The 72,089-nt window shown below is 41.8% G+C and overlaps 1 long non-coding RNA gene across 1 annotated transcript; it reads left to right on the top strand.

Annotated features, from left to right (window-relative positions):
* Nucleotides 1–49,594: 49,594 nt before the first annotated feature.
* On the top strand, nucleotides 49,595–61,523 carry LOC146889771 (uncharacterized). Its single transcript, XR_014999733.2, has 4 exons — nucleotides 49,595–49,778; nucleotides 52,292–52,355; nucleotides 54,056–54,176; nucleotides 61,421–61,523. It is a non-coding gene; the product is annotated as an uncharacterized LOC146889771 (long non-coding RNA).
* Nucleotides 61,524–72,089: the final 10,566 nt, after the last annotated feature.

Here is a 72,089-nt window from a genome sequence, read left to right as displayed (position 1 = left end):
GCTCTCTTGATGAGTTGTCAGCAGATAGACCCAAGTATCCTCTGAAGGTGCAAAAGTTTCAAATGCTGTCATCGGTTCTCATGGATTCGAGCCAATGGAGTCTGGCCTCTGCTCTAGAAAGTTCCTTACCCACATGGCTCTGTTTCAGAGACACCACTGTTTTGTCCGTTTGGAAATTTAGAACAAGTCCTAATTCTAGGCCTCTGCCTTGTGCTCATGGAATACCTCAAGCTAAATTTATATTTTCATGACTCTGCTTCCTTTTCTGGACTCTGTCTCGTCTTCAAATTGTCAGTGGTTTCTGCCCTTCTCATCGCAGTGGCTACATGATTATGGGAACTGGCAAGGTAGGAGAAGAGCTAGTTATTAAGATGGGGCATGTAGAGTTTGGAACAACTCATTAACAGCTGGGTGTGGCTCACATGAACCTGGCAAGCTCAGAATCACCATCTCTTCAGCTTGAACTCACCCCGGGGGAGGAGGCTTAGCTAGCAGCTCTGGAAAGCCCTCGGGCTTCGATGCCAGCTGTTTTCCTTGTAAAACAGCTGAGCAGTTTTGCTCTGTGCAATCAGAGACTTGGGTTCCTTCCCACGAGGAAAAACCGCTGGCCCACTTCAGTTAGTACTGCGGAAAAATTTCCACGGGCCCAAGAGAGGTTTGGGGAACTGAGACAAGTATCTGCTCATTGAGTTTTGGGGAACTGTTACAATGACAGATAAGGCTTTCATTTCCACTGTTTAAAAGTATACAACTCCATGTCAGTAAGCACATGCATGAAATTGTAGCGTTATCTCGCCCATTTACTTCTGAAACTATTTGTTCCTTTACCCCCAAAAGGAAAGCTAGTTATTCCCCGAGCAATCCCTTCTAATTTTCCCTTCCCCCTTGTTCCTGGAAACCCCTAATCTTGCCATCTTTATAGATCTGTCCGTTTGGAAATTTTCAAACACGCTAAATTATACAGCTTCTAACTTTTTGGGTCTGCTTCATTCACGTCGAGCATGCTTTCAAGTTCATTGGTGGTGCGGCATGCGCCCACCTTCATGCATTCCTTCCTTTTAATAGCTGAATAATATTCCACTGTGTGGGTAGGCACTCAGCTGTTGCTGGACATTTGGGCAGTTTCCACATGCAGGTTATTACCCTGAAAGCTGCGGTTGTGGCTGTTTACGCACAGAGTGTTATTTGAACATCTGTTTCCAATTATTTCTGGTGTATGCTTAGGAGTGGAATTGGTGGGTTACATGGTAAAAAAAAAAATCCTAGTTTAACTTTAGTGAGGAACCACTAAACTTGTTTTTTGTTCCCCTAGTGACTGAATAATTTTACATTCTAACCAGTAATGACTACAGATGGGTTTGGGCCAATCTTAAGAACATCATACAAAAGCGTTCATATCAGTAAGTGAATCATTAAATGACATTTACGTGATAAGGAAGAACATCAGCTCAGAATCTTAAAGTGAGATAAAATTATCCCCTCCTTCTCGATGGAACAGACCGTGGTGGCTAATTATGAGTCAGATCTAGAAAGTTCTGACGGCGGCATGTCAGGGCATTCACACAGACTCTCTGTGGTAGGCTGCAGGAAGCAGTCTTGAGAATCCTCTGTCCAAATTCCTTTACCCTGTTGTACCTAACCTCCCACCTTTTTATTATAAAAAAGAGAAGGGAATATAATGGTCTGTCCTGTCCCTTTAAGAGACAAGCCCTGCCCACTCCCTCCCCATCTGCTGAGGCAAGCAGATCTTCCTTCCACTTCCAGCCTGAGTTCCTTCCTTTCCATCTCTCGTCTGAAGAGGTAGCTACTGTTTTGCCTCCTCTCCTCTCACCTCCTCCCCCTCTTTTTCTTTCTTTCTCTCTTTCTTTCTCTGCCTCTTTCTCCTCATCCCTCTTCTCTCTCCCTCTCCCCTTTCCCCTTCCCTTCCATAACCGAGTAAATAAATATCCAACTTCACTCTGCATGGTGTGTGCATATCTGTATCAGTCTCTCACCCGCCATGTGTCTCCCTGCCTGGGACTTGCTGCTCCTTGTGGCCCACTGCCCACTGCAGCCCCTCAGAGAATAGTACCAGTTTATTTTTTACCGTAACAGTTAGACTTCATCCCCAACTTGATAGAATTTGGAATCACTAGACATACCTGTGAGTATGTTCTGGGATTTTCTAATCTTTTCCAGAGAGGTTTAACTAAGATGGAAAGCTCCAACCCCAATTTGAGTGGCACCATCTTAAATAGCTGGCCTTGTAGTCTTAGACCACAAGACCTGGTTCCTGCTTGGCTTTGATCTTGGACATTTCATTTTCAGCATCCAGTACCTTGGTTCTAGGCTCATCCAGTTTTGTACAGTTGATAGAGCACAGCTCCCATGGAGAGTTTTGAAGTCCATGGTAACTTTTTGTTTCATTGTGGTTCACTTAGTCTTCAACAGGGCTAAGGAGGATTCATAAGCAGTTTTTAGAAAACATTAGCATTCTCTACCACTGATGATATGACCTTGTCTTATATTTGTAAATAATGTTCTTTTTGGACTTGTCCCTGTTCCTACCATATCAGATCACTTGGGGTCAGCTGGAGCAAGTGGCAGTCTTGACATCTGAGAGTCATAGCCCTTCATTCCCTCTCTTGATCCTACCAATACATGAGAGAGTCCGCTGTGTTCTCAAAGTAGTGGCATTGAGATAGAAAACTGGTATCAACAACAGAAGGCAGACACTGTGAAATAACACTGGTGTTACACTGAAAGAAACAATTTTCTAGTAACCTGTTAAATGTTCTCTCAAAGCCCATGTATTAAAAGGCTTGGTTCACAAAGTAGCACTATTGGAAAACGATGGGACCCTTGTAGAAGGGTCTTAGGTCATTGGAAACATGTCCTTGAATGGGATCATGAAAGCCTTGCTCTCTTTTCTCTCTTCTGTTTACTGGTCACAAGGTAAGCAGTGTTCTGTACCACTTGCTCCCTCCCATGGTTATCTGGCAGTTGAATGGAGAACTAAGAGTCATGGATCCACCCAACTGGGAACTATAATCTCTAAATGGACACAAATAATGTTTGCTCTTTGTAATTTCTGCTGGGTATTTTGTTATAGTGATGAAAAAGTATCACATCGATTATTCTGTTAATCTAGGATCTTCATGAATGAATATGAAATAAAGCTAACTTCAGGCAAGAGACAAAGAAAGAAAGAAGAGAAGGAAGAATGGAAGGACACATTAGAGAGTTTTATTCAGTAACCTCTCATTTAAGCAGTTATTTCTGAAGGATTGAACTTCAGGTCAGGAAGGTTTCAGGCTAAAATGAATGCTAAAGGTTGAAGCTAGAGAATCTGATTAATGTGTGTCTTGAATACTGTCAAAATAAAATGGCTTACGAATGTCTTGTGGACATCAATCCAACTTCTAAGATACTGCTACTATCTGAAGTGTATCTAACACTTACACGTGGAATTTTATGCCTCCCAGAGAAGCCAAAGGAAAGAGCAACATGGGCATCAATCAGTTTGAGGAGAAACTGTGGTGTGGACACACAGAATGCCTCTCTTAAAAGAGGGAAAGCCGAACAAATACCACCCAACCCCATGAAAAGGAGCAGCGCTCAGCACAAACATTGCATCTGCTCTCACATCCCTGCAGTGACTTTTGTGGTAATCAGTTAATAGCAAATGCTAAAATTTCTCTTTTTTCTTTTTTTTTCTTTTTGGAAAGTAAGGCACACTGGCTTGATTGTGTTCTTCCCCTTCAGAGATGATTCTCCACCACTTGTCTGGAGATGTATTGATTGAAAACAATTTGGAAATGACTCCATCTGTCAGTGAAAAGCAAACACCTCTGGAGTGAAACCAAACAGCTGCCGGAGCGCTCAGCGGCTTCGCCAGACAAAGACGCCCTCTTCCTAAGGCAGGCTCTGTTTACACTGTGCCCAAACAAGGACTCATTCAGAGGAAAATTCAGCACTTCCAGGTTGTGTAAACACAGCCATTATTTATAAGAAGCTCTATAAGAAGACCTAAGATTAACCCTTTCTCAGTAGAGAATTACTGAACACCAGAGTCAGACTCCAGCACAAGCCTGTGTTCCCGCATCTGCGCATGGGAGTTTGCGTGTGTGTGTGTGTGTGTGTGTGTGTGTGTGTGTGTTTGGTGAATTCAGAATTGCTTTTGCTCATGGGCCACACTTAACATTTACAATACCTTCAACTCCCATGAGTTGCAAAAGCAACTCTGAAGCCTAGAATTCACGAGACTCCTGTAGGTCTTTGCTTCATTTATACTCTGAATCACCTATTCACAATAAATAGAACTTGCCAAATACTTTTCACATAAAGAAGACACATACCTTTGCTATTCTTCTTAGCCACTTCTTTATCCAGTCATTAAGTGCCATAAGTTCTTAGTTCTGCCTGATTCTGCAGACCAGTGCCGTTACTGGCTGCCTATACAAATTGCATTACGTACAGTACTCCATTCTCTGAGCCTCAGTTTCCAGATCTGCCGCTTGGCAGAAACTATTACACCACATAGAACTGTGGTGAAGATGAAAATAATTTTAAAAATATATAAATAATTTGATGTGATCCCTGCCATTCATCACTCAATACAAACAAGTTGTTTTCAAGTCATTACATATTTTAGTGGGTTTCATGTTGAAGGTCTCCAATCTGTTGCCATTCAGCACTTGTGGATTGGAGCAGTGAATGATTGCTCATGTAGATATTTTCGAAATGAACTGATGCCACTCACTGAGCAAATAACCGCGGAGCAATTCAGTGGGGACTGTTAATTACCCGCAGCTCTACCTCAGGGTCAGTACATGGCTCCCTGCATCCTGGGAGTCTATCGTGTTTGGAACCATTCATTTCATAGCTAGGATCCCAGCAGATCACAGTGAGTGACAGTTCCTGCAGGGCCACGGAGGAGAGTTTGACAAAGGAATAGTCACAAGGCTGTGAGTAGGGTTTAGGAAGAAAGATACTAGCCATGTGCTCCGGAGGTAGTCAATGCAGAACAGTCAGACATCTGAGCTTGAATGGGAAGGAAGGTGGTGGCTACAGGAACCTAGAGGGGACAGCTGTGCAGAGAACCTGTGGACTTTGGTGGAGTCACTGCCAGAGATGCCATCCATCTAGGAAGGAGTTAGGGGCAAAGGTCTCACATTCATACATAGGCTGCCCTCTGGTTTCTCCTCCAGAGCTTGAGATGGCTGGAGCCATGAGAGGGCCGGTGGCTTGCTGGTGAAGTTTGTGTATCTCTGTTTTCTAGAGCCCAGAAGAGAGAAGAATGAGGTTGAAGGAGCAATTTGGAAGCAATTAGAATTACAGGTCCTGCAGGGCTCTCTTGGTTGACTTGGAGACATTAGATAAACAGTAAATATGCAGAAAAATGTAATTTGAGTCCAGAGTGTCCCTGCTGTAATAGTTGGTGCAGAACCCAGACCCAAAAAGAATGTGTCAGCTTCTAGAATACACGAATGATCCAGAAGTAAAATCTCAGATTCACTGTAGGGCATTTCCATGTGGTCCCAGGATAGAATGTCACCTGGTGAAGATACAGTGAATTAGGTCTACTTTACTGAGTGTGCTGGCTAATACTGATTACCGATTTGACAGGATATAGACTTGCCAAAGAGATGAATGTTGGGGAATATTATTTTAAGGTGTGTGACTTTTGATTTGCTGTATTTGTTTAACTCTGCGAAGCTGTAATTCTTTGCCTGTCTAAAATATCTGATGGTTTAACAAAGAGCTTAATGGCCAATAGCAAGGCAGGAGCAAGAATAGGCGGGGCTGGCAGGCAGCGAGTAAGAATAGGAGAAACGAGGAAAAAGAGGAGCAAGAGAACAAGGAGAAGAGGACATCAGGGGCCAGACACCCAGCCACCCAGTTGCACCCAGCCACCCAATTACACAGCATGTCACAGAGAAAGAAGGGAAGAAAGATGTACAGAAATAGAGAAAGGTAAAAGCCCAGAGGCAAAAGGTAGCCAGGTTAATATAAATAAAGAAAAACTGGCAAGAAACAAGCCAAGCTAAGTCCAAGCATTCATAACTAAGAATAAGCCTCTATGTGTAATTTATTTGGGAACTAGGTCTTGGGTGGTCCCCAAAAGGCCAAAAGAGTAAAACATCATACAACAGTTGAGCCTGTAGGAATGTCCTTGAGAAATTATTTAAATTAAGTCAGCTGTGATGGGCAGAGTCATTTCAAAAGTAGGTGGCAAAGTTCCATTGGGTGGGGCTCTAGACTGATGCCTGTGTGTGCGTGCACACATTTGTATACTCACAAACACACACACACACACACACACACACATAGAAATATATACATATATATGATGTGGGATGTCCTTCTATGTATGTGTTGCTCTTATTGGTTAATGAATAAAGCTACTTTGGCTTATGGCAGGGCACAATATAGTCTGGAAAAGAGAATAGGTGGGGTCAGAGATGCCATGTGGTTACTGAAGGAGACAGACACCAGAACCTTACTGATAGGCCACAGCCTTGTGGTGATGCATTGATTAATAGAAATGAATTAATTTAAGATGTGAGTTAGTTTTTAAGACGCCTGCAGTAATAGGCCAAGCAGTGTTGTAATTAATATAGTTTTGTGTGATTATTTGGGTCTGGGTAGTCGGAAATAAATGAACAGTCTCCAGTTGTGTGTACACACACACACACACACAGAGAGAGAGAGAGAGAGAGAGAGAGAGAGAGAGAGAGAGAGGGAGAGAGAGAGAGAGAACACAACAAACTGAACCCCAGACAACAGCTTTATTCAATCTTGTGAAAGACCCTGCCCTTGGCTAAGATGTTCTCGGTTGCCTGGCCCCCAGAAAGTCTGTGAGATAATCAATGTTTCTTGACATTCAGCAATGGATAACTCTTACAATAACATTCATGATTGTAAGAAACCAAAGGCATTTGTTGGGAAATGGTCAAGGAGTATTGAAGAGAGTCAGCATAAAATCTGGGAAAACTGAATCTGAATTTCCTGGAGAAGAGGAGTATCTGAAATGAGCAACTAGAGACACAGAGAACTGTCTGTGCATGTGTGTGTACATCTATCTATTTGCGTAAGTATATGCACAGATGTACACAAGAAAAATAATACAGATAGAAGGAAAAGATAAACAAACATTTTTTTGAGAGTATAGCTTGTACATTTTTACTTTTCTAGAATTCTTTGGCTCTGTGGAGAATGTTTATTTATGAAGGGACACTTAAAGTGCAATGAAGAAATAAAATTCATGGTATTGCATACACAGTAGGTGGCAGAACTGTGACCAGCACTCAAGCTGGTCTGACTTTTGTCGTTAAGAAAGTCTATTACTTTATTTTCAATTACATGTATATGTACTGTGTGTGTAGACATGTATGTGGAGTGCAGATGCCCATGGAGGCCCAAAGAGAGCACCAGACAGCGGAGAGCTAGTGATATAGGTGATTTTGACCTTCCTGACACTGATGCTGGGAACCAAACTTTTCCTCTGCAGAATGATATGCCCTTTGAGTCACCGAGCCAGTCTCCGGTCTTCATATTTCTCCCTGATGCTGCTTTTGTGCACTAGAGGAAGGAGCACTTGAGAAGACGCGATCAGAGATGAATTCAGAGAATGACATTATCTGAGGGATAAGTTATCTAGCTTTTTGAAAATCAGTGGAAATGGCCGAAAGTAAAAACAAAGCAAAGCCCAACAAACAAACGTGGCTGATTAAGAGGAGGAGATGACAGTGACATCATTAGGAACAGGAGATATTTGGGTCAAAATGGAGCTCACAGTGAAGGAAGTGGCGTGCACAGTCATCTCTCCACAGCCAGATGGGAAGGGGAGGAACAGCAGGTCTGTTTACAATCATTTTGGGATCATATTAAAGTCCAAAATCTCTTCCCAGCTCCACAACACAGGATGGACACACACACACACACACACACATACACACACACACACACACTTTCAACACTTTGAAAGTTCTAATTGGAGTCTTTGAACTACCAGCAAAGATTCTAGTGAGTTCTGGAAGCAAAATCATAAGCGAGGTCCTCCTCCACACTGAGGCTTCAGTCTGTGCTGGTTACTGCTATACTGGAGGGTGTTATGAGCTCCCGAGAAAGGACCATAACCCTCGCTTACTTCAGATAGTATCTTGGGCCCCCTCAGAGTAAATACCATTGATAAGAAAGTTTGGGAAAGTCCTGTTTTGTTTTGTTTTCACATATAAATTCTAAGAAAGTATGTTCTCTATTGTATATTTTCTGTTTTCATATATATATATGTATATACACACAAATACATAAAGAAATATGTATGTATGTATGTATGTATTACGCATGTAAAGGAGTTAATACTTCCGGTCTTTTCACAGAAGAAGGGATAGATGTCAAATGAGGTGCCTTGCTCTCAGGGTCAGAAAGACACGGAGCCAAGGCTGAAATTCAAGGAAGCCTGATTCTGAAGCCGAGTTAGCTCTCTCCACCCGCGGTGCTGCCATGTGCACTGTTTGTCTCCCTGGAAATCAGGCGCAGTCAATCAACTGGCCCTCATCTCCTTATGTAATAACCTGGAGAGTAGGGAGAGCCATCTGTTTCAAGAGAAGCATATTTGAGTCCATAAGGCCACGGGTTGGCAGAGAACAGAAGGATTATGACAGTGCCGTTTGGCATCCCCAACACAGTCTGCATTTCTGAAACAGAAATATGTGGTCAATGATGTTGATTTCAGGAGACCTCTGCTCTCATCCGTCCTGAGGGAAGCAGAAGCAGAGACATCATGTGTAGAGTATGAGATTCTCTCTCAGAGGATGACTTCAGCCCTGAGTTGTTCCTCGGCTCTTACTTCCTGAAGCATTAGATTATGAAGTAATACTATTTTGATGTTGAGGCACCTGAAGGGGAAACACAAACATACAGGGGAAAGGTGGGTTAATATTAAGAACACGCAATCACAGTGTGGTGTGCAGATTTGGAACCAATGTGGTGGTTTCAAAAGAAGCCTGTAAAGGTATTTTAAATTCACAGAGAGCTTTTAGGATGTATACATACCTAAACCCATGAAGGAGACTCAGGGCTGTTGTAGTTAGTCTGAGGACCAGCCCAGCTTAGAGTCACTGCTTGAGAATCTGTAAGCTCATTAATGGGCAGCTTACTAGTAACTGTCTTGAAAGCTTACGTATGTAGTTTTGGAGAGTAAGATCACAGTTTTGTTTAATTGACTCCTAAGTGCTTAAAACAGTCTAGTCAATAGCCATTATTTGAGGTCCTTTCACTCATAACACCTTGGCTAGTATGGAAATAGGAAGATGGGTGTCAATCCACTTATTTTAATATAATTAAATTTAATCAGAAAGGAAAAATAACACAAAACAGTGGCAAGGATTAAGCCAGCAATTTAATAAATAATAGCTTTATTTTTTTGTGTGAGGAGTTCCAATTAATTCCCTGGTTTATTCCCAGAACCCCCTAAGAGTGTCAGACACCTGGTGAGCGTGTCACTTATCCAAAGCAGCGAAACAGAACGTTTGCTTCTGCTATACAGGCTGGCAACAGAGAACAGAACATAACCTTTCAATGTTTACTCAGGAAACAATAAGGAAAGGAATAAACCAAATGCTTACATCCACTGAGCTTCATTCAAGATGGACTTCACTAAACATTTCTGCCAGAGATAATGTAATAGAAGGGATTTGCTGATTGGGTGAGGGGGCGACTGAAGAAGGCCAAGGGGTTGTTAGATGTAATTGTGCTGGAAACCATATCCTCAGGGCTGGAGAAATAATGTGAAGTTGAGATCAGGAATCCATTAGGAAGCTGGTGAGGACCCAGAAGCTTCATTGAGGGACCCACGGTGTAGCGTTGGAAAGTTCTAGAGGGAACGCCATTCCTGTGCCTACTGCCAGTACCTCACGGGCTCAGAGGAAGAGCCTCACAGAATGGGGCTCTGTGCTTTTGAAGAGAGGGCTCTGCCAAGTGGGTGCTGGTACCTCAGGAGTCGGCAAGAGTTTCTGTGAGAACACTATGGCAGATGTCTGTGAAGGGGACGGGGGGGGGGGGGAATCAATTAGGCTGACAGCAGGAGTGTTCAGATATGCTGAAGCTGTGACCAATGACTATGCCCAGGATGAGGAGCGTTATAGGAGGTTCTGATGCAAAAACATAAAACCAACCTTCTTCTTCTTCTTCTTCTTCTTCTTCTTCTTCTTCTTCTTCTTCTTCTTCTTCTTCTTCTTCTTCTTCTTCTTCTTCTTCTTCTTCTTCTTCTTTCTTCCTTCCTCCTTCCTCCTCCTTCTCTTCCTTCCTCCTCCTCCTCCTCCTCCTCCTCCTCCTTTCATTTACTCCCTTTCTAGTTCATCCCATTGAATGAACCTAACAGTAATCTTGTTGACAAGAAAACATGTCACCTCCAGAAAAGCAAAGTCATCACAACTCGGGTGTAAGGAAATGTATTTAGATCCTAACACCAGGCACATCATTTCATGGGCAAACAGCTTCAGAATGAACCAAAAGAAAATACGAGATGCAAATAGTAAAGAGGCAAGAAGCCACGGATAAAACAAGGTGTGCACCTGATGAAGGCCTCCTAAAGAATACATTCTTGGTTCTTGTGTTTTCTGTGGAGGGGAAAAACTGATAAAACAAAATTGGTGATTGTGAAAACAGAAATCATATCACAAGTGAAAACAATGCCAAGTAAAATGCAGCAAATACAAATAGTTTGTGTTGGAAAGTTTTATGCTTGGCAAAACTAGATGCACTCTAGAACCACATCATTGTAACTGATGCCAAGAGGGAAACTTGAATGTTTCTAAGGAAATAATCAGTTAGAAGTGGCCAATGCCTTAATCTCAGCACCAGGGAGGCAGAGGCAGGCAGATCTCTGTGAGTTCAAGGCCAGTCTGGTCTACAGAGTGAGTTCCAGCACAGCCAAGGACCCAACGCTGCACAGAGAAACTTGTATCAACGCTCCTCCAAAAGATTCTCATAATAAGAATCTGAAGCTCTCTGTGTAGAGTCCTTCACAAAGGAGATAATCTTCATTCGCTTACATTCCTTTCATACTTCGAGCATGGCTATTTTCCATTCTGTACCTAGAGTCCTGTCATTACTGTCCTTCAAGGGAACGCTGCCTCTGTTCTTGTTCCTGCTTCTGCTCGCTCACAGTCATTGGAATGTTCTCTGGCCAGACTTTCTGTTCCTCAACTTTGAATTGACCTTCTGATTTTAATTGGCATCTTGAGCATGTCTTTTATTTAAGATGTCTTTCTCCAGGCCACATGACTCAGCTTGTGCTTTTACAAACAGCTAGGACATTATTGGGAGAAATTCTGCTTCTCATGGTTTTTGTCATGTTTTATATTTTTAAATCATAATGCTGCTGTCATTTAAATACATATATGTATCTATACATATACATACATGAACACACACACATACATATACGGTTTTTTGAGACAGGGTTTCTCTGTGTAGCTTTGGAGCCTGTCCTGGAACTTGCTCTGCAAACCAGGTTGGCTTTGAACTCACAGAAATCTGCCTGCCACTACTGCCCAGCACATGTGTATATTTTTATGTGGCATGTATAGGTGAAGGTATAAAAATCCCAGTTGGGTGCTGAACAAATGCCAAGGTGTCAGCAGTTACATCATTGACAAACACAGCCTGACTGAAAAGAACTCAGCCCAGACAGAACTGTAGGGACCTCCAGGATCACCAGGAAAAGAACTTCGGTTGAACTAGATTGACAATGGGTGTTTCTTGATGAACTAAGCAATAGCTTCTAGATGGGGAGGGCTGACATCTGAGGATCACTGCCTTAACAAACTGTCGTGGGAGAAATGATGAGCATTCTATGTGCGCAATATCCCTAACCCTTCCTCTGGTCCTGAGATCTTGACGTTTGCTTCCAAGTACTGTTGTTTTGTTCAGGCATTCTTCTGTTAGGATTCAACGCGCTGCATGTTTCTTTGGTGGCTCCCTAGCATGTCATGTACCATGAAGAAGCAATTTATAAAATGGAGCCATGGTGCTTAGACACATTAATTCTCCTCTAATGGGAACAAACTATTCCCAGGGTAAGGCTTGCTCACCATAGGATCAGGCCCATTGAGATAACTGCATCACAAAAATTATCTGTTAAATTTGTATCGGTGGGTCAGGGTATTAAAATACCATGTAATTGGAGGTCAAATTTAGAAACATTAATAACTATGGCATTGAAAACCAACCTAGTAGTAAATGAGAAAATAGCGAGCAAGGTGGGTTTATAGAATTTCACTCAATTCTATGTTCTACCCAATTTACCAAGAAAAAATAAATTATGTTTGAGAATCAGGCATGCAATGTCTCTGGCCACTTTTCATAGAAATAATGGATTATCTGTCACAGTGTTCTGAAGCTTTAACCATGTGTGACAAGAGACATTTTAGGACAATGGTAGACACTGACTTTCACAGGCATCAGCTAGCCTGTCACAATAAGGGGAGCCTCCCAGGTCCGCTCTCCTTGGCACGTGGACACTCTCCAGTGTCTCTCTGTGTTGTGGACAAACTCTTTTGGGTTCAGTGACCAAATGTTTTCTGGACATGGTGGTTCTTTTCGCCTCTGCCATTTGTGTATCATTAGCCTGTCTTTTTGAGTATCAGTGAGGACTATCTCATTTACAGATCATAAGAAAGCAGGGTGGTTAAGCTTACTGCTTCCTTTCATCACCTTAGAAGCAGCCCCAAGTCTGGATGTCTTTGCTACATGGACAGGCTTATGATAACACTAGTAGCAATGAACTGAGATAGAATTTTCATGAGGTGGACCAGTTTAATGAATGTTAAAGGGTCAGTTCATTGAATTTTGACACATGTCTGTACCCAGGAAGCCACTGCCCACAGTCTCTCCTGCTCCTTCCCTGTCAGTAGCTTTCCCACACATAGCAAGGGGCAAACACCGCTCTCACTTTTATCAGTAAGATTGCTTTGGCTTATTTTAGAGTCTTATAAGTGCAGTTATCCAGTAAGGCATTCTTGTGTCTGGCTCTTTAGACTTCATGTTATGTTGGTGAGACTTATTTGGGTTACTGTATTTTGAAAAATATTTATTTCATTTTTGTGTGTGTGTGCAGATGTATACACTTGAGTGCAGGTGTTCTTGGAGCCCAGAAGAGTGCTTTGGAGCCCCTGTAGCTGGAGTTATGCCTGTCTGCTTGCTATCTGACATGGGAACTTTGAGATCTGAATTTGGGCCTTGAGAAGAACAGCAGTTTCCTCCACCGCTGGGCCATCTCTCCACCACCTATTCAATCATTGCATTTGCAAGCGGTTTATTCTTTGTATACTCGTGGCGGTGAATAGACCAGTGTGTCCATTTTGCAATGAAAAGAACTTTAGATTACTTTCAGTTTGGGGTTATCCATTCCCGTGCATGTTAAGCTGTCTTTTTTATTCAGATTTATTTACTTTTAAAAGATAAACACCGAGAAGTGAAATTGCTACGTTCTAGGGTAGATCTGCCAATTCCCTGTGTTATGAAAGTGTTTCCTTGAAGAATAATTCTGATAAGAAAATCTTGAAGGACAGTTTGGTAGCTCTCCATTGGCCCCGCTAGATCCACTTTTTCCCTGGACTCTGTGTCATGACTTCTTCTTCTCTTCACACTTTAGCTTCTGGTTGGAGCCAGGCAATGACGAACCTGGAAGATGGATGAAGAACATGTGGGGAGAATTCTGCACCTTGCTTTTCCCATCATGCTTTTCTGTGTTTTGCCTTTGCCAAGAGTGGCTTCATTCTTCTAAAGCCCCTACTTCTGCCTGGCAATCGTCTCCCAAGGCTCATGTGACACTGCTTCCACTAACGTGATTGCCATTTTATGTGTAGCAGGTGATCATGGGCACACATTGTTACTAGTTTCTTATTTCTTCTCCATCTAGTGTGGCCATCTTAGTACTTCTCCCTCTTTGGGGGAAGGCTTATTCTATTACAATTGTAAAAGCTTTGAAGATGGTAGATTTTCTTATAAGGATTACGATTGATGCAGAACAGAATGTGCTGGAACATCCTTCCCTCACAGGGAGAGACTAGCACAGAGAGCTTACGGAGATCAGCTATTTAGGGCAATTCACGTCAATTAGTTTATTGGGTGTGGAATGGAATTCTGCAAAGATATGGCACCCTTCTCGAGGATGTTTTCTTGACAAGTGGACGTTGAGTTTGATCCTGTATATACACAATGCTGCTACCCCTTAGTTTCCCTATCTGGAAAGTGGAGATGATGATCACACCTGTGTCAGATTGGACAGCTGCTCAAGTACCGTCGCATGCCTATAGCCGTGAAATAGTGGAGCAAACCAAATGTGAACTAGAGGTAGGACTTCATTAAAGGATTTCACAGGACAAAGACAAGGAGAGGTTTTTGAAGTATTGTGAGCTTAAGAATTAGGGCCCGTATATTTATATTTCTGGAGAAGCTGCAATCACCAACCAGAATCGAGGGGGAGGGGAGGTAGAGATATAGAGATAGGGATAGAGATGAGGTGGATGAATTTGTGTAGTTGTGCATGGGTGGATGAATGGATGGACAAATGGACAGACAAACAGACAGATATAATACTCTCTCTCTCTCTCCCTCTCTCTCTCTCTCTCTCTCACACACACACACACACACACACACACACAGAGAGAGAGAGAGAGAGAGAGAGAGAAGAGAGGTGTTTTCACAGTGATGATTCGGTATCCCATTAGGCCAAAAACTTTGAGTAGGAATCTTTACTGTATTTTTGGCTATGTGCCCTTGAATCAGTGATGCTCATTCTCACTCAGCCAGTCCACTGTGAACTCAGAATACTCACCCTTAAACCTTTCTGTTAGGAGTTATCAATGTGTTCTTTCCCACCGATAATGTACCGCATAGACTTATATCTATAATTATGGTTCTTCTGCTAAATGCTGGTGTTAGGGGTCGAGACAGGCAGAAATGCAAATGGAAATGTGAGCTGAGGACAGTCCTGCTGAGAGGGAAATCCTGCTGGTGGATGTATCAGGGCAGGAAGACACCGGGGAAGGTCAGGAGGTGGTGCTGCTGGAGACTGAAATATGTTTCTTAAGGTAGATTGTTATTCTAGATTTATAAAAAGTTAGAAAATATATGCCTGGCAGAAGGTTATCTGAGAGGCAGTTTATCAAAGTTATGTCGGTTAGAATGGTTTTGTCTGTAGCAGTGCTGGGTTTTGTCTTGTTTCTTGTGTTTTTGATTAGAAGTTATTGAATAAATTCTCCTTGTAGTCCATCTTAGAGACACAAAATGAAGGCTAGTCGTGTGTGTGTGCGCGTGCGTAGACACATGTGTGTTGTCAGTAGCTGAATATTTTAAAGCCAAGTCCTGACAGTAATCAAGTCGAATAGAAGCCAGGGCACAGAAAAGGTTTTGAAGAAATTGAATTCCCGTGTGTTTGCGGGCATGTATTCCAAAGCAAAAAGCTTTGGAAGGCAGCTGAGGCTTTGGGTAAATCCTGTTAGTGCTGAAGGTTTGAGGAGAGGGGCTAGGAAGGAAGCAAACCGTGTCATTCTGGATTCCTGCTGGCGACTCTGAGAATTTGAATCAAAAAAACAAGAACATTTTCCAAAAGTCTCTCTCCCGGCAGCTGTCAGCTCCTCAGCTGCCAGCCACTCTCAGAGGCCCTAATAAGCTCTTCCTCGTCAGGTGTTTCTGTCTAAACAAGAAATTGCTAGGCTCATATCTGCCACCCCACCCTGAGCGCGCCTACCTTTGCTTATGCATGGTACGCATTATTACTGAACGCTAACACTTGTTCGGGTTGATCAGTAGGTTGTTTCTGTCAACCCCCTCCCATGTGGTCTTTAATGTGTAAATGACTCACCAACAGGGATCTTGTGTAACAGGCTGTCAGAATGGGCTCCTCTGCTGACTCACTAGAAACCTTAGGAACCGGCTGCCTCTGTTTTTGGACCTCAATATCCTCAAACCCATGGAGGTCAAAATACTTTACCCTATTTTCTTACGTGATAAATAACCACGTAAGAGAGAGGGGGTAAAGGTGGCATCCCAGGAGACAGCCTCTTTAAATAGTTCTAGAAACCTTCACTTGTTCTCTCCTGCAGTATTCAAAATACTTGCCCAATTCCAAATAACTGACCTAACAGGACGCTTTCATAAGTCAGTGACTCTTTCTAAGGGTCTTGGCTATTTGTCATTAGTCTTGGCTTTTCCTCTCATCCAAGTTCTGTCCGTCCAACAGCTGAGATCAGGGTGGTATGGCTGTAGATCAGAAAACATTTTTCTCTTAGGTAACTTTTTATGCTGATTTTTGTCCCATTCCTTAAAAATGACCTCACTGGCTTCCCTTTCTCATCGTTTCCACCACCCAAAGTTGCCAGTGTTCTGGCAGAATGCTTAGCCACCCCAGGCGCTGGCACGTCCAGGTTCTGTGACTGCGCATGCATCAAGCATTCGGGCAACTTAACGTAGCCACCCAGGGTCCTCCTCAAGCCCTATGGATCTACGTGTTCCGTAGTCATATAATCAATGCGTGGCGTGTCTACATAAGCCCTTGTGCGCATGTGGTGGTCGGCCTTTGAAAGCTGGGCTGCTCCACCTTCCTTCACCACTCTTCAGACAGGGCTGAGCATTTTCCTACCCCTGTAATAAACTCTTAAAGTGGGTTTCTTGAGTGTCTTGCGATTCATCCTCACACCCAATAATTTCACCCCTCTCTGCTCGACAGTGTGTGAACTTCTATCATTCATACTTCTACGGTTCTTCCTCATTAAGGTGTGGTGATTAACAACATGGATCTTGGAGTAATTCAAACTTAACTAACGTTCAGATAAAGTTCCTCTGGATTTCCCTTCCCAACTAACCTCTAATGCATCCCCTGTGTATCTGAAATCACCATCATATTTTCTTTCCTTGGACTTCTTTTTGTGGTTTGGGGGTTTGAACACCCCCTCCCCCCTGTCATGTATGTGAGACATGGGGTAGGACCTCTGGTGTGAGGTATATGTCTCAACCCTTCTTTCCTTTGATTGAAATATCTCCAGACAGGCAACTTATTTAGTAAATGTCCTTGAAGAGGAAACAAACCACTCCTTTTATTAAAACAAGTAAGAAAACAACAGAAAACGAACGGGACTCTCAAGCCATCCTCTTCCAAATGTGTTTTCACAGTCAAATAAATCAGGTAAAGGAAAGATGAAACGTTAGAAAGAATTGATGAGAAAAAAAAATAACAAAAAGAGTCAGGGTCTAAAACTGATCATGACTTCCGCAAACCAGTCAACTCATAGATAACAATTGTCATTCTAGATAAATTCTGGCAAGTGTCACTCCAGAGTTATGGAATTAAGCATATTCTGGACAGAAGCTGTTATTCGGGTGGTTATTTTAACTTTACGACTTATTCTTTCTGAGCTCCAGTGGATTAAAGGCCAGAGAGAGGAAGTAAACCGGAGGGGCTAGGGAAACAAAGGGAGGGGTGTGTGTGTGTGTGTGTGTGTGTGTGTGTGTGTGTGTGTCTAGGAAAGCACAGATCCAGTCATGAGTAGCTCCGATTTGTGAAGAAGATCTCCCCAAATCTCAGCCCAACTCTTGAGTCCTGTGCTTACCAGAAAGGTGTAAGGCATGTCCCCCAAGCAAGAAACAAACAAGATGACACTTCAGTTGTCTCTCAGAGGACAGAATATCCCCTTGGAAAATCATCACCATTAATTGCTTGCTAAAAACGAGAATAGCAAAGGTCACTGTCGTGTCTTTCAACAAAAACCAGAACAGTTGGTTAAAGTGCAAAGGCTTCGTGCTCAGTCACAAATGAGGAAAGTGTCTGTGTCACCTTCCAAGTCTTAGACATAGTCGGGGAAGAGCAAGCAGAGAGACTCTTAAGAGCTGGAGGTCAGGGAGTATCAGAGGGCTGGGAAGAGCAGACCGGAACGGTGTCTTCAGGACATGGCTGGACCACTGCTCACACTAATCACAGCAGCTGTGCTTGCCTGTAGGAGGCCTACGTGAGATCAAGGCAGATGCCATTCCAGCATGGGCCTTTCACCACCAGCGGAGGACATAATTGACAACTGATGGCTTCTGGGAGTGAGTCCATTTTATTTAAGGGTGTCACCCCATACCCTGAAGTATATATGCAGTACAAATTGCCCCCTGTCAGCTTTAAAAAAAAAATAGAGGCCATGAAGTTGGGACTCGCAAAGGGAGGTCAGGGGTGGGTTTGTGAAGAATTAGGGGGAGGATGGGGTGAATGTGATCACAATAGACAGTATTCATGTATTCAGTTTTCAAAGAATTAATACAGATGTTATACATATTTGTAAAAGCCGCCTATTGTCATTACAAACAATCACTAAAGAGAACGCAAAGATGAACAGGGTTGAAATGCTAACACACATTCAAATTCACTTCAGAGCTGTTTGAAGATACTTTATGCCCTATGATTTAATCGTGTTTTGTCACAATAACCTAGTAAATGCATTTACATTGGCTGGTACTGCTTGTTCCGGTTTCAGACGAAAGAGAGTCCTTAATGGAGGCAACTTGCATGGGGTTAAATGAATGTGTGGTTGCAGATTTTGGTTTAAGTGTAGTGTTGAGTAAAGATGGCAAACATTTGTCCTTTGCTGTAATAGTCTCTGACTTTGTTTCCCTTGTGCCGTATTTAGTTGCTTCCGGGATGCTCTGCCTCCTCACTGTTCCCATCCGTGCGCTAGGAGAAAATGTAGTTTGTTGATGGGGAAGAGTTAAGACTGTTACTAAGGAAAGAACCAAGTGGATCTGGGGTTCCTGAACACTATGCATATTTTTTCCTTTCATAAGAACATATGAAAACAGTAAGTCATGACTTATTTAAAGCCAGTGGGAGGACCAAGGTCACCGAGCCCTGATTTGTAAGATATCCACTTTTGGATGATGAGCCACAGGTCAATGCCTTCCTTGTTTAGGGTCATGTAGATCCGTCTTCATTTTTCCACACCACATCGACATTTACGTTGTATGTTAAAAAGATTTTATGTCCACTTCTAGGTAAAATATGTCAAGAAGAAAAAGTGATTTCACTAAGGGGAACAGCCACAGTTGAAACCTCTACTGTTGGTTGGAGCTTTATCTAAATCCTGAATTTATAGTCTACTTTGAGAAAAAGTAATTTGGAAGGTTGGGAGACTATGGAAAAGCTCCTGGTGTTCCCTGCAGAGAGTTAGCATTCCCTGTTAGACAGTTGGAAACACTCTGCAGGTCCCCTCTCCCCATTGTTTCCTTCCATAGTCATGAAAAAGGAATCCTACTTTGGGGCTTACACTACTTTGTAATAGCTGAAGTGTGAATGGTGTCTGGATGCCATTTGTATTAACAAGGGGATAAATGTGTAGACATCCTTTGCCTCCGTCTCCATTGGCTAGATGCTTTCATCTCCTGCGAATATGAATCCAAGGATGGCACTGGCCAGAGGCAGCTGGACCTCCCTCTGTGACCTGTTCACTTCTGAAATATAATCCTCAGCGCATCTAATCTAATCTAATCCACAATGATGGAGCAAAATGTAAGCTAGTCTCTAACACTCCCATTGTTTTCTGTTCCTACGGTTTGATCTTGACTTCCTTAAGCCTTAATGTTTTCATCTTTAAAACAGAGCAATGAATCTGCTCACATCATAAGCCAGTTGGAAATGTCTAATCATGCACATCTCTTCAATTACTTGTTACAGTGCCTAATGCATCGCAACAAGTCCATAAATCTTATTTTTATTTTGTGTGTATGTGTTTTATTTTATTTTGTTTTCCCTGTGTGGATGAATGTGTATCACATGTGTTCAGTACCCTTAAAGCCCGGAAGGGAACTTCCCATCCCCAGGCATTGGATTTCCAGGTGGTTGTGAGCTGTCATGTGGGTGCTGGGAATTGAACCTGGGTCTTCTAGAAGAGCAGCCAGTGCTCTTAACCACCGAGCCTCCCTTCCAGCCCTTAGTTATTGTTTTTATATTTGTGTTTATTTTACTTTTATTTTTCTTAAGAAATTTCCTTTTGGTCTTTTCACAGAGAAGTTAAAATCCCTGTTATGGAATTCCATCAAGCATTCATTAATAATGCAGAGAGATGGGCCCACGCTCCATAGCCAGCAGCCCAAATTACCCACAGCCATCTTGTCTGAGAGAGTAGATAAAAGTCAGCAGGTTGAATATTTTCCAAGCTTCAGTTTTTGCTTAGAGCACCTGAGATCTCAGCTACTTCAGCAAAAACCTAACTTTTGCTATTTTTTTAAAAAAATGAGCAAATTTCCATTCAGTGAAGAAACACTGTCAAAATAATGTATTCCAAAATATATTTTTGCTCTGTTCAACTTAAGAATTTACAGGAAGTGAGAAAAAAATGTAAAATGCTCATAAGTTGAATCTCATAGCACCTAATTCTTATCTAAACATATCCTGCAGACCTACAAATAATTTGCATAGTTTAATGTGATAGATTCTACAAAATGCGATTGATGAAATATTTGACAGTATCTAATAAAAATCCCTTTGAGACTATGACAGGGAGATCAAATTATGAACGATTCTTAGTTATTGACCCCAGAGCTCTCTTCCATTTTCTTCTTTGCTTTGCATCTTTTCTGCGGCCCTTTCATTTATTTTTCTTTCAAAACATTTTACTTTCTATATCCAGTCATTGGAAGTCACTTTTTGGTATTTGCCGAACTTATAATGATTCGTTCTAAAAATGTGTGTAATGGTGTGTGTGTGTGTGTGTGTGTGTGTGTGTGTGTGTGTGAGAGAGAGAGAGAGAGGAGAGAGAGAGAGAGAGAGAGAGAGAGAGAGATTGTTCTGTGTGTATATATGGAGGTTGGACGGCAATCTTAGGTGTCATCTTTGGGAACTTTTAAAACATGCTGACAATATTTTGAGAAAACTCGGAGACTTGATTCTGGCTATCACTGCACATTTTCAAGGAAAAACCTAATACATGGCTCCTCTCAGGTGACCTGGCAGAAAAAACGCGTTGGTTGTGCAGAGCTGTCTTCCCAGCCTGCACTGCCAAGCAAATGATCATCTCTGCCATTAGGATGACCTACTTAAGTTCCCATAATCACTAGGGAATTGCAATCCGAGAAAGAAAATTCATAGGGTAGCACAAGCTGCGCTCCTAATGTTCACTGGTGAATTATCAGCGGACTAAGGGTGCAAGGCGAACGGGACCTAGTGCCTATGGCAAAACAATAAATCTTCTGACCGACTATTTTATAAGCTCCTACATCCGCACAGCATAATGACGTGAGTCCCTAAATATCCCACTCCAGGGAAAACATATTTTTAGATGATCTCAAGTGCAAGACATGGCGAAACTATGATTTGTTCTCCAAGTAGTCAGCTTTGCAAGGTGATGTTCGTATGTAGGTGAGAGGTACAGGGCATCTGTCAGAGATCAGCTAGTCCATTTCCCAATGAAGATGCAAAAGTGCATGCATTTGCTTGAGGAGTGAAACTGGGATTGCTTGTTTATACCAAACACAGAAGAATAGATTGCACAGGCTGCTGCTGGAAGAGGCAAAGCCTGGTTAGTTGGTTTTGTTTTTTCCTTCATTATTAAGGATTAGATCTAATTTCTCTCTCCTGCGAGAAGTACTATTCCCTTGAGCTACATTCCTAGCCCTTCTTTATGCATTTAAACTATTCAGATATTGCTCCACTAAGTCTTTTGTTCACACTATTGAGTAACCCCTTCCATCTGGTTTAGAGTAAAAATTGAATCCCCTTTCATATCTTTAACCTTTAAAAAGAAATCCTTAATTTCAAATAGAGTTGCTTTTGAGCCACCGATGATTAAGACTTCAATACATGAATTTAGCAGGGACAGACATTCAAGAGTTCTTTCAGAGACCAATAAATGGCTCTGGTAAGTTAGGACACAGTCTGTCAAAGTCCCAAGGGACTTGGGAAGGGGAGTCACAGAAAATGGAATTTTTTTTGGCTCGCGGAATCTTTACGTGTGGTGAAATCTTGACAATTTGGAGCCTTCAGCCAAATAGACCCACCAACTGAGGAGACCCCTCTTAGTTGGTGACCCACCAGGTCACCTCAGTTGGTGGGTCTCCTAATCACTTCCTCCTCAATACCATTTTCAAGTGGTCAGTGTGGGAGACAAACAGACCTGAGGAGGCCTGTGGCCCAGTAAGGTCAACAACTGCCAGGGTAGCCTCATGTCTTTCTGAAGCCAGGGCCCAGCTGAAGGAGTCCTGCAGAGGAAATCACCTCTAATGTGCTCATAAGAAAGCAAGCCCCGTGGGAAGGCAGTATAGGAAAGTCTGCTGTTCTCTTTTATCTGTCCGGTGCAATGTCTAGACAAATGCAAGAGAGTGATGGATTAAGATGCTACCCCTACCATTAAGGGCTTCAGAACCCCGCTTGTTTAGGTGGTTCCCGAAAATACTTTTGAACGAATAAACAAATGTCACATTGTCAAGTTCAGACAAAGGCCCACAGGGTTTATCACATCATCGGAAGGACAAAAAAGAAATGGAACATTTACAGTTTTGAAAGATTTAATGAGGCTTTTCCAAACACGACAATAAAAGTTTATCTTCAAATGAACTATTTCCCCATGTGGAAAAACAATAAACGAAAAGAAATGAAGATAAATAAAACAACAAATGAAAAATAAAACAGAACAGACAGCCGCATAATAATGTTTTCTCCAGGGCATGGACTAAAATTTCCCCATTCAAAGGAGGCAAATTATGTGGATTGTGTGGACTTAACTGCTGAAGTCAGAATTTGTATGGTTTGTGGAGAATTTTTAAAAGTTCATTAGGGTTGATATTGTCTCTGGAGAACAAAAGACAGAGCAAAAGCCCGTCCTGTGTTGGGGATGGCTGACACAGGTTAAGGCAAGGCCAGGGACTAGCTGCAGAGTTCTGTGTGACTAAACTCGGAATTCCACCATTGGGCATCCAGATGCCCAGGCTTTTGTCCTTTGTCCAAGCGTAAGTGTTTACACCTGATTTTGACTCCCTAGAACCCACAGTGGAAGGAGAGAACCAATTCCCAAAGGGTATTTTCTGACCTCTATTCATACACTGTGGTTTGTCCATCCCTACACTCATATACGCAGACCATAAATACAACCACAATAAGACATTTTAGGAAAACTTTAAAAAAAAGCATGCATAATCAGACTGCCCTGGAATTTATTTATTTACAGATCACTTCAAAACTGAAGATTTGTATATTAACTGTTGAGCATATTCTTCATTAGTGATGGATGTAGGCGATCCCAGCCTGTTGTGGGTAGCGTTATCCCTGGAATGGATCCTGGGTTCTCTAAACAAGCAGGGCGAGCAAGCCATGGATGGCAAGCCAGTCATCAGCACTGCCCGCAGCCTCCGCATCAGCTCCGGCCTCCAGGTTCCTGCCGTGTTCCTATCCTGACTTCCTTTGATGATGAACAGTGATGTGGAAACCTAAGCCAAATAAACCCTTTCCTTCCCAAGTTGCTTTGGTCATGGTGCTTTGTCACAATTGTAGTAACCTTAACTGAAGACATTCCTGAGGGAATCTGATGCATTTTTTTATATGATTTCCTGGATTTAAACATAAAGGGCTGCTTTTTAACAATGATAAATGTGCTAACCTTCTCTCTGCAGAGATCACATGAATTGTTACAGTCATTTTCTAAGACTTTTGACTCCTGTGCTGAGTTGTCCTACTTCCGTCTGCTGAACTGATGAGTTATAATGCCGGCAGTTAAGGCCATCGATGTGTGCCAGACACAATGTTCTTAGGGACTGTCCTCAAAAAGTTGAGGCAGCAGGAGACCCATCGTCCTCACTGAGCAGCATGAAGCGTCATCAATAATGTTTCTTCTCAGGAAAGATATGTCTTGAAATTAAAAAAAAAACACCTTCTGTTTTCAGATGCTAAGAACTATTTTATCCTTTAATAGTAGGTTAAATTAAGTTTATGCACAGTTGGCTCTGAGTTATTTTTTTGCCATGCAGATTAGACGAGCAATTAAAATCTCAATAATGCATCTTCTAATCTGTACGCGAATGCGTGACCTTTGGCAAATCTTGGATCCTCTCTGGTACTCAGTGTCCTCATCTTCCCGATGCAGGCATAGGAAAGTTATTAGGCATGCTAGTGGCTCACAAAGAGGCTTGGTTTCAGAATGGCCAGAGACAGCCTGAGATCCCTAATGCACGCACGATTCTTTAGAGCATTCCACTGTGAGGACAGCCCAGCTCAATGTTTACCTCTTAGCTCTGCCCTTGTCAGACGCGATGATTTGCCTCTGGCCAGAGGAGGTTATCCAAATTTACCTGTTGGGGATAAAACCTGCAGTTTTGTCCTGGTGAGAGTCTCAAAATGGGAACCGCAGTTTCATTTCCTCGTCTTCTTGTGTGAGTCCCAGGGAGCTTGAGTGTGGATATCCGTAGTTGCTCATGGAGGAAGAAGGTGGCAGAGAGCGAGAGCCTCATGGAGAGGATCTGCACATTCCAGGGACTTCTAAGACCCTGGGGTGACAGCCCCTGACACAGAGTGGCAGCATCAGCATAGATTGGAAAGTCTTCACGCTTGATCATACCCGACAGAAACTGCAAACCCTGAATTTCTAGAGAAGACGTGAATGAAAATGTCTAAGTAAATACCTGGGCATTACGGAAGAGCTGGGGTGGGTAGATTAAAAGGAAAAAATAAAAAACCTTCAGTAAGAAGAGAAAGCAAAAGCCTCCCATTTCTGCCACTATCTAGGAGAAGCCATAGCTTCCAATTTACAGTGATTCCTTCCAAGCGTTGGCCTTGCACAGATGATCCTTGTAAAATATCATTGGAACCTGTCATTGGTACATTGATTAAAACATGTTGTGATAAACACATTATCGTTGTTAAGATTCAGGCATTGTGCTGGCCTGTCACCTGGCAGGATGCGCTCAGGCAGTACCCTGTCCAGCTCAGGGTTCTATGACTGCTAGGTCACTATGTAGCCTGTATGTAGTCTCTATGCAGGTGTTAAAGGTCCCTTGAATAGACAAGCTCCACCCATTCCCTCTGTTCTTCCAATTGTTCTTCTGAAGAAGCAAGCAGGTCTCTGCCTCTCTCTGTCTCTCTTTCTTTTCTTCCCCAACTCCCTTTATCTCAATAAAACTTCCACGTAAGCTCTGTCTGCACGGAGTGCCCTTCCCTCACCTGCCGTGGTTTGGACCCACCCATCGCCAAGGGCCGTCTTGTTCAGAATCATTGCATTCATTCTGGCATATGACTATCTAATATACTCAGGGGATCTGTGATGTACATCAAAGCTCATAAAGATAGATCAGCTCTTGAAGGGCGAATGGGTGTTTGTCTTGTAAAGATGGGCCATCATTTACCAAATCGGTTGCCTGGTGGTGGGCATTTTAATCATGTCTAGCTCTTTGCCCCTCTAACATATATGATTGTGATCTTTCTGACTTATATATGCTTGGCCATTTGTATGGCTCTCTCTGGTGCATAGGTCCAGTAAATTAAAATACTTAGGGTATAGAATCTTCAAGTTTTCCCTCTAAACTCTGATGTGTCTTCAGGATATGAAAGGGATTTGATTTTGTCCCTGCCTTATCGACTTGGAGCATTGTTGCTGTTTTGGAACGTTGTGGAAGGAGGACCTATTGTTATTCTGTAGCTTTCATTTGCATTTCTTTAACTCTCAGTGCAATTTTTTTCTAATCCGAAAAATTGACGAGACATACAACAACCATGTAAGTTTCTAGATAGATGGTAATGAAAGCCCACAACTAAAGGATGTGTTGGAGGGATTTAGGCAGAAAGCAGGCGCTCATTTGCATTTTCTAATCAGAAATGCATTTATTTTTCCCTTTGTCCTGTGTAGTTCTCCAATTTGAATATTCAGCAGGGGAAGAAGACTGGCTGAATGCTAAGACTGAACAATAGTCGGGCGTATTCCTTTCTCAGGATTGTGCTCCATCTTCCTAAGGTGAAACTCTTCGGCAGAGTAAATCTCAATTTTAAATACAGACGGCTCACTGTGGAAATCTTTACGACCACAGCGGAAACAGTGAACTTTGAAGGACACTCTGCCTCCTTAGACGAGTTGGCCCTTTCAAAGAGTGTGGCCATAGCCTGCTTCCAGGCACCGTTCACCGTCCACCGCGTTTTCTCTGTCTCCCTCAGCCTTGCCAAAGCCAAGCTCTGCCGCGGATGCCCTACTTCAAGGATGCCCCTCTACATGAACTTCCCGTGCTAGCTGGCTGGTACCACACTTTCCACAATGATCTGTCCTGGCACATTTGTTCTCTCACCAGGCTCTCCTTTTTCCTTTTTCCTGTCCTCCTCTTTGGCTCTCCTCTTCCCTCACAAGCCTCTCCTGGCAGAATCTTCGCTCACGGTAGGGAGCAACCTTCTTCAGCGAGCATAGCTATGTGTTTCTCTCCTGGGAACTCATCAAGGGGAACATTCTCCTCTTACTCCCGGTCTTATTCCACGGTATCCTCTCTCATAGTCTCTCTCTCCCTCTTTTCTCCACTCTAACCCACATGGCCTGTGTTACCAGCCACTTCCCCTTTGTCCTACATTAGTTCATCAGAAATCTGGTCCCCGTAGTCAACCGTGAATGCCCGGGAGGATGCACTTGGATGGATCCATGGCTCTTGGTGCCAAGCAGAGTGGTATGCATGATGAATTATGAAACCCTTTCCTGGACCAGTTTAGAATCTCTGGCTCTGCCAGGGCGCCGCACCAATGAATGAGGCCATGTGTGACAAATCAGAACCGCCTTCTTAGGAACAAACGATTGGGAAGAGAAGGAAATAGATGACCGGTGTGACGAACTGAAGATATGAAAGTCCCTCTGGCAGGACCCGAAAACAAGTCTCTTCTCATTTATCTTTTAAGTTGAAGGACTAATTAAAATTTAGCTAAAGTGGTTCAGGTTTGATTTCTCAAACTTCCATAACGAGCCCCCTTTCTGTGTTGGGCTGTGTATTAATGCTGTAGACAAGTTCTCCTCTAATTATTGTTAGGATGCTGCCTGCATCAGTGTTGGATGGCAAATACATTTTCATCCATGTCTTCCTGTTTCTGGGCCTTGTATGACTTACTGTCGTGCTTCAGGAAAACTCTCTTTTCTTTTTCTCCCACCTCCTTCTCTCCCCTTTATCTCTCTCTTTCCCTTCTTCTACCTCCCCCTCCCTTTTGGTGTGAGAGATTTAGACCCTTGGTCCTGCAAACGCCAGGCAAGCATTCATTCCACCATGGAACCACAGCCCCAGTCTCAGCAAGAGGGGCTTCCATCTAACTTTTGTGAGCCCGCTCTGCACAAGTGGTTAAGTCCACCCATCACCAGATTTTCTTTCCTCATCCTTTTTTCTGGCTATTACCAGTCTAAGAACATGGATTTGTTAAGCTAGGTATCTTTTGGCACGAGGAACATACTTGTTCACATGAACGCTTCTCACGCTTCTTACCACTTATGAATTATTCAATCCGGCATTCTCCTCTGTACACTGGATACGAATTTTCCTTCTCTCTGCTTTGTCAGAAAGAAGAGAGTTGGCCTCTTTTTTTTGCTTATATTTCCCTTTGTTAGATAATTATTATCAGGCAGAAGAATTGAACATTGTTAGCATCTATGTAGCTCTGACTGACCTGGAACTCACTGTGTAGATCAGGCTGATCTTGAACTTGCAGAGAGTCATGTATCTCTACCTTTCAGCTAGGATTAAAGCTGTGTGCCACCATACCCAATGATCATTAATATTAGCATAATTTTAATTGTTTGACACATATATTTTAAATAGGATAGGCCTCTCCCTGACAATTACAGTCTGTTGCTTGTGTCATCTCTACCTCTGGCTGCTTTGACAGTGGAATACAAATCAAGTTACTGGAAGACTGGGGCAGAACTCCGTGATAGGGTGCTTGCCTGCTGTACTCAATGGCCATAGTTCAGCTGTGATAAAACCCTACGACCAAAAGTAATGGGAAATAAACGGTTTATTTCAGCTTACATCTCACAGGTTATACTGTAGCACTGAAAGATATCCGAGAAGGAATTCCTGGCAGGAATCTGTAGGCAGGAACTAGAGTAGAGTTCATGGGGAACACTGTCTATTGGCTTCCTCCCATGGCTTGCTCAGTTTCCCTCCTTATACAATCAGTGGCCTGGGCCCTCCCACATCAATCATCAATCAAGAAAATTTTCAACAAACTTGCCTACAGGTAATACGATGGAGGTTTTTTCTCAGTTGAAGTTCTTCCTCCAACAAGGACAGAAGCCTCTCCAGGACAAATGCTTTCTTTGCACAAAAGCTTATTTTTGCGTTCAAATAATCATGTGATAATGACATGTGTTTGAGTTCTTTTGATCTATTATCGACAGTCTACCTCAGCACCATGCTTTTGGCATGATTAACTTCTTGGCAAGTAGAATATTTGGCTCATGGTCAGCAAAGCCTCTTGCAGCAGATGGGACTAAAGACAGAGACCCACAGCTAGACAATATGTAGAGCATGAGAGATCTTGGAACACTCAGCTCTAGAAACGGGTATCTCCATCAAATAACTCCCCACAGGGCTTGGGGTATCCTGGGGAAGAAGAAATGGAAAGAGTGTAACACCCATAGGGGACAGAGGTAACAAAGGAAACAAAGCCTTCTAAATCAACAGGATCAGTGCACATATAAACCCACAAAGACCATGGGAGCATGCACAGGGCCTGCACGGGTCTGGATCAGATGGAGTCCTAGAGCTGAAAAGAAAAGTAGACATGGGGTCCCCCCCCAACCCAGAAGCCATCTCTAGTTGATAACCACTTACAAATAAAAATTTAGTTTTCTTCAAGGGAATCTCATTGGGGAAACAGAGTCACACTGGGGTACTTATAAGGGTAGCTGCATACCTAGCAATAGATGGCTCACAGAAAACAAACCCAACATCTTTGGAGGTTTCTTGTCTCATAATATCACATCATGGCTTTACTTGCTTGTTTTATAATTTAACTTTTAGTTTATTTATTAAATATACATATATGTATACACACATGCACACACACATATACGCATATATATATATACTTGTATGTGAGTTATATATAGTTATATATATATGTTTTCCCTTGAGCTCCTGTGGGCATATATTATGGCTTCCAGTTTAGTGTTTTTATGGGATACCTCAGTGTGTAAACAAGTGAGTCATTTTATCTATATCTGTTTCTTAAGCCTTTCTTTGGCTCTCTTCCTTCTGTTTGATTGTTTACCCTATTCCAATATATCAATTTTTATATTATCATATATTATGTTATGTTATGTTATGTTATATTATTCTATTATATTGTAATCCCTTAGAAACCTGTTTGTTTTCTAATAAGAGGCAGAAAGGGGGCAGATCAGAATGGGAGGGGAGGTAAGGAAGAACTGGGAGGGGTGTAGGGACTGGAAACCCTAACTAGGATGTATTACACGAGAATAACAAAAGAATATTTGACTCTATAACTTCTAGAGCCTCAATATGGTGCCCAAGCTTGGAAGGTAGTCACACAGCAGATGGGGATGCTGACCCGAGTGTGCTCAGTCCCCCAAACCACTGCCTTTCCAGATTAGTCTGTTTCATAGTGAAAGAACGCCTGACCATCTGTGGCAGATAGTTAGATAAGACACCAAGCTTTTCTCATGGGCTTTTCTTTCTTTCTTTTTCTTTTTTTTCAGTCATTTTCTCTCTTGTCACTTACCCAGCTATGGCAACCATCTGTTCCTTGACACAAATGCTCAGGTTGTCCTGACGGAAATACTCCCTGGTGCACCTCCACCCTTGCTGCCTTCTTGCCCCGGCTTCTCTCTGGGGGAAGTCTCCTCACGTTGTCCCTCTGCTGACTCTTCTGACTCCACATTTAAGCTTTCATTAGCGGTCCCTGTCACAAAATTTGAGAAAATAGAGCCTCTCTCTTCAATCCTTTTCTATCATGTGTAGCTGTTGATATACCAACATATCCTTCAAATGGCCTTCAGGTTGCCTGCCAGTCATATTGGGACAAATGAACTTCCGATGTTTGCAGGATCAGAGTAATTACCCATGTTTATTACTGCCTTGTTTATTTCCTAGAATTTTTGAGAAAGTAGAATTATGGTTCATTTTGCACACATAGGTCTCTGATATTACCCCAGAAGATGGGTTAGATCAACCTTATTTATGCACTCCTCTGTAATGAGGGAGTTGTTTTGGATTTGTGGTGCCCAATGCAGCAGTCACTAGCTGCTATATGTTACTATATGTTACATGTTACTTTAAAGCCTTTGGTATATAGTTGGTGTGAAGGAACAGCTGTCATTTCTTATCTCACTTGGCGCATTAAAGTGGCTTAAAATTAATTGATTTAATAAGTAATTTTTTGAGACAGGGTCTCATGTAAACCAGGATGACTTGGGAATTGGGAATTGGTGAAAACCCAAAGATAATTATCAACTACTGATCCTCTTGCATCTAACTGAAAGATGTTGAAATTACAGTCTTGTCCCACCATGTACAACAAGAAAAATTAAATTTAAGTAATCCCACATGCATGTTTAGTGGCTACTCTATCAGAAAAGGCCACACAGAGGATTTACCCTCTTGAATACAATATGAAGGCTTATATCACCCTTACTACTAAGTCTTTGAAGAAAAGCAGATTATCATAAAGTTAATTTTGTATGAAATTGATTTTGCTTGACTGAAATACATATTCACAAATTTTATCTTGAAAACTGCCTTGACAAGGATTCTCAGCTTAGCTTGGAAGCTGACAACTTTGTGAAGGGAAAACGATTCATTTGGGGAATACGAAATGTAATTCTCAAGTCCAGCTTATATATTCTAAATATTTCTCCCAAACCTGCAAGAAAAGTGCTTCATGAAATGAGGCAGGAGAATGGATATTGTATAATAGAAGCTGGGAGGACCCTTAGATATGGATGAATGGGGACAGAGTCTGAATTTAGGTGCCAGACCAGGAAGTTTGGGTAAACCAACTTCTGAATTTCTGATTCCTCATCTGCAAATTAGGAATAATAGCAACATTCATAGAGAATATTGCACAGCATTTCTGGTACTACAGAGAGAATAGGGAGGCAATTAATAAATGCTATGCTCATAACATGTCCTATTTAAATTCAGACTAACATCTCATTTCTGGAACCCTTGTTTAACTCTGTGTGAGCAGCAGCCACACGTGTGGGAGGAACTCCCTTCTCACCTTCTATTGTAAAGACATTTTGGAAAGTGAAGAAACTATGCAGTAGCATGGTAAGGGAAGCAAAGTTACCTTCATCTTAACCTACAGAGGTATCTGATTGTGTTTGTGGGTTTTGCAATTCAGAAAACCAATCTCATCCTTTAAAGCAAATCTTAATTTATATACCTTTTTCTTAATTAAAACTGACTCATTTTTTAAGGTCTTCCCTTCCCCGTTTTCATCATAAAATGTTCCAGAAAAGCATCGTAAGTTTTCCCATTAATTTCCACCGTTTACAAAGTATCTTGCTTTACAGTCATCTATCATTTGGCTATGACCTCCAGAGGAGTCGTTTGTCCGAAGGGAGAAACTGAAGCAGCAACCGAAGGAAAAATCAAAATGTTCAGTCCAGATGTGTACGTCATGGTGACTCTTGGTTGAGAACCCCAACACTTTAAGGCTTTATTGCTTTCTCTTTCTTTCCAGTTGGCTGTGTGTTAGGCTGTTCTGACCGAGTAGGGGACTTGCATCTCTCATTGCCTGAACCTCAAGAAGTTGAAAGTCAAACACTATTTCTTCTACGCAACACAGAGTACTTTTAGTGAAGAAGGACATGTATGTCCTAAGGTCAGCCACTGAAGTTTACTGAGTTTAAAATATACTCTCACCAGGCCACTTAGTGGGTTAGAGTACACTGTTGATAAAAATCTTCACCTTAACTACTACATTGTAAAAATACTTTCTGATTTCTAATCTTAAATCTAGATGGTCTTTTAAAAATTTTTGTTGTTTTTAAACTTTATTGTCATCATGTGTGCACATGTGTGTGTGCATGAATGTATGTGTAAATGTGTGTATGGCCAAGCATGCACACACGTGCACGTTACAGTACATGTTTAGGGAACAGAGAATAACGTTGGAAGTCAGTTCTCTTCTTCCAACTCATTTTGAGGCAGGATTTCTGTTATTTTTGCCACAGTGTGCAGCATACATATTTAGGTTAAGTTGCCAGCGAGCTTTTGGGCAATTCTGTTTCTACTTTCCCTCTTGCCATTGGAGGGCTCGGATTAAAGGTGTGCGCGGCTGCATCTAACATCATGGGTCCTGAAGATTGAACTCAGTTGTCGGGTTTGCTGAGCACATGCTTTTGCTCTCTCAACCATTTTGCTTACCCCACACACTCTTTTGATTGATTTACGGGTGTAATAGTTTTAAAAGCAAGCTGCTATAATATGTCCCTTTTCTGCATTTGAAACAATTGCTTCATGGCTTCTATGTGTAACCACTTGATAATGAAAAATGCTACTTATTCTTAAAGGTGACGACAGAAGGCCTTGGTGATCCAGTTTCTGCTATTTGGTCCCTGTGTGTTCTCTGCTCCAGCGTTCTAGCCAAGCCTGATGTCTGGATGTTTCATAATTTATATGTAAATAAAATACTATGATATTTATTTTATAAACGATACACTGGGCAATTATAACTGAAAGCCTCTTCCATGGTATGAAGTTCTCCAAAATGTCACCCTTGGATGTCTACTGCAGGAGAGGTTAATGTTAGGTGGGCTGGCTGAGATGCAAAGGACACAATGAAAATCTTTGGTTTTTCAGAAGCTATCAGAGTATCAACTGCTCCTAAGAGCCTGGGGCATTATGCTTCCCCTCAACTGAGGGGCAAGTTCAGAAGGGCCATGAGAGCATAAGTAAGTGATATTCAGAGGAAATGTAGTTTGCTTTGTAGCATCCGGGCAGTTCCCAGAATTACTCTTAGGAAGTGAACCTATGGGAAGGTCTATTTGTTTTTTCTTACATGTAGAATCCTCATCTCTGTCTGTCTATCTATCTATCTATCTATCTATCTATCTATCTATCTATCTATCTATCTATCTATCTGTCTGTCTAGTTATGGCACACTTACAACACACACACACACACACACACACACACTTAGTTATACCCAACAACCCCACCAACAGTTTCAGTTTTAAGGAAAACATTTTTCCAGACAGCTGGCACACTTAGAATGAAGTCTTATTTCTTGATGCTAAGTTGATAATTAGGGTTCTCCAAAACAATCAGAACTAAGTATATTTTATTATACTTCAATTATTATCACAGACAGCTTTGGAACATGTCACTATCTATTATTTTTTTTTCTGTGATTGAGATTTGTTTTTCAACTCATCTAAGAGGGAAGACATAGTTAAACACGATGGTTTTAGCACTGTTGTTTGTGTTTGATTTCAGTAGAGAAAAGCTTTTAGAACTCTTGTTGTTTGCAAAGGCCGAGAATAAGACAGGAATAATTAGGTCAAGGGTGAATAAAACTTACATGAAGAGAATATAGAGTCTTGCAGATTCTGAGACACTTCAACCTCTGACATACTAGGCTATATACTCTGAACCGTTGCAGTGTTTTTTGTGTTAAAAGACAAAGTGCTTGGTAATGACAACAATACCTGTCTGTCTATCATCTGTCTGACTGTCTATCTATCATCTATGTATTTGTCTGTCTGTCTGTCATCTATCTCTGTCTATCTATCATCTATCTAGCTCTCTATCTATCTACCATCTATCTATCTATCATCTATATTTATCATCTATCTATCTATCTATCAATCAGTCATTTATGTTATATATATTATTTGTCTATCTATCTATTAATATATAATCTGTCTTCCTATCATCTGTCATAATATTTATCTACCTACACACACAAACACACACACACACACACACACACACAAACAAACACACACACACACACAAGAAAAATATAGTAAGGATCTTTTCCAAGAAATCCTTAAAGATCAAACACAACCAGAACAAAGAATAGAACACACAGAAATGAATGTTGGAAGTTACGTTCATATGTCTACATTTGGGAAAAAAAAATCACTCACTAACTAAAAGCAGAGAAACTATTAGAAAAATTAACACATAATACCAGCATCCATACTGTCTGCAGCTGACCTCTTGCTAATTACAAGACAAAATACTGTAATGTCTTCCAGAATGTGCACATATGTGGAATTGTTCATAATTTTTCCAACCAAGATAAGTTATCTCTTCTAAAATAAATGGATAACTGGGGTTTGGGGGTGGATAGTGATACTGTTGTAACAATTCAGTATTTCTTGGCTGGCACCAACTCCTGTGATATTTATTTTAGTTATTAAACACAATGGTAATTGCTTACATTTCAGTAGTTTATAAATTCTTATACTATTGTTACCTAGCTTTTCTGAAGGAGAAACTAATATTTACTGAGAGTCTGTATTATGCAAAGACCTCTCCATGCCTGGCATCTCTTTTCATTCACAAAAGCAGTTTTTCAAATACAGGTCCTCTTACTCTATGCTAAAAAATTAGGATGCAAACCTTCAGTGTAGGGTGCTAAGGATTTATTCCAGGTTTTAGCATGTGCTGGGCAGGGGCTTTATTATAAAGCTAACTCCTGAGCACAGGTATCAAACATGTTGAGCTTAGACAAATTTACTCCCTACCTCATACATAAATGATTTTTAAATGATTTTATTTTATATTTATATATTATATTTCATCTCATAATTTCTCTTTGAACATTAGTAGACTCCAGGTTACTCATGGTCGATTAGAACATGGAACTTTCATCTTTCATTGATGTTTTTCTGTCAAATTAGCAGCTGCAGATGAATCTACTGATATTTTGATATTTTAATTATCATCTGCTACTCCATGGCCCTGTAGTTAGCGCCCTGACAGTCACTCAGTCCAAGGCTGCAACATGCAGTTTTAAGCTAAGTCTCTATCAGTCTATTTATGAAGAGACTTGGAAGTAAGATGTGGGGGTGAAAACCTGCTAGATTAGAAAAGCCGGGGAGCAACCAGCTGACTTTGCTTTTTGGCCAGAGACACCACAAAAGATGGGTCTCTTCACCCATCCCAGAACCCAAAGGAAACCCAAACTCTAGGCCTCACCCTTTCCTTCCTGTGTGTCCTCTCTATCCACATTCCTGGCTTCTCTATGGTTAATTCCAGTCGGCTAGTTGCTGGCCCCACCCCCTGATTCAAGGTAGAGTTGATTGACAGTCTCAGAGTCTACAGTGCAATCAAAATATCCCACAACACTTTATCTGCCATCATCATAGCCTTCATTTCTGTGTTCAGAGACATTAGGAAGGGAAGACTGACTACCTCCCTTTTCCTCTTTGAATGAAAATTGGATGCTTGGTTTGGAGGTCGCTTATCTTATGAGGAATTCGGTATGCAGCCTGAAGCAACTATCTGGCACGTTCACCTGAATAGTAGATACTCCTTTGTGCCACACACAACAGAGATCATCTTAAGCGTCTTCTTCCTAGTCAGGAAGTGTACTCCTAAGTCTCCCTCCCTCCCCCTGACATTTCCTAAGGTTGCAAAATTCGAAACCTCCAGTTTCCAGTCACTTTGATTAAAGCTCTTACACGAAGCCAAATCGTCTTCATTTAAGTCAGCTCTCCAAGAATCAGGAATTACGTTTCTTCATTTTTCTATTTCTACAATTAATGTTCTGAATCTTGGGTATAAGGCAAACACAGCAATGTACATACTTTTAGAATTCTGTTATTTTTATTTAGTAAAAGGGTTGGAATTAAAATTACTATCTATAGTACGTTCTGAATGTTTAGATGTTTAGAAAAATAGTCTCAGACATCAGGCTTTGAAGTTAGACATTTAGTGACCAGAGCAGAGTTGAAAGTAGTGCATTTCCTTTGGCAAATTCTAGCTTTTTTACACACATATTCTAGATCCAGAAGTCTACTAGCTTTTTGGAAATAAGTAACAGCACAGAATGTTCTATTGAGTCCACAGAGTAAAAGAATTAAAGTTCAGTAGCTGATATTTTGGAAAATTCTGAAGTTCATTGAGACAAGACTGAGTAGAAACCTCTTCAATGTCAAGGCTGTATGCTATCCTTCCCTCAGTTCACGGAGATCAAGGGTAGGAACTCGGGCCGTTTTTTCCACGAGGCCCAAACACAAACGGCATTCAGTAGATCAGTGTTGCTTCGCTTTGACAGTACTTTCTTGCCCGAATGAGTCACCGTGTCTCTAAAAATACTTTGCACTCAGGGATTAGATGGGTCAGGCCGAGTAAACATTGGCAATACCAGATGATGAAGAAAAATATCCAATCGTTCAGCAATCTCATCAGCGTTCCAGCTCAGGAATTGCTCACTTGCGCTTATGAGTTCTGGGAGGCAGCTGGTGGGCAGGAGTCCTGGACATCAAGAGAACGACCCGTTTTCCCTTCTTAGGACACAAAAGTCATGTGGTCCTTTTAATGGACAGAATCCACTTGGGGCTTAGCGTAGAAGAGGCCACCCATGTGTACTCTTGCTTCTTTAGGATTTAGACAGCAAGTCTTTTGCAGTCAAATGGAGCTCAAGTATCTTGATGATGCGAAGTTCCCAACGGTATGAATGAAGTTTGAAACGTATGAACTACTCAGTTTAGTTTGAAAATTTGGCTCTTAACCCAGCCTTAACTAGGGTGTCTATATCAAATCCCTTCCCTCAAGGCTCAGGGATCTATGCAGAAGAGAAGGCAGGAAGATGGTAAGGAGTCAGAGGTGGTGACGGACTCCAAGAAAACTGCATCTTCCAGGCACAAGAAGACAGACGGGAACTCACAGAGACTATGACAGCATGCATGTGACATACAGAGGTTCAAACCAGACAGAAGTCCCAGTGCTGATACAGGGAAGGAGACACGAAGTCCCACCCCTAACCAATATGCCAGTTGCAATCAATCGATGCCTGTTGGGAAAGGGAAAATCAATTTTCTCTGATAAAGTGATACGGGGTCAGTCAACCACACTCCAGGGCAGGCCCCGTGCCCAGGTGTAGTTGGACCACTCAAAACAGACTCTACATTGTCTTTTTCTCACTTTTCTTTTTAGAGAGAGAAACATGATCTTGGGTGGGTAGGGAGTTGGGGAGGAGGATGCAAGGAGAGTTGGGGGTAGAGAAGAATAATCAAAATGTATTGTATGGGGAAAAAATGAAATAAAAAATTTAAAATGGCTTTCAAATATTGGTAAGGTGGTCAGATTGGTGTACCAGTGCAAATTAGTCTCCCCACAATCTAGAGACTTTAACACAGATGTGGTCACTCTGAGCCAAGCCCTCTTGCTCGAAACCTTTCATAATGGAAGCCTGGCAGACATTATGTGAACTCCACAGCATCTATCCTATGAAAGAGTGGGGTGGTGTCTGAGGTCTGTGCTGCACTAGGGTACAGGTATTTCGATTAAAAATGAAGATAATAAAGTAATCTCAGATTTGAAGGCAGGCCTCTGGGACATTTAAAACTACTTCCCTGTAAATAAACTCCGAACTCAGAAACTTGTCTGGGAATGAATTTATTCTCAGTTGTGGGCTAAGATTTGAATGTTTTGTTTCATTTTCAGAAGTTGAGATATTAAATCAGACCTTCAAGTATAAGATACTAAGCAGAATCTTTTTTTATTTTATTATATTTTATTTGTTTGTTTATAAAAATTTCCACTTCCTCCCCTTCACCCCATACCCTCCCATTCCCCCCACTCCCTCTCCTCCCCCCCCCCACTCCCTCTCCTCCTCCCTCTCCAGTCCAAAGAGCAGTCAGGGTTTTCTGCCCTGTGGGAAGTTCAAGTTCCTCCCCCCTCCCTCCAGGCCTAGGAAGGTGAGCATCCAAACAGACTAGGATTCCAAAAAGCCAGTACATGCAGACGAAACAAGACCCAGTGCCATTGTCAATGGCTTCTCAGTCAGCCCTCATGTCAGCCACATTCAGAGAATCTGATTTGATCACATGCTCCTTCAGTCCCAGTCCAGCTGGTCTTGGTGAGCTCTCATTAGATCAGTCCCCTTGTATCAATGGGTGAATGCACCCCTCGTGGTCCTGATTTCCTTTTTCATGTTCACCCTCCTTCTGCTCCTCATTTGGACCTTGGGGGGGGGGGCTCAGTCCGGTGCTCCAATGTGGGTCTCCGTCTTAAACAGAATCTTTTTAAAAGAGGCTTTGAATGTATTCTAGAAGCAGTGCAAAAATGTTTCCATTGTTTTAAAATCTTTGAACAGATTTGTGTGTTTAAGTTACATCTTCTCAAAAATAAGATAATTATTCATTCTTCGGATTTATACAGAATGGATGTTTCAAAAGCTTTTCATAAAAAGCCTTACATAAAATTTAGAAAAACAGTCTCTCGTCAGCCTAATACTTCACGCCTGTCTCAGCATGGCTCTGATTAAAGTCTTTTTCATTTGCTTTTTTGCATCTGTGTTTGTACGTGAATATTAATGGTTTTAGGATTTTCAAAACAGGTTTTTCCTTTTGAATGGTTTATTTAATATATTATATATATATTTAATATATATACACATATAACACCTCATGACTCTTGTGAGACCAGTTTGACATAGTTCAAGGTCAAACTGTGAAGGTCAAACACAAAGGCTGTGAAGAACGTGGAATAAATGAATGGGTTTGAGCAGGTGAGCTAAAGAGGGTGGTGGGTGGTGTGCTCTTCAGTAGGAAGGACACATGTGAAATGTCATATTTCATGTCAGACTGGCTGAGAATGTTGTTTTGAGACAACACATGGTTCACTGGAAATCAGTACATTTCCATGCTCATAGTTCCTTGGTTATCTCGAGGAGCGGAGATAGCTCACCTTATCACAGGACTCCTGGGAAAAGCATGGAGGTTTGCCCCATGAGGACTCTTAAGCAGCCGAATTACATCTTGGGCACAAATTCCATTATGCGGTGGTAGCCTGTCTGGCTGGCTTTCTGTGAATAGCAAATCCCTACCATTGTGAGGCCAGCTTAGTCATTTAATTCTGATTGGGGAGCAAGCTTATTTATGCCTCTCTTTTTATATCCAGTGAGTAATGATCATCTAATGATTGCAGAGGTTCAAATATTAGGTCAATTCTTTATTTACATCAAGCGCGGAAAGCTTTCTTTAAAGCATATCTTTACGGTCTTAACATTCCCAGGCAACATATCAAAGTATGTATTTTGAAAGGCTCAATGTCATGTCTGGTTTATCAGAACAATTTTCACCTTCCAGAAACCACAAATAGGTATTAACATGTCAGTGAATTAAGGTGGCCCGCTGTGAGACACAGTGAGCTTCTAGCTCTGCTATGACATGCTTCCAGGTTCAAGCCATTTCCCTTTGGGATACAGGAATGGGGGACGTAACTATCATGAGACACACACCACCATCCAGCAAGTTACGCAAATTCACAAGACCTCAGTTTCCCCATCAGCACAATGAGGAAAGTGTGATTTCATCCTAAAATTCCATGAAGATCACATAGGAAGATAAATGCAGTTGCCTACTAGGAATTTAATAAAATAGCTATTCTCATTTATACTGAGCAATTTGATGGCGCAAGGCCCGTCACTTTGACCGAACTGCAGATGTGACCAAGTGGAAATCTTTCCCTGGGGAACGATGAAATCAAGAACGTGGCTCACCGAATGACTCCCTGTTAGGCTGGTGATAAACACTACTTGGCTACTCACGGCAAAATGGTCCTAACAATTATCACAGTCTCACTTCCCTCTCAGAAGATGTACGATTACAGACGGGTCAGTTTGACTTCAACTCAGTTTCTGGTCATCATGGCCCAGTGATAAATACAGTTAAAAAAATAGAATTCTGCCAAAGAGGGAAACTTGGAGTGCATCGGTACTTCCGTGTCCAACTGAGAAATTGTGGCATGATGGGTATTATGCATTTCAATCTCCTGGTTTTTTGGGCAATAAAACTGAACAGACATACTTTGAGAAATTGAATTATTCAATTGATTCCAACACAAGTCCTTCCTTTTCCTCGGGATTTTAGTCATCTGTTTTTTTTTGGGGGGGGTGTAGAACTGAAAAGAAATAATTTTACAAGCCGAATTAATCAGTTATTCTGGTACAAATCTTTTATTTTTCTCAGGATGTTTGTTTTGAGGAAAAATTAAAAATAAATGTCTTTTTATATTGTGGGTGATTTAATTTTTTCTTCTTCAACAAATAAGACAATGTATCAGTTGGATTGCCTATGTCCTGAGTTTTAAAAATGAAACATGCATTTATTTCTCTTTTCTGAGAGTTTCATTTTTTTTAATTAGAATATAGAAATTTCTAAAATGAATTGATCAAAGCCCCAAGTGGGCTAATTTGGCCAACACTAAGAGGCAACTGATTATTTAAGTCTTGTTCACAATATAAGATCATCAACCTTCGGGGTTGAGCCATAGAGCACCTGCCTAACATACACAAGGGTTCAATCACCAGCACTCCATGAAGCAAGTAGAAAAGGAAACAAAACTATTCCAATCAGTTTATACTCTAGAGTCCAATAATGCACCGCATGCAAGCTTTTGCCCCTTGGATTTTTTTTTTTAAGTGGGTCAGGAACATTGCTTCTTTAGTGCCCAGTATTCCTCATGCATGCATGGTAGCAAGTAAAAGAAAAAAACGACTCAGAAGAGAAAGAAAACAAAGTATAAGGGGAAGAAAAATAAAGGCCCCTTTTAAAATCTAATCATAATGTAGCTGACAACGCCCTGCCTGATGATTTCTGTTGGCCAGGGATTTGGACTTCAGCTGGATTCAAAAGATGACAGTGGCCCTTTCAACTTATTGAGTTCTAGTGATAGTTCAGAGCCCCAGAAACCTCTAGAATAACATAGAGAAAGTGTCAACTAAAACACAAAATCGTCATCCCTGCAAGTTTCTTTATTCCATTCTTATCGTTCATGCTCTGCCCCCACCGACCCTGTAATTCGTCACTTTTACTGTTCCCGTCTTAATCTCACATTCAACTCCTGCATGCACGTCACAAAAGGTCTTGTTCCATGCCATCGCTTCCCCAGAGGGAAGACACTCTTGACATGGATGTTCGAAACAAAACATCTTGTGTCTGCAATTTGGATGACAACATTGCTCCATGATTTCAGTCTCTTCTTTCGCAAAATGAACCAGGGTGTTTTCTTCCCCCCCAAATTTAGCAATCCTTTCAGCCTTCAACCTGGGGATAGTAGAGACTAATGAAGACTCCTGGAAATGGCATGCCTGGATCTGAAGTCTGAATTTAGTGCCTGTTACAGCTTCAACCCCGTTCAACTAGTTTATCTCAATTTTGCTGTGTCCTAGGAAGATAATAATTCCACCTTTCACAGTGATACCCTTAAAATTAAGTGAGAACCATGGTGAAAACACAGTAACACTGATGACGCCTGACACATACTCAGTTCACAACCAATACTAGCTACTATTTGTGAGTCCTGCCATCCTACGCTCGTTGTGCAAAGTGGCAAGGATCCCGACATTAGGATGAAGAGTGAGCTTCAGAAAGGTTCACCAACTTACTTACGATTAACATCCAAAGGAGTACAGAGCCCCGAGACCTTCCAACTGGACAACATAAAAATACAAGCAGTGGTGGATATGGCTTTGACCCCATGGTTTTGATTTCAAGATGTCCTAGTAGACTTTGCCGCTGATGTAATCGGTGTGGTTATTTTGTGCTTCCCAGTTGCTGAGAATGATCATGATTTGTTTATCGATCTGTTCCGTCTCGGAGTGAGGTCATATGAAATTAGAGCAAACTTGAGCTAAGGTTGAAGCTAGCCTGTCCTATGCACTGTTGTCCCTCACATGTGGCTGGTTTTCTAAGGGTGTTGAATGGAGAATTGCTCCTTGTTCATAGCAACGGGAACTGCTGGCTTATTTGTGCAGAAACATGCCACACCTGGGACATTTGGTAGCGGCTGAATGAATTTTATGTGTTTTGGTGGGCATCTCAGGGTCCAGTGACCGGCATGTCAAGGGCATAGTCCCAGCCCACTTGAAAGCTACACTAAGACATCTCCGTTCAAATATTTTCACCAGCATTCCCATCTCGATTCTACTTGGGAAGAAGTTCAATTGCGCAGCTGCTTACGTGGCCTCTTTTCTGGGGGGGAAAAAAAAAACAAACCAGTGAGTAATTTCTTTGCTTACAGGAACAGAAGCACACAAAGCTTTTCCTTTTTCTTTGTTATGCCTGTGACATCTACTGACCTACACCTGGCAATTCAATGTGGCAGAAAATGTGCAGAGGAAAATAGCAGCGCCTGACAGAGAAGGGGGAAAAAGCCCAGGAAGTAGGACTGGGTGGGAAGCACGTTTTAAAAGTCTGAAACTGGAGCGTTTTATTTACTTTATTTTAACAAGTCATTTTTTTTTAAAAAAAGCTATTTCTTAAAGGAAATCCAATTTGAGACAAGCCATGCATCAGCTGGCAAGCCTTCCGCCCTCATCTACTTTCGACTAAACTTCTTATTTTGTTTTCATGATGAAAAGCTAGCTACTGTGCACATACTCCATGCCAGGACCTCATCTGTATCGCTAATTCTCCTTTCGGCAATATTCACAACCTTTTACTGAGATCTGTTGGTTTTGTTTATAAATGTCCGAAAGGCTGTCCCATTTTCATAGCTCTGCGATGCTGGAGGATTAAGGTTTGAATTGATTTCTGCCTCATTCTGAAACTCAGAATTCTGACCATTGCAGTCTTCCTGATCTGTTGAAGACAATGAAATGTGTGGTTGTTCATTTGTATCTCCGTGGGGCATTTGGTCAGCCATTATTTTAGCTCATTGAGAGTATGTATAGAGGAGACTGACATCTCAATATGTTCATGTTGAGTAAAGCAGATCCACCTCCCATCCCACCCCACCCCGTAATGTGGCTGGGCCTCATCCAATCAGGTGAAGATGGGCCTCATCCAATTAGGGAAAGGCACACTTCATCCAATCAGGTGTAGGCTTTATTAGACAAAGACTGATGGGTTTCTCTAGCAGGCAACATTCTGACCTAAACTTCAGCCTTAACTCCTCCCTACATTTCTACCCTGCTGGTCTACAGCATAGAATTTGACCTGGTCAGACTTTATAGTCACATGAACATTCCTGGGATGAAATCTCTGCCTAGGTGTACATCCCCTGTTGGTTCAGTTTCCATAGAGAACCCAGACTAATACAGAATATCTCTACATTTACTCATTTTACTTGGGTGAGCCGAGTGACAGGTGAACTAGGGGGCTTCTCTGATGTGGGTCCGTAGGTCATGGGATCCAGGTCACATATAGGTCCAGGCCATGTAGGTCGTGGGATCCAGGTCACACATAGGTTAGTTAGGTTTCATGTCTCTGGACAAACTATCAGACAGGAATAGCGTGAGGGTGGAAGATTTGTTTGGCCTCATAGATCTGGTGATGTCAGTCCATCCTGCTGAGGAGGGAATGGCATCTGAGTAGCTTGGTCTGTGGTGGAGTGTAACATGTTGGACCTGCTTGTTTGTGTTTTCTGTCCCCGCCTGGTACCCCACAGCCAGCAGGCCCCAGAGAAAATCAACCACACAGGAGATCTCTATAAGTTATAATGCTGATTGGCCCATTAGGTCAGGCTTCTTACTGGCTAACTCTCACATCTTGATTAACCCATTTTTCTGATCTATTTTAGCCATGTGGCTCAGTACCTTTTTCAGCGGGGCAGCTTACATCCTGCTGCTTTGGTGGTCTGGGCAGGAGTGGGAGGAATCAACTTCCTCCTCCCCAGAATTCTCCTGCTCTCCTTGCATCATTTCCACTTCCTGTCTGATTTTCCCACCTACACCTCCTGCCTGGTCAATCAGCGTTTATTTAAAACATGATTGACAGATTACAGACAATTCTCCCGCACCAGTGGAGGAAATGTGCAGAATGTCTTGGTCGTATCTTAGCAGATCAGGAAGAGAGAGGTAGATCGGGCTAGACCCAGAGATACATATGACTTTCAAGACCTGGCAGCAATGACCCATGGCCACTAGCTCCAGTCATAAATGCTCTGCCATCTCCAGACATTGAACTGTGCCCTAAGTATTCAAACATACAAACCAGTTGGGGAGACTTCATAGTCAAACCACAGGGGCGTGTGGTTAAGACAGGGAGCCTTCTCTTTTGAAAGTCAGACCAAACACCCTGTTCCCTAGCTTACCAGCTTAACTGAAGTATATTACTTGTGTTCAATGGATGTACAGCACTTTAATTTAGGGACTCTATTCAGAAGCCCAGTCACAAGAACGTAGTCACAAACAGGCTAGTTTCCATAATGAGGTGTCTTCACATCCAAAACTATGACATCTTTCCCTCCTCATAAACAACCCTTTGTTTGTTTGTTTGTATTTTTCGAGACAAGGTTTCTCTGTGTTGCTTTGGAGCCTGTCCTGGACCTAGCTCTTGTAGACCAGGCTGGCCTCAAACTCACAGAGTTCTGCCTGCCTCTGCCTCCCGAGTGCTGGGATTAAAGGCGTGTGCCACCACCACCCAGCCTCACAAACAACTCTTAGGAAAATAAATTTGATGATCCCAATCTTTCTAGAAGAGAAAACTGATACTCAAGAACAACTAGTAATCGGGTTAAGTTGAGGGAGTACCTGGGATCATCCAAGAGCCACCTGACTTCAAAGTTCCTCCTCCAAAGACTCAGTGTTAACGTCTTCTATATACGGGTGATCCCGAAAACAAGCACAAAACTCTGTAAAAACCAAACAGAGGATCATTCAGTTTTAGAGGCTTAAGGAATAGTTACAGAGTGCTTAATCAAATACCTTTTCTTGAATGGTCTTTGGCGGCCCCCTTAGATTCTTATGTACTCATCTATAATTCAGTTATTTTCCTTAAGAGTTGAACAAATAGTTGAACCTAGTATACCAATGATTCAAAATCATCTTATCATACTGGCTTCTATCTTTCTTTCTATACTATTAGATTTACAAAATTTTCAATTTATAATCATACAGTACTTTATTTAAAATAAAAATGTTTTTCTTAAAATTAAAAATTTTAATTTAAATTTTTTTGATTTAAAAATGTTTAATTCATTGGTATACATGGTTCTCAAAGGGGCACTGATACTAAATGAATGAAAATGTTGTGATATTTATTGATTAACTGATTGGTCTTAGAAATTAACTGACAGAAATTGGGATTGCCTGGTCCTCATTTGCCTCTGTTTACCTTCGTTGCTATCACATGCTCTAACCAGATTATACTTTAGTATAAAATTATACTAATAAAGTTCACATTATGTGAACAGAAGTAAAATACATAACACTCTGCATGATATTCTTTTTTTGTTTGTTTGTTTGTTTTATTTATTTATTAAAAATTTCCACCTCTTCCCCGTTTCCCTTTTTCATCCCCCTCCCCACCTCTCCCTCCCTCCCTCCCCCTCCTCCCCTCCCCCTCCCTCTCTAGTCTTAAGAGCAGTCAGGGTTCCCTGCCTTGTGGGAAGTCCAAGGTCCTCCCCCATCCATACAGGTCATTAAAGGTGAGCATTCAAACAAGCCAGGCTCCCATAAAGTTAGTCCATGCAGTAGAATTAAATCCCAATGCCATTGTCCTCGGCTTCTCAGTCAGCCTTCATTGCCAGCCATGTTCAGAGTGTCCATTTTGATCACATGCTCCATCACTCCCAGTCCAGCTGGCCTTGGTGAGCTCCCATTAGATCAATCCCACCGTCTCAGTGAGTGGACGCTCCCCTCGTGATCCTGACTTTCTTGCTCACGTTCTCCCTCCTTCTGCTCCTCATTTGGACCTAGGGAGCTAAGTCCAGTGCTCCAATGTGGAACTCTGTCTCTATCTCCATCCATCGCCAGATGAAGGTTCTATGGTGATATGGAAAATATTCATCAGTACGGTTATAGGATGAGACCAGTTCATGCACCCTCTCCTCTGCTGCCCAGGGAACAATCTGGGGATCTCTCCTTGGACCTGGGAACCCCTCTAGAATCAAGTCTCTTACAAACCCTAAAATGGCTCCGTTAGTTGAGATATTTACTTCCCTGCTCCCATATCCATCCTTCCTCCATCCCACCCATCCCATTCCCCCAAACTATCCCGAATCCTCCCCTTCTCCCTACTCTCTACCCATCTCCCCTTACACCCACTCCCCACCCTCCCCCCCGTGCACCCAAGTTTGCCTGGCAATCTTGTCTACTTCCAATATCCAGGAGGATAACTATATGATTTTCTTCAGGTTCACTTTCTTATTTAGCTTCTCTAGGATCACGAATTATAGGCTCAACGACCTTTAATTATGGCTGGAATCCACTTATGAGTGAGTACATACCATAATCCTCTTTTTGGGTCTGGGTTACCTCACTCAGTAAAGCGTTTTCTATTTCCATCCATTTGCATGCAAAATTCAAGATGTCATTGTTTTTTACCACTGAGTAAAACTCTAATGTGTATATGTTCCACACCTTCTTTAACCATTCTTCTATTGAGGGGCAGCTAGGTTGTTTCCAGGTTCTGGCTATTACAAATAGTGCTGCTATGAACATAGTTGAACAAATGCTTTAGTAGTATGATAGGGCCACAAATAGCATAAAATATCTTGGGGTCACTCTAACCAAGGAAGTGAAAGACCTATTTAACAAGAACTTTAAGTCTTTGAAGATAGAAATTGAGGAGGATACCAGAAAATGGAAAGATTTCCCCTGCTCTTGGATTGGGAGAATCAACATAGTAAAAATGGCAATTCTACCAAAAGCAATCTATAGATTCAATGCAATCCCCATCAAAATCCCATCAAAATTCTTTACAGACCTTGAGAGAACAATAATCAAGTTTATATGGCAAAACAAAAAACTTAGGATAGCCAAAACAATCTTATACAATAAAGGAACTTCTGGAGGCATTACCATCCCTGACTTCAAACTCTATTACAGAGCAACAGTATTGAAAACAGCTTGGTATTGGCATAAGAACAGAGAAGTCGACCTATGGAATCGAATAGAAGACCCGGATATTAACCCACAAACCTATGAACACCTGATTTTTGACAAGGGAGCTAAAGGTATACAATGGAAGAAGGAAAGTATCTTTAACAAATGGTGCTGGCATAACTGGATGTCAACCTGTAGAAGAATGAAAGTAGATCCATATCTATCACCATGCACAAAAATCAAGTCCAAATGGATTAAAGACCTCAACATTAATCTGTCCACACTGAACCTGATAGAAGAGAAAGTGGGAAGTAGTCTACAAGACATGGGCACAGGAGACCACTTCCTAGGTAGAACCCCAGTAGCACAGACAATAAGAGAAACAATGAATAAATGGGACCTCCTGAAACTGAGAAGCTTCTGTAAAGCAAAGGACATTATCACTAAGACAAAAAGGCTACCTTCTGACTGGAAGAAGATCTTCACCAACCCCTCATCAGACAAAGGTCTGATCTCCAAAATATGCAAAGAACTCAAGAAACTAGATACTAAAACTCTAATTAACCCAATTAAAAAATGGGGTACTGAACTGAACAGAGAATTCTCAACAGAAGAACTTCGAATGGCCGAAAGACACTTAAGGTCATGCTCAACCTCCTTAGCGATCAGGGAAATGCAAATCAAAACAACTTTGAGATACCATTTTACACCTGTCAGAATAGCTAAAGTCAAAAACACCAATGATAGCCTATGCTGGAGAGGATGTGGAGAGAGGGGAACTCTCATCCATTGTTGGTGGGAATGCAAACTTGTGCAGCCACTGTGGAAATCAGTGTGGTGGTTTCTCAGGAAACTGGGAGTCAACCTACCTCAGGACCCAGCAATTCTACTCTTTGGAATATACCCAAGAGATGCCCTATCTGCATGATATTCTTGAGCCTAGTTTTAGAAACCATCCTTTTCATTGTATTTGATAAGGAAAGTCAATAGTAGCTTCATATGCACCCACTGACTGAACTCCAGAGTACATGATGGGAAACTGGAGGTGTGACCCAGCCTTACCTCTGATACCTAGTCCCACTCTGCAATATCTTTATTCTAGGAAGTTAATAAGAAGGGGAATGTGAGGTCTGAGAAAACAGGCCAGGCTCAACGAAGTCAGACAAGGTGAGGAGCCAACACCAGCAGAAGCCTTTAGCAGATCAGGAACATCACAGCCCTTCTACTTCTCAACACTGAGACATTTTTGCCCAGCCACATTTCAGTGTAGCGCCAGCAAATTTAAGAGAGCCTAAGAAGCGCGTCCTTAAGTCCTCCTTGAGATGACTGCCATGTGAGGCATTCGCCTGTGGCTTCTTTCCTCAGATCATCAGGGAGCTATCAGATTTTGACCATAAGTGATTGAAAGTCACACGAACAGAATGGCTATTTCAAACTAGAGAGTCAGAATAAATTTCTCCCGAGCCTTGATTTCATTCCAATTTATTTTCTACTGGCTTTTCTTTACCCTCCTCCCCTCCAGAGCTAAAATATTCAGTGGAAAAAAAAAGGAGTAAATATGAGGAACTACATTGATCCAGTGGTCTGATTATTATTTTAGCCTGAGAAAGCAAATGGATAAAGTTCAAAAACATGGAACCACGTCGAGTATAATCAGAACTTTATATCCCCAATATAAGCTTTTGTAAGCCCAGAGAATTGGCCAGAACAAAATGTCTAATTGGTTTAATGTTAAAGTCAAGTTTAATATTAATAAACACTTTATAACTCTTTTTAAGTTTACTTGAATGATATTGGCTCACACTAAATAGATGCCATTTCTTCAAAGAGAGCAGTGTTTAATTGATACCAAATGATTTAGTCTGTGGAATTACTGTTTGTTCTGTGACCGAGGCTTCCAAGCACGGGGGAGGGGGTGTGTGCGGGGGGAAATGAGGGTGGCCCACATTTGGTTGACTTCTGCAGAACGCACACATACATTCTTTTTCTGCTAAAACGTCCCAGACGTCTTCCGAAGACATAAGACATCCTCTCTTGATATAGCTCTTTAAGAGGAGAGCAACAGCAAGCCTGAGACAACAGGATGTGGGTATCTGACTCACTATCCAAGGCAGCCGCATGCTGAGTGCACACATCAGCTGTGACAGTACAGTTTGTTGGGTTTCACAGTAGCAACCAAGCTGACCACCGCGAGTTGCACCCCGCACCCCCATCAAGCAAAAACTGCGCTCCAGTCTCTCTTGACCCTGCTGACATTGTCAACAGCCCCTCCCCATCTGTGACCTGCCTTTTCCCCTCCTCATTTTCACCTAATTCTTGTGACAAACCCGAAGGCATGGTTGGGAATGCCACTCATCCCAGCAACCTGAGAGATAAGCGCCACACCCTCGCTTTCTTACCCCTACCTTCTTGAGAATGATGAAAAGACGTGGCTCCTTTAGAGAGACAATGAGACTGGAAGAAATAGAGAAGGTGGGTTTCTGAGCCTCCCTGAGACTGAGCCCCTTGGCCCACCAAAAGCACATGAAACAGAGGTCATGTTCTCATAAGTTTTGGTCGTAGGTGAGTCTTACTCCTCTGAGGACAGGAAGCATGCTTTATTTATTATCAACAGCTATATGAGGCTCTGAGGATAAATGCTGAATAAATTCTCGGAGCATTTCGGTGAGAAAGAATGTGTATATGAGCCTATTAACTCTTTACAGAGGTGGCTGTGGGGCTCCTAGGCTCAGCACGTTGTCTTATCTTGGATGATGTGAATGTGATGACTCTAAGTTCTTGTCAACTCAAGGAGAGGTGGATGCAGAGAAGACAGAGAAGAAGGAGTACCGAGCAGGTAGGAATGGGCTCCACTGGGTTCATTCGGCAAGAATCTGAGAGGAGAAGAGCTAAGCTGGTCTAGAAGCAGTAATAGTATTCAGTGAACATCAGAGACAGAAGGTTCCAGATGAAGGGAAAAGTCCTTGAAGATCCACGGCCCTGAACCTTTAAGCTAGGCAGCTGAGAAGAGGAAAGGTCAGAGAGCTTGGGACAGTGAAAGAGTGAGAAAGGAAGGAGAGAAGGTGAGTACCCACTTCTCATCTAGCTTGCAGGCTGGCCAGTGGCTTGAAACAACGGACAGCCAAGCCTGCTGCGAGTTTCACAGTGTCTCAGGTAGCCCCGGCTGGCTCCAGACTTCCTTTGTAGCTGAAGGTGGTTCTGAACATCTCACCTTCCCACCTAAATACTGGGTGCTGGTATTCCAGGAACGTGCCCCACCTAGCTGGGATTGTAATTTCTTCAGAGGCTCAAAGGCCTCTTTGAAGTTTATGGGATTTCTGGTGGAATTTAGTTGAAACTCTTTGATAGAGAAAAATTCTCTCTGTCTGTCTCTCTGTTTCTCTCTTTCTCCCTTTTCTTGAGACAATATATATACATATATATGTATATATACACATACACACACACACACACACACACACATATATGTCACTATATACACTATATACACCAGCCTGGCCTTGAACTCGCAGAATTCTGCCTCAGCAAGTGCTGGGATTAAAAGTGCACACCACAGGTGTGGTCACTTCCTTATTTTATAATTAGGCTCTGTCCCTAAACCTAGAGCTTGTAGATTTGGTCACCTTGCCAACTGCTCTGGGAAGCCTCTTGTGTCCACCTCACTGGTGAATTACAGGCATGCATTACCGTACCTGGCTGTTTTTACCTAGGTGCTGGGAGTTAAATTCAGGCCCTTGTGCTTGCGTGACAAGCATCTTATGACTAATGATCTCCATAGCTCCATTTCTTTAGATTTTATTTTTGAGATGTAAGTCACACACATTAAGCTGCTATGATCTTAACTGCAGTCTAGACTAATGTGTGCAATTATGCAACCCTTGTGTCGTCAAGATAGAGAAAACACATAGCCTTCCTCACCACAGGAAGTGCTCCTGTGTCTCTCAGCCAGCCCCTCTGACCTAGTGAGTTAACTGCCATTGACTCCTGATTCATTTTCCTTTCTGCAAAGCCATGGTGTAGGCTTCTCACTTCGAGAACTTTATAGAAACGGAATCATACAGCAAAAGACTCTTTGTGTCTGGCTTTTGTTCACAATGCTGTGTCTGGAAGATGCATTTATGCCATGCATTTATGGGTTTATTCAGTTTCTTCCTTTGTGTTTTTAAACATTCCAATAAAAGTGCATATTAGCATTCGCCTTTCCATTTTTTTTTTCACACCTAGGCAGTTCCTATTAGAGACGATCACAATGGAAGCCATTGAGGACATTGTTATAGAAATCTCTGCATGGAAAATTTTCATTTTTCTTGGGTAAATATAATAGGAGGGAGATCGTGGATGCCAGCGGACAAATATGTATTTAAACTGATTAGCGATTGCTAAACAGCCTTTCACCAACTTTTTTTTCTAAGAGCATTTTCCACTTTCATCAGAAACGCATGCGTGTTCCAATTGTCCTCCTTCCCAGGCATATGCGGTGTTGCCAGCCTTGGCTGCGGTTGTTCTGACGGGTGCACACCAACATCTTGTGTGGTTTTCATTTACATTTCCCTTATGAAAAATGAGGGCTGGATGTCACATTTAGAGGCAATGGCATTGCTTAAAAACATTGGCTTAGGTGGCAGATAACTAGAGATGAAATTCCTCCTCTCTTTTCCTGACAAGATTCTTGAGTTCCTTGCAAACCAAATATAATTCTACCTCCTGCTACGGGGTATTATTATAAAGATTAAGGGAGAAAATGCACAAAAAATTAAGAAGGGGCTTGGTCCCAAAGACAGTGTTTTTTTATTTTTTTACCATTCAGTTTTTGGTTTTACCATCCAGCAGGCTACGGAATAGTTGACATGGCAGCAGTCAATGGGGCTACTTATTGTCATTTCTAAATGGAAAGACTCACAGCAGGGACATCCTTGTACAACCCAGAGGGCACAAGTCTAAACACTCCTTTCTCACTTCAACACGTGGTGTAGTCAAGCCTGCCTCATTCCCTCGCAATGTCTTGCCGCCACATACCAGACTATGCTGGACTGCTCGGTCTTCACTGAAGTTCCAACTTGTTCATCATGGTGAATTAGATCTGGATCCCAGGCTACAACTCCTTTTTGTGCCCTCCTATTGTTGCTTCATAGATACGCACACTATCTCTGCCCTAATTTCTTATTTCTTTTCCTTTCTTTTCTTTTCACCTGTTTCTCTTCCTATGATTTCAAATATATGCATATAGAATACTTTATTTTCAGGTAAGAGAAGTATCTTTTTGAAGTAGGACCTATTTTGGAAGCAGGAGAGAGGGCAGCATAGCCCAGTGACTGTGGATTCTCAAGTGGTTTTGATAAAATTCCCTAGGCATTGAAGGAGTGGACAACACATCTCTTGCTTCTCCCTGCAACAACACGCGGAGTGTATCAAGGTAACTGGTGTATTGCTTTCTTTTCTTGTGACTATGCAAAATACCTGACAGAAGCAGCACGAGGGAGGAAGCATTTATTTTGGCTTGAAGTTTCAGCCCATCATCTCAGGGCAGGCTGAGTTCACGGCAGCCAGTGTGTTTGTGTGTGTATGTGTGTGTGTGTGTGTTAGGGAGTTCTCACATCTTGGAAGGTCAGGAAGTAGAAGGCAGGGCCAGAAGCAGGAAGCAGGGCTGGGTCACAACCCTTAAGACCAGCTTCTAGTTAACCACATCTGCCAGCTAGACCTTAAGGTTCAAACATTTCATGATCCACCACAACAGCATCACTGGCAAGGGAGAAGTAGCCTCCAAACACAAACCTGTGGAGGTATGTCACAGTCAAAGTGTAGCAGCCAACATTTTGAAAGAAAATGTGGATAGCTAAGACTATTGTAAGTGTTGGTCTTCTGTACATCCTGTGTGTCCAGTCTCATGGAGACCCCTTCCTTAGTGCTGGAATCAGGATGGAAGTTGGTAGAAGAGAGCTGACTGCTGTCCCCAGTGGAAGAAGAGGCCGAGTCAGCTAAAAGGATGGAGGACAAAATAGGAGCAAGTTGAAGAGTAACACGGGGAGTGTAAAGATTGTGACACCTCAGGGAGAGGAAGTGGAAGGAGAACTAAGAGCACACTGCAAGGTCAGAGAGGTCATTGCCCAAGGTCTCTGAAGGATCTTTGTGTCTGTTGTTGAGAACCAGAAGGGAGTCAGATTATGTTCTGGTAGAGAGGAAATGGGGGCAGGTAAACGATTCAGATCACACCTTTAAAGATGGTGTAAGTAGTTTGACCAGTGGCAGGGCCTGTCTTTCCAACTTCTTGAGAGGCTGAAGCAAGAGGAACATGACTTTAAGATTGAGCTGATCTACATGATGAGTTCGAGACCAGCCTGAGTAATTTAGGGAGACCTTGTCTCAGAATAAAACATTTTTAAAAAGGTCTGGTAACCCGGCTCAGTGGTAGAATGTGTGTCTGCCTGGGTTCAATCACTGCAAAAGGCGAAAAAAAAAACAACAAAAAACACAAAGAGAAAAGATGTAAGCAGTAAACAGCAGAGCAGATATGATTGAGACAGGATCCATGGATCATATGACTTTGAGAAAGGAACCTCAGCTTCCCTCATATGATGGCTATTCTAATGGCTTCTAGAGGCGCATAGATTCAAATGACTGGTCACCAGGGAGTGGCACTATTTGAAAGGATTAGGAGGTGTGGCCTTGTTGGTGCAAGTGTGTCACTGAGGTGGACTTTGAGGTTTTAAAAAGCCAGTTCCAAGTCTAGAGTGTCTCTCTTCCTGCTACCCAAGGATCCAGATCTAGAACTCTCAGCTCCTTCTCCAGCACCATGTCTGCCTGCCTGTCACCCTGCTTCCGGTCATGATGGGATTGAACTAAACCTCTAAAACTGCAAGCCATCCCCTGCTCAATCTTTTCTTTTATAAGAGTTGCCATGGTCATGGTGTTTCTTCACAGAAATAAAACAGTAACTAAGATACATAACTATAAAAATGAGTTAGAATGCATATACTCTGGTACTTGTTGAGGAGTCTATCAATTAGCAGACATTATATGTATAAAACATTTTGGGAACATAGACTTGAATACTGACAACCAGTAGCACTTACTAAAGGGGAAACAGAGTGATTTTTTTCTTCTCTCTCTATCTAGGACCATCAGATCTTCTGCCTTCTCCCGTGATTGCATTGTGTTGTCTATTCTACGAACCAGACCACTGTTCCCTTCATTTGATTTCAGCTGCTTCTCAGCTCAGCTGTCACAAAACCTGAAGGTGAAATCCTAAAAGCTTTGGAAAGTCTCCTACCCCTTCTTTTGTGGCTACAAGCAATGGGGGCTTCTGTGAAATCTGAAAGATTGTTCTCACTGACATTCCTTTTGAAGTAACTCGGAACTCCTTCCCTCTATTTCACCTCTTTCTACACCACTACCATTCTTGTTCCTACTTTGCAAAGCTTCTCAGCAAGTATGCATAGACTGAGGTCATGGTCACATCTATTTTTAATAAACACCTGTACCAGCCCTTGTTAGGAAAGTTTGTGCAGTCGGTATTCAGGCCTCTAACTGGAAATACCTCTGAGTTCAAGACTTAGGAAGATGTCATGTTTACTGAGTGTGCTTTAGTATATTTCTATGGAATATATATGGTGATGTGGGATTCCCCTCTGTATGTTGTCAATACCATTGGTTAATAAAGAAGCTCTGTTGGGCCTGTGATAGGGTAGAGTAGAGCTACGTGGGGAAAACTAAACTGAATGCTGGGAGAAAGGAGGCAGAGTCAGAGAGAAGCCATAGAGCTGCCACCAGAGACAGACATGCTGGAACTTTGCTAGTAGGCCACAAGCCTCATAGTAAAATATAAAATAATGGAAATGAGTTAAATTAAGATATAAAAGCTAGCCAATAAGAAGTTAGAGCTAATAGGCCAAGCAGTGATTTAATTAATACAGTTTCTGTGTGGTTATTTTGGGAGTCTGGGTGGCCGGGAAACAAACAAGTGGCCTCCTACTCCAATGTGGAATGACTATGGAATATATGCATGCATACATATGTATATACAACAGTATATGAAATCTTGGTGTCAAGTATTTGTTATTCAGTACTCCCTTCCCCCTTGCTCTATAGAGTACTGCGGTATTTTCTATATGACCATGTACTTGATGTAGCATATTGGGGAAATGAGAGGAGAAGGAATGGATTCTGGCACTGCAATGCAGGAAGACAATATGAAATCATGATGAAACACTAGTTCTTAAAATCCCTAGTCAGACAGCTGACTCCTGAGCCAGTCTCACAAAACCCCAAGTCCAACCCTGCCTTGAACCTTCCATCGTTTTGTGTTTCTGTTCTTCATATTAAGTGTGACTAACAGTGACTAATAAAATAATTAGTCTCTCATGATTTAGTGAGGTAGGAAAAGGAGAGGTAGTCTCTGTTCACATGAGCCTTGTTTCACAGCTATTATGCATTCTCCGCTCCCTGGCTTTCAAAAACGATGGCATGCATTTGACCTTTTTGTGTTGGGAAGAACTTGACAGCATCCATCTCAAAGTGGATGCTATGGAAAAGAAACATAAACATTAGGTCCATTCTTGATGGAAGTCATGAAGGAGAATGAATTGACTTTAAATAATGGTGAATGGAGCCTTCGAGACAGTTCTATCTTGTTAAGTACACACATATATAAATGAAAAGAGTTTGCCAATGCTAAAACCTAAGTGTCACATAAAGGAAATCATGAAGCCAGGAATGTAATTAGCTATAAGGAAGAGTGTTATGTCTGGAATAGGAGTTTGCTTGGGCTCATAAATTTTGGAGTTCTATAATGTATGGATGGAATGGGACTTTTCTTAGAGGTTTTATCTTTCCTCACCTTGAAGGTACAAGAGTGTTCATGGATGCAGTGAACAGTACTTCTTCAACACCTGGCTCTCATACCTCTTGCATTCCTATTCTTGCCTTTCTTAGAAGATAGGTATCAAGCTCAGCTAGAAAATACACTGGAAGCTGGTCTTCCTGACCTAGGCCACCAGCCCCTACCTTGCCCAGCTGTCCCAGGTCTTCCACCCAGGGCCGAGCTACGTGAAGAGTCGCTTAAGCCTTGTGCTCACTAACAATGGGATTTTCCAAGGAGGGAGTGGCAGACGTAGTTGTGGAAGCTGACATCAGCTCCCCTAGGCTTTGTAGCTATAAATGTTAAGAGGTCATGGTCATATCCATTGTGCATAAACACCTGTGCCAACCTTTGTTAGAAGGGTTTGTGCTGCCAGGGTCCAGACCTCTAACTGGAAATACCTCTGAGGTCAAGACTTAGGAAGATGTCATGTTTACGAAGTGTGCTTTAGTATATTTCTATGGAATATATATGTATTAGTAAAGTCTATGGAATATATCCATGCAAATTTCTTCAAGATCGGTATGTGAACAGGCACATGCACGTACGCACAATGCTTTGAAAAACTTTTCTGTTTGTTTATTCTAGGTGCAAACTCCCAGGTCTTAGAACATGTGGATGTTTAGGTTCTCTATCAACATTAGTTTGATACCAGCCCATCACATCCTCACTTGAAGAAGTGAGAGATATTTCTTCATTCTCTCTGTGTTCATTTCTCTGTTTAAGCTTCAGCTGACTTAGTCCCTAGATGCCTTGGGATTGCCCAGCCTCAGCCCATACAAAGTTGCCTTGTGCTCGAAAGATTTTAGAATGTTCCAGTCCCAGTTACATGGGTAGGAGAAGAAAGGTCTGGGACCCCAAGACCTTCCCCCAAGACAGATGCTTTTGATGGTAGCCTAGGGAACAGTGGAGAATAGCTTTGGAAGGATGTTGGGAACGCTGAATGCAGGCCTTGCAAGGTAATGTTTGTATTGCTGAGTGAAGACCCAAACTTCTTCCTCTTCTCTCTTCTTTCTCTTCTTCCTCTTTTTCCTCTTCTTCCTCTTTTTCCTCCCCTTCTTCTTCTTCCTTTTCCTCTCCTTCTCCTTCTCCTCTTCCTCCTCCTCTTCCTCCTCTTCTTCTTCTTGTTCTGCAACACTGGTCCTTATTAATGTAGATGTGTGTCCATTTACTTTTCTTCATCTCTTTCTTTTTTATTACTGGGCCTATTTTATATTTGGAGAAGAAAAGATACATCCATTTTCTTCTCAATTTCTGGGAAAAGGCCCTCATCTCCTCCTTCAGTGTGATGGCTGGACACCATATCTGCTTCAGGGTCAAGATCCAGTGCAGAAAAGGGGAAGTGGTCAAGTTTCAATCTTGAATAGTCGCTTCCTCTGTGTAAGGTCTCAGGAATGATAGCTAACCTCACTGCTGCTTTCCCTCAATGAAGACGTGAATGCTGGGCTGGTTTTGAGCTGTGGATGAAAGGAGTATTCAAGAAACAACAACATCTAAAAAAGCAAAACCAGCACAGTACTTACAGACAGCCTCACCCTTCCACCTCTTTTCCATCCTTGTTTTCAGATTCTTTCCCAAGCCTCCTCTTAGTGCTCCAATGTTGGGCAATGGGAAGCCACAGGAGCCTGGGCACAGCTAAACCAATATTTCTCATGCAGTCCTTTAAGAGAGTAGCAAGCTTGAATTCAACCCTAAGCTTTCTTGTGGGATCTTGAGCAAGGATCTAAAACTCTCTGAGATTATAACCCCTTCCATTCCACCCACTGAAGTACTCAGCGTGCTTCATTTTACGTGTGGCAACTTGACTTGTCTTTTTTTCTGCTAGACCGAACACCATTTTGAGGGAAGAGATGATAGCTCAGGAAGTGGTATAGTCCTAGCACGTGAGATGATTGGAAAGTCAGCTGAGGCGCACAGAGGACCTAAATGAGAGCAGCTCCTGTGTCTTCAGCATTGTGTCTCATCCAGAGGAAGTGGCTGAGGGTTGAAATGTGTGCCGTGACGCAGAGGATTGTGCTCTTTAGCGGTGAGAGTTGCAGATAAGAGTTGACACACAGAGAAATCGGATGTGAAATGTTTCATTGACATGGGGGAAAGAGATGATTAAAAACAACATGCCTCAAATCCTTCTGTGATATAGGAGGGATCAAGGGAACTCACTGTGGGTTTGCAATGTCCTGTTGAGTTTACTTATGGAAATCTAAGGAATATTTCCTCTGGAAAGATTTAATTTTAAAACGCAATCAAAGGTAAAATGAATGATGATTTAAAATACTGAAGTGATACTTTCAACGCTGGGCTATTTCTACAGAGAGGCATTGCTTCATTCAAACCACTGTATAGCTACAACCCATGACACTCCACGACCTTTGGAATAACCCATAAGGTTCTTCTTCCTCATCTGCTACCATGTGCAATCTTAGTCTTACATTGTATATATAAAAGTCTTTTCTATTTCACACTAGGCTATAATTTAGATTTTGATGAAATGCATTGTATAGCTCACTGAGAGGTTTGGGTCCAATTTGATTTTTGCAAACCAAAATTTATGCAGGTACTTTTAGGAAAATGTAGGAAGGAACAGTATCATGTCCCATTTCCAGTTCATCATAATGGCCTTAAAAGCGCACCTCTGAGAGTGGACAGGACATGCCAGAAGAGAAAGAGGAAGGCAGGCAACTCACTAGAACGGGGATTGCTTTCTGTAAACGCTGACGAAGGCTGGGTGCTGGCCAGGAAAAACTGAGGAAGGGAATTAACTAGGAAACCCATTCTGTGAAATTGAAGGGCTCCTTTGCTGGCATGTTAGCTTCAATTATTTCTTTGCTCTTTATTTTTAATTTTAGCAGGCTTTGTTCAGTGCCCTAACCTTATTATGACTTCTTTTCTTGCTCAACCAAAGGCATTTTTTCCCCATCTATCACTTTTCTAGTCTTCTTCCTGCACAGCTAATGGAGCAGACGATAATTTTATTAAACAATGTGCCAGTTTTCAAAAGCACATCCCATCCTCTAACCTTACGGAATAACAAACACTCCTGTTGCGTAATCCGCGCCGCCTTTCTTTCTCTGCGGTGACACCCGAGCACTGATTGAGGCCCTGACAACTGGATACTGATGATCACCTGAGAGTGCCTTTCAGTGCATGTTAATTCCCCTTCCAGTCTTCTCAGTGCAGCCTTTGGGGCGGACAGTGCTGTGACCAAGCACACTTGAAAGGTGAGGGTCAACCACGCATGTTCCAAAGCACATATGGCTACACAGGACCGGACTAGCAAAGGCTTTTCTCGCAAAAGAAGTCAACAGCCATAGAAACTCCGCAATTTGCGTTTGATGCGGGGAACTGCTACAGCCCGCGATCTGAAAGGAGTGGGGACTGAGTTCAGATACCTTTGATTATTCATTTATATATTTTTCACGGCTATTGTCCTTCATAATCACTGTAGCACGGGCATTCAGGGGATGCTGCGGCGGTTGCAGTCACGGGGAAGATGATCCATTCTTCACCGGCTGCACTGCAAACACTATTAAAGGCAGGGCAAGCCATTTGTTCATGAATATACATTTGATACATATAAATGCTTTGTGCCATGAATATTTATCTCTTTCATGGATTGCAGCTGTTGTGTTTTGATAACTATTAACAGGTTGGAAACCATTCTTTAGAAACCTATGCCTCTCATTGGTGTGCAAAATCAGCCTCAGAAATTTATCTTTTTTTCCCCCTCTCTTTCTTTTGTGGGAAAGATAAAATACTCCAGGAATTTATAATGAGGCTAGTCCTTTAGCAGTTAGACAAAAGAAATTGATAAAAATGAAAGACACCTTTCATGGGCGATTTTACACACATTTGTGAATACATATGATTTATTGAAATTTACTTAAATTTATTTTCTATCTTGATTTCTAGATAAAATTGCAATCGAGGCAGTATTTTGCATACCAACTAGTCTTCAGGTTTTGATGAATGTTTCACTGTTGACATATTTAAAAGTATCCGTCATAAAATATTAATTATGAGGTGGACCGTGGCTCTTATCAATGAAGTTGAGAATTGAGAACCTGTAGCTGTTCTGGTTTTCTGGATAGAAAGAGTTTTGTAGTTGGTTTTCATGCTCATTCATGTGGTATAGAATTCCCCCACTCCTAAATCTTCTCAATTCTCCAAGCAAATGAGGCTGTCCATGCAGCACACACTTGCTAGTTCTGTTCCCAGTCTTGGAAATGTTTTCCTTCTCGGAAATTCCGAGTGTCTAAGTACTTCTCACATCCTTGAAGCCTCCTCCATAAAGCCAGCTCAAATGCTTGTCTCTTGGGCTAGCCTGTGTGTCTCCTACGGCTTCTAAATCTCTAGGTGACGTTCTTGCCAATACCTACGCTTATGATAAGCCCTTTTATCGAGATCTTTCTACTGACCTCCCATTTGTGCATTTATTGCTTAGTAGTTATCTGCTTTAGGATGTGTCTAGTGCACTAGAAGGTTTCTTGACTATAAGAAAATGTCCAGTCCATCTCTGCTTCTCCCAACGTGAGTGTAGTGCTCGACTCTAACGTTGGCTCAATAGATGCTTACTTTAGGGTGCTGTAGCCCTGAAGGGTAAATGTCCAAGAAAAATATAGCACTTGTCTGTAACCTCTTATACAGATCCAAGGTAGAGATATTCCTACCGTAGCTTTTCAAAATGCTCTTTTCCTCTTTTCCCTTTCAGCTTTGAACACTTTCTGGCTCATTCTGAATTCTCTCTGGCACCAGAATACTGGTACAATACTGGTAGGTGGCATTACCACTCCGGGTCACGCCCAGTGTGACCTGGGGCGCTGTTCCTTCCCTCCTTCAAGATGCACTTTCTCCCACAAAAGGAAGCCATAGAGATACTGTTTATTCCTTATTCTAGCGTATGGAAAGTTGATGTGAACTAGGGAGCATTTCTGATCCTAATGAAGTTTAAAATGGTTTGTTTATGTATTTATTATTGAGATGTATGTATGTGTACATGAGTTTACATGGATCACATGAGTTTACATGGATCACATGATGCCTGCAGAAGAGGGCATCAGATCCTCTAGTAGTGAAGTTACAGGTAATTGTGAGCTACCACATAGGTTCTGGAAACCAACCTTAGTCTTCTGCCATGGCAGTATGTGTTCTTGACCATTGATCTGTCTCATCGCTCCAGGCCCCACTATGAGCTTTTAAATGTATGCTGAAGTTAACCTTTGCTTTTCCATGCTGTTTGACTTAGTGAAAGGATAGTAGAAGACGTAATTGTAGTTCTGGTGTATCAGCGAAGATGTTAAATATGGTTATTGCCTCCTTTGTTCAGGACTCATCTCTATAATTTCATTGTCTCTCGAATGGAAAATTTGCCATTGACTTATCATGCATATCTGCTTGTTGTGGTGCTAGACTGCCTATTAATCTTGATCGCCAGTTTGACAGCTTTTGGTGTAGTCTTGAAAAGACATATCTGGGCATGTCTGTTGAGAATTTTCTAAGTTGACTGTAGCGGGAAGATCTATGCAGAATATCAGCCACACCATTCCATGGACTGGGGTCCTGGACTGAGTAAAAGGGAAAATGGAGCTGAGAACGAACATTCATTCATTTGTGCTTCTTGACCACAGATGCAGTGTGACCAACTGCCTCGGGTTTCTGCCACCAGGCCTTCCCCACAATGAGAGACTGGATCCCTGAACTGTCAGTTTAAATAAACTCTTCCTGTCTTAAGTGTCTTTCCTCCTGTATCTTGCCACAGCAGCAACAACAAGAAGCAATGAATGCCAATAAAAACAACTTTCTATAATGGAAGACCTTCCTGGCTAGAAAAGATGACCAGTTCACACTCTGCCTCCTCCATTACCGAGGGTTCTCACTAGGGTTACCCTCATAGGTGCTAGTAAGTTTCTCTACACTAGGTTTCTATACCACTCTCAGGTGACTGTCCAGCTCCCCAGTGGTGAGGCAGGGGTGGGGAGAGGGAAGAGGAGAAATCACATGGCAGGCCTAGGGACAGGGGCTTAAGTATCCTACAGGTGCAGTCTTGAGTTTCAGGGGAGGAACCACTGCTTGGCAGTCTTTCTGAAAGGGGAGGGGTTTCGAATGGAGGGGAGTGGGACCAAAAATGAGCTTCCAACTGAATATATACAAACAGCAAACAGACTGAGAGAGAAATCAGGGAAAGAACACATTTCACAATAGCTTCAAATGATATAAAATATCTTGAGGTAACTCTAACCAAGCAAGCGAAAGACTTAAATAAAAGAAGTGTCAAGTCTTTGAAGATGGAAACTGAGGAAGACATCAGAAGCTGGACAGATCTCCCATGCTCATGGATCTGTAGGATTAGCGTAGTAAAAAAAATGGCCACCCTACCAAAAGCAATCTACAGACTCAACACAATCCCCATTCGAATTCCAACATGATTCTTTGCAGACCTTGAAAGGACAATTTTCAATGCCATCTAGAAAAGCAGAAAGCCCGGGCAGGATAGCCCAAACAGCTGTGAACAGTCAGAGAACGGCTAGAGGTCTCAACATCCCTAATTTCAAGTATACTACAGAGCTATCAACCAAGAAAGTGTCTTACGGTCATGATGTTATTCAACTTGTGCTACAATTTAGGCAATAAGGACCAAAGGTCTTAATTAAAATAGTGTAGAGCATCAGAGCAGAGTGCCCATTCTGGGAGGATCATGAGTGAGGAAGGGTGCTGATCTTTGGGGCCCCATGATTCATGATTCAAATGTGATTGCAGTGAAGGACCGACCAGAAGATGTTATTCATAGAGAAGCTCACTGGTAAGAGGCGGGCAGCTTTTCCCCTCTTTTGTCTTCCTGGGTTGCATTCTGCTGTTGTCAGAATAAGTAGACCATGACTGACTGACATGGTTTGGTAACCAGAGAACCGAGCCCCAAAATGCCCATTGCCCAGTGGATTTGAAATCCTCAACATTCCAGTATATGTGGATGACATGTATGCTAACCGCTTGCTCCTGAGAAGAATGGAATGAATTCTATCAGCAGAAGTTTCTCCTCAATTTCAGCAGCTTAAACAGAGTTCATCCTAAATAAAATAGAATGTTACTCACATAGGGCAAAGCCCCTTTTATTAGGTCTGATCCCCACTCCCCCAGAAGCCATTACTTATCCCTTATCCAATATATTATCCAGGTAGCACTGGGTTGTAGTCAAAGTCTGTCTTAATATCTATTTTTTTTCCAAATGTATTCGGCATTAGCACGTTCCTTGGAAAAGTTCTTTTGTTGACTAGTGTTTCTATATCTACATTTTCTGAGCTTATTCGCGTCCCAGTTTTTAGGCTAAAGATAAAGACACTTTGAAGAACTCATTTGTACCATCCTAACTAACCCCCACACTGCATTGGAGCTTACAAATTCAATTAAACCCAGACTTATATCTTTCATCAGCTTTTTCTGCTTAGCCTTGGGATTGCTTCATTTAGTTTCTCAGAGAGGGTTATTGCTCTTGTCTGGATTTGACCCACGGTTTCTGTAACTCTGTAACTGGGAAGCCCACATTTGCTCTGCACATTTTGAGTGATGCTTTAGGGAAGTCCTTAATGCCGTCCATGCAATTTTAATCACGGAAATCAAAACTATACTTTACTCATATTAGACATATTAAGAAATGCTAGCAAGATTATTCTGATATTTGTATCTGTGTGTATAGGACTACATAGATATTTAGGAACAGAGACATTCTGTAAATATCTCTATCCAGATCTATACATCATTATATACATTTGCATGTTGTTTATATCCCTCACACCATCATTATCATCTATCATCATCATCATCATCATCATCAGTCTCACTCCTCAGTGTGTAATAGGTATCTTTATATATGCAAATAACTCATAATTATTGACATTAGGAAGGGATGAGAAAAATCTAGACAACTTTTTACTTAGAAGCAAATTATTTCTTTTTTTTAAATATACTTTTGCCTCTGTTACTGAAGTCTAGATTTCAGATATCCCCTGTTCTTGTAAAATATTCTGGGGTTGGGAGAGGGATGAGCTCTTTTTTATGGATATACTTTATTTTATTTAAATAACTTTTTTCATTTACTTTACATACCGACCACAATTTCCCCTTCTTCCCCCCCCCCCATTTCCCGTCTAAACCTCTCCCCTTCCATTCCTTCTCTGTCTCCATTCAGAAAAGGACAAATCTCCATGGTCATGAACAAAGCAGGGCCCATCAGGTTGAGGCAGGACCAAGCTCTCCCCGTGCTTCAAGGCTGGGTGGGCAAGCTAATCCAGGGGGATGAACTCTTAGCATCTAGCAATACAAAGCAGTGTCCCATGGATAGCCGTTAAGCACCTGACAATCATAACAACCATGCTAACATTCATGGCAGGTAACTGGACCGGTGTATATTCGCGGTGCCACTGTCAGCTGGAGTGTTTTTTTTGAGTAGCAATGCTTTGCTTAAAGATAGTGATGCCCTCCTTTTGCAGCTCACACAGAAGGACCTTGCAAGCATGGACTTTGGCTGAATGATAAGAACTTGGGGTTTAGGGTCTCCCTACCCCCATTGCCGACAATTACATAGCCACGTGAATTCTACATTGATTAAAAGCTTTTAAAAAGGCATAGAAAATCTGTCACCAAAGAAAACCAAATGCCATACTTTTGAAGTATGAAATTCCTTCCAACTCAAGAAATAGCTTGCTTTAGAAATATTGAAATCCTCATTTATTTTGTTCCAATCCCCAGGAGAAGAAGAAACAAATGGAAGTCTGGGAACACAAGTGATACAGATTCATCATTAGGAACAACAACAAGATAGTGACGTTTTCTCTTAAGGGGCAGGCTTCCAGGTTCTACCAGCCTGGCGCAGAGTCCTGGAACAAGGCTAGTCATTGGTGAAGGCAAGGCAGACAAACATCTGTGGGGACTGCAGGCTGTCGGAAGGTTGTTTCTTCTCTGGCTTTCACTTCTGGTGCATCTTAACTGCTTACTCTTGGGCTATTGGGCTAGTGGACTATTCTCTTTGTGTGTGATTGGCCATAACATTCAGAGAGAGACCGCTGTCTCAGACAGAAGGCATTCAACTTCAGAGAAAGAAGGATTTCGGTTCCTTCTGAAAGAATACTGACCAGTGGCAGAATGGGCCTGAGCTTCTGAGTTAGAACACACTTGGATGCTCTCTTCCTGTCTTGACCAAGTACAGCATCCTGAGACTGAAGAGGGTAGGATATAAAGTGACTTGGAGGAGGAATTTGGAGAAAGACAAACCATCCATTTTAAATCTCCTCAGAGGTGACTCAGCGTAACGGAGACCCGCTCTTTAGTTGCATGTTTTTGAGACTTTTTCTTTTTAGTTTTTTTAGTGTTTTCTATATTTAGCTGTAGTAACATGTAGTAACTTATTAAGTTAATAAGTAGTGCTTATTAACTTTAATGTCAAATATAAGGGAAGTAGAAATTGAATCTCTGTGGCACACAGACTTCTCTTTATTTAGAGTATTGGCCATTATGTGTTTCAGTAAATACATACAATCTAGAAATACAGTCAAACCGTCTTGTTGGTTTGCAAAGTAATGCCTCGAATAATAATGTCCAATTCATTTTAAGAGAAAGCCGTAGGATATCCCAAACCAATTTTCTAAATCTGAGATCAATTTCATGGAAAATACATGAGTGTACTCTGTGATTTTATAAGAACATTCCTATTATAGTCGAATATTTATTTTATAATTCAAATACCATGTACAAATATATCTTATTTTTAACTATTGATTCAACATTAAGTGACTCCACTTTGACTAAATACATGTCCTTTTGTACTTTGTCATCTTCTCCTGAAGCTCTTTTGTTTAAATCCCCTCTTTTTTTTAACCTTGCCATTTTCTGTCATTTACCTCAAAAGACACCTTACTGATTTTTAATTTTCTAAGATCTTCAAAATGTTAACCGCACCTCTCCTTCCTAGTCTTACTTCCTTTTCATAAAAATAAAGAGGAAAGCAAATGCACACCCACAAAAAATGTGAGTGGGAATCCCACGCGGCTCGCTTTCCATGAAAGGAAACAACTGCAGACGCAGTAGAAAGCAAATTGATTCGTTTCCATAAATAGAAATTTGAAAACAATATTCCTCTCTTCTGTGTTCAAGTGTAGAGCCACACGCCACACCAAGAGTCCACAATCATAATAATGATCACCAAGAGAGGACCTTTATCTCAGAGTGAGGTCTATTGGAGAATTTGGCTACCACATGTAGAGAAATGGGCTTCCTCGTTCTGACCCTCTGGATGGGCAGCTGTTGCCATGTGTTCTCCGGGTGGAGGCAGAAAATCAGAGTTCCTGGTGCATGAACAGTGTGTGCTGTGGGGGTGGGAGGGAAGAGCACCAGTTTTACAAAAACAACACCAAAAAGTACAGACCGCATATTCCTATAAGGCGGATTGGCTTCCTAAGATAATTAAGGGGTGACCGGGTAGTGGTGGTGAATGCCTTTAATCCCAGCACTCGGGAGGCAGAGGCAGGTGGATCTTTGCGAGTTCAAGGCCAGCCTCGTCTACGAGAGCTGGTTTCAGGACAGACTCCAAAGCTGCAGAGACACCCTACCTCAAACAACAACAACAACAACAAAAAGAGGCAGCCGAGGAGACTAAGTCATCGCCTCTGCCTCTTCTTTTATCTTTCTTGATGGCACAAAAAAGGGAGGAGGAGAGCATGAGAGCAAATAGTACACGACCCTTTTGCTATTAGTGCTTCCTTCTTGGGAAGTCTTCAGCCAGGAAAACAGCAGAACCTTGAATCCTAGCATGTAAGGGCTTCTCTTGGCCCCACTGTCTGAATTTAACTAGATAGCTCTGATTTTCCTGGGCTCTTGGCAAGCCGCCATGGCTCCTCCCAATCACTCCTCATTCCCTTAGGTCGTTCAGGATTATCTTTAGAATGTCTTTGAGGGCATGCCTATTGGGAAAGTCACTTTGTTCCAAATACCTTAGCTCAACCAAGATGCAGCTGGAGTTGGCTGCTTTATGAAAGAACCTCTATAATCTGTATTTAGTCCCCAAAATGAAAGGCAAGAGAGCCCATTCAACCACCTGCTCCCTGCTCTTGAAGTGCCCAGGGAACACGACTAAGGTTTCCTTGGATTTCCATTGTTTGTCTCTAGCTTAATAAAGTGTCCTTGGGGGCTCTTTATGAACCAGAATGTGCAAACTTAGGTTTTTCCGGATCATATGGAGAAAATGCTGATGGATCAAAGAAATTTGGCCTGGGGAATAAACACCCCCCCCCTACACACACATACACACGCACACACACAAATACATACATTTATACATATGAATATATTTCCCCACTAAACCAATTTAATTCCTTGATTAATCCCTGCTTAGTGCACTCAAATCATATTTCAATTTTGAATGTTCATTTTCATTTTGCTAAAATTATTTCCTTCAGTTCATTTTCCATGTAAAAGTTTCAATGAAAATGAAATCTTTTTAAATCAAGTCTTTAAATTCTAATATATAATTAGAGCTCTTGCACTTTGGAAATTCTGTCATATGTGTATTAGAGCCATCGAGTTAATGTATTGGAAATAAAATGTTGACATGAAGGTTTGATAGAAAGGTTACAGTTTTACCAATTTTCACTAAACAATGAATTTTACTATGCCACTTTTGTTTTATTTAGATTATTACCAATGATTTTGGTTATAAATTGGGCAAGTAAACCAGCTTATTTTCATCCCTTAGCTAATTTGGCTAAGAACCCTATCTTCTGTGTGAAAATTTGCTGCAATGGTGGAGGATACGATAATTCTAAACCCTAGCCTGGATCGCCTGTATGTTTTCCCGTCTCCTTGGGTATTGCATTCCAAAGAGACTTGTCTTAATCAGCTTGGAGTGAGGTTGCTGTCACAAATACATCATAGACGTTGGCATGTCAACAAGTGTTGGCACATTCTAAAGATGTACCCTAGGAATAGGAAGAATTTGCTTTTCCGTTCCGGAGTTGACAAGTCCAAGATCAAGAGGCTTGTGGATCTTGTCTGATGAGGACCCACAGTCTGACGTAAGATGATTTCTCCTCTTAGCTTCACACCGAGAAAAGAGAGATACTTGCTGTCTTCCTCTTTGTAAACACCATCCATCACAAGGGAACTACCCAATACTGTCACACTCATCTTTTAACACACACACACACACACACACACACACACACACACACACATTTTGCGGGAGGGATCCAACTCTTCATTGCATCTCATAGCCTCTTGCTGTCTGAGCAGAGAGCTAATGACTGACTGGAAATGTTGAGCCCTGTTCCTTCTTCTTATCTGTTTTTAAGATAAAATGCAAGAATTTAAAGAAGTAAAATCAATTCTAGTTTTTTCTTTCTCTAGTTTTATTCTCTCTCCTTTCAGCTTTATCAAAGGTTCTCAGGCCCATTCTTCATTGTTTTGTCTTTGTTTTAGCCTTTTTCCAGTGGGCTCTAGACTGCCCCCTCTCTTTCACACTTTCTCGGTTTCAGGCTCTGTCTTCTACAATTCTCTGAGGCAAGTACTGTACTTAGCCATTAGCTCTCATCCAAAGTCGTTGACCAGTGTGCTCAATGCCAGATAATGCCTGAAGGAGAAATTGGACCCCCTGAAGGAGACAGTCAGAACTGCTAGAATGTGTATAATGAGCTCACATCTAAGATACCACTGCCCAATCCAAAGTCACAGAGATTTACTCTTGTTTCTTTTAGCTTGGAAGTTTTAGCTCTTTTCCTTAGGTACATGGTGTGAGATCATTTATATATGTGGTGAAAGATAAGTTTGTCTTTGTTCTTTTTCTTTTTGTCTTTTTGGTGGTATGGGCATTAAACCCAGGGTCTTGTGTGTACATTCTGGGATAACGTCTTTTTTGGTGTGTGTGAATATACAGTTGTCTTAAGGACATAGGTTGAAAACTATCTTTTACCCACTGAATGCATACTAACCTTGTTCCAGAACAATTGCTGACAAGCATAAGGCTGTAAGGATTTGTACGGAAATGTCTGCTCAGTTTTGTGTGTGTGCACGTGCATGTGCACTCACTTGTGTGTGCAAATACATATAGAACACTCACTTGTGTGATATTTTCATATACAATCTTTCTCATTTTCTCTGGGCCTTGATTCCCATGGAAAGGTCCCTCACTGAATGTGATGCTCACAGATTCGGCTATGTGGGTTAGCAGCAAGGGACCCTCTGTCTCCACGCCCTCGCTGTGGGTGTTATAGGAGGCTGCTGCTGTTTTTGCACATTTGTACATAGGTTCTGGAAATCAAACTCCGTTCCTCATGCTTGCACAGCAAATACTATACCTAGTGAGTTGTGCCCTGAGCTCTTTCATTGGCTTGTTCCAAATTCAGTGTATACTCTTATACCAGGACGATTATCCTGACAACGATAGATTTGTGGTAATTCTTGAGAATGAGAAATGTGAGTTCTCTAATTTTGTCCTTTTTAAAGTGTTTCAGATATTGTGAATTTTCCTGTCCAGGTGATTGACAGGTCTGCCTCTTAAGGAAGGGAAAACTGTATGTCTTTCATCATTACCAGAAAGATTATAGCTAGATAGTAATTTTAGAACATCTCCACCCTAGCCTGGAGATAAAGCTGAAATTCTGTTCCTCATCCTCATTGTCCTTTCCTTTGTTTTTCTCGTCTTCCTTAAGATAATGTTTTCATTAATTCCTTGAGAATTTCATACATACATACAATGTATTTTAGTTATATTCATTTCCTACTCTTCACCGTATATTCTCTCAAATCCACCCCAACCTCAACTTTGTGTTTGGTTTTTATAACCCACCAGGTCTAATTTACGTGTCCATGCACTCATATATATGAGGCCATCCACTGGAGTGTGGTCTCCATACCAGTAGACAACCCCTTAAAGAAAACCAACTTTCCTGAAGGAATTATCAGCTGTTGATACCTAAATGTGGGGTACATGTGCCCGTCTCTCTTTCAGTGTTAGAGTGCTGGCTGGTACGGCCCAGGCAACCAGCCATGGTTGCTCCGAATTCATGACAGCAGTGGTCCTGTTGTATCTCAAAGATACTGTTTTTCTCTGGTCCTTCCCAATCTCTGGCTTTAACATCTTCCCACCCTGTCTTCTGTGATGACCCCTGAGCTTTGGGGGGCACTTGATAAGATGGACATGTGCCATTTTATGCCCGAGTACTCCACACATTTGTTCTCTGCTCTTCGATCAGTTGTAAGTTTCTGCATGACTGCAGTTGTATTTCCTGTGTTCTGTATTATCTTTACTGTATTATCGTCCATGAAGGCTGAAGGCTTTCATTGGATACAGAAGAGAATTTTGAGGACAGTTTGATACTATCTATTTAGTGTTTAGTAGCAGTAAGTTCATCACTGGGGCCTAGGAGATCATCAACCATGAGTTTTTGTTCAGGCTTACAGTGCCACGCATGGGTTATCTCCTGTGGAGTAGGTATAAATCCAATCAGACAGTGGTGGTTCTCTTTTTTCATCCCGTCAATGCCAGTATTAAATCCATGGGTATATCTTGCCATGTGGGTCATTAAAGGCCCCATGAAGGTTAGCCTGTAAGGTATGACCAGTATGATTAGTACCATTTCTTCAAGTCCTATAAGCAAAGTGTATGGTGTCTTCAACAATATGGTTTTACCATCAAGTTCTGGTGAGAAACAAACAAACAAAAAACAATGACAAAAACCTGTATTGCCTTGGGTCTCCGTGTCACCCCTGACCAATGGCATCCCAGTTGGAATGGGCATTTTATTTGGCAACCAATCACTTCTGAGAGGGGCATTATCCATTTCATAGGTTAACTCCAACTAAATCTTATGTATGAGAACACATGTATAGACACATATGTATATATGTCTTCATATGAAGCTTATACAATACTTGATCAAGGGAACTGTGGCCCTCTGATAGCTCGACTTCATTCTTGTGACACCAGCACCAGAATTCTTCAGAATTTTGAAGCCATTCAGTTTTGACCTTTTAAGCCCTGAAATTGTAGTGAATCATTATGGCATTCCCAGGAGCCTAACAAAAGGGTACCATGCTATACCTTCTAAGTCATGTACATGTATTGGTATATCCCAAGATCTGTAGTTATCTCTTTCATTTTCTAAATCTTGGATAATTATACACCTTTCTCTAGTTGCAATGATTCAGAATGTGTTTTTGCTCTGTTGGTGCATGTAACACAGTTTCAAGCTAAAACATTTCAGATTGCTCTAGTTTGTAAAATATTATCCCTAATACAAGAAATTCGCCATTTTCTGGTGATTATGAAATTCCTGGAGCAGGAATGTGTCTGAGTCCAGACAGCAATTGGGTCTATTCCACATGCCTAGGGCCTTTAGTAGCTAAAATTGCTGCTGGGAGGTTGAGCTCTCATGTTATCTTTTCAGACATATGATGGATGCTTGGACTTTAATGACAAAATTGGAGTTCTCCACAGATGATTGAACGATGTCCATATATGTAATGTCTCTTAAACTTGCTGTCAATGTAATGCCTGTGCTCTAAGATGAACAGAAGAGTAAACATTTTAAGTCCTAAGACATTATATGGATGCAAAATACCACTGTCATGTCAAGGGGGAAGGAGACATTGTATTCTGAGCCAAATATGACTGAGCCAAATCCATAAACACAAATTAATGTTATCCTAAATAACATGTTTCACTGTCAGAGGGGCCACATGAGCATCTATAGCTACAGAGTGAAAGAAGTCATAAATCAACACAGATATCAGATGCATTGTTGGGCACTTAAGGTGGTTTACACTAGAAGAGGGAAATCTCTTCTGTGCGTTTTAGACATTAAAATGTTTTTAGTTTCAGGGTGGGTGAAGGCAGTCGTCCGTTAAATTTAACAATCCATTCCAAAGGTGGTATGTAATAGTCGCCACTCTGTTAGGTCAGAGACAGAGAATGGCGGTAAATGGTTATTACGGAGACTAACGATAGTCCAAGGTAGTTTTGGTTCTTGATCTGTAACATCCCACGTCCGCACAGCGTTCTAGGCGGTAAACCAGCCTTCTGGATTTGAAGCAAGGTGACACCTTTATAGACATCCATGTCACAGTTTCAGTCATAATCAGTTAGACACGGTAATCAAAAGCCCAAACATATTTAAGGAGAGTTCATACACTTGGTCTTTTAGTGATATCCAGGGACTTACTGGAGAAGAGCACGTGCTAGCCATTGAAAGCAAAGTCATCCATGGCACCAGAATCCAGGGCTTTCTGTCGGAATATTGTCTGCTATAAAATCAT

The sequence above is a fragment of the Myodes glareolus genome, chromosome 26 (genome assembly GCF_982192425.1).
Source record: "Myodes glareolus chromosome 26, mMyoGla1.1, whole genome shotgun sequence".
Taxonomy (NCBI): domain Eukaryota; kingdom Metazoa; phylum Chordata; class Mammalia; order Rodentia; family Cricetidae; genus Myodes; species Myodes glareolus.
This window is presented reverse-complemented; position numbering and strand designations above follow the sequence as displayed.